The sequence below is a fragment of the Sturnira hondurensis genome, unplaced genomic scaffold (assembly GCF_014824575.4).
Source record: "Sturnira hondurensis isolate 20B ecotype Veracruz unplaced genomic scaffold, ASM1482457v3 Scaffold0003874, whole genome shotgun sequence".
Classification (NCBI taxonomy): Eukaryota; Metazoa; Chordata; class Mammalia; order Chiroptera; family Phyllostomidae; genus Sturnira; species Sturnira hondurensis.
This window is the reverse complement of record NW_028076505.1, coordinates 7,652,604-7,724,692: the sequence shown is the minus strand read 5'-3', so window position 1 is coordinate 7,724,692 and position 72,089 is coordinate 7,652,604. Positions and strand designations below refer to the sequence as shown.

The following is a 72,089-nucleotide window of genomic DNA, read 5'->3' as shown; positions in this document are numbered from 1 at the left end:
TATAAAGGACATGTGGACAATAATTAAGGTGGGGGGCGGAGATGGGAGGGAGGTGGGGAGCACTGGGGGGCAGGGCTGGGAATATAAAACAGAAAACTGTACTTGAATAAGAATTAAATAAAAATAAATAAATAAAGACAGGTGTCTGAACTCTGTCGCTGAGCAGCTCTCTCAACTTTGCACATACCATTGGCCTCTCTGAGCCTCAGATTTTTCATCTGAAAACTGAAAATAATAGTGTGCTAGCTTCACAAGATTTTAGTAAAAACACTAAAGTAAATAAAAAGAAACAAAAATGTATTGGTTCCCTAGGGCTGTTGTGACAAAGTACCATAAACCGGAAGGCTTGAATAAAACAGAAATTTTTGTCTCACAGTTCTGGAGACCAGAAATCCAAAATCAAGGTGTCAGCAGCCATGCTCTCTTAGGAGAATTCTTCCTTAGTTCTTCTTGCTTCTGATGTTTGCCATCAATTCTTGGCATTTCTTCACTTGCAGGCACATCACCCGATCTCTGCCTCCATTGTCACAGGGCTCTCTTTTCACTGTTTATGCCTGTCTCCTCTTAGAAGGACATCAATCACATTGGATTAGGGACCCACCCTGCTCCATTATGACCTCATGTTAATTGTACCTACAACAATCTTATTGCCAAATAAGGTTACCTTCTGAGGTCCTGGGGGTTAGATTTCCAACTTATCTGTTTGTGAGACAAATTTAACTCGTAACAATGTGAGATTAATTTTAATAATATATTTTATTTAACCCAATATATAAATATATAATCAGCATAAAACATTATTAATGAAATAAAATAAAAATACTTTTTTGTTGGCTTGGGTTAACATATACTTAAAAACCATAGAGATCTAATAGTTAGAAAGTAATTACATGCTTAAAACACACACACACACACACAACTAAGAAAAGGATTCATCGCGATATATTTGTGTACATTATGTGATGTTTTCTTTTGTACTTTATTTTTTTAAAATCCTTTTTATATAACCCATTAAACTCATTTAACAACAACAACAAAAAATAAATAAAAATACTTTATTTTTTCCATCTAAGTCTTGAAATTAATCTGTGCTCTATGCTGACAATGCATGTCAGTTGGACTGGCTGCATTTCCAATTCTTGGTCATCATGGTTGACTAGCGGCTACCCATCTGCCATACACAGTGTGAAGACAGCCCTGTGACAATGGAGGTGGAGATTGGATGATGTGTCTGCAAGTGAAAAAATTCCAGTCGGTGTGGATGGAATTAATATAGACATGAAATAAGCACAAGCTTATGTCCATTTAACAGCAGCCCAAAGAGCAAACTCAGAATAGAGGTTTCATACCTTAGACTCTCAGCACCCTTATATTGCTCTTAACAGCAGTTTTTCTACACACCACCTCCATCACAAGGCATTTCTTTTTGTGTCCAGAGCAGCATAAATATCTTGCCAATTAGATGTGATCTGAAGTTAGTGTTTAAGAAAAACATATTTGGAAGCCCAGTGAGGGAGGAACAGACATACGACTCACTGAGCAGGGGTGAGCACAGACCCTTGGGCATCCTTGGGCCTAGTTCAGCCCAAATCCAGTTGGCCCATTGGTGGGGACAGCATGCTGAGCTCACATTGGAGTGGATGCTGTCCAGATTCCCAGCTTCCCCTCCTGGCTCTCACCAATCCACAGGTAGTTCCCATATCTCATCTTCATCAACCTTATAAACCCACCTCATTTTCCTCTTGAAGTCAGGGAGCTGTCTTTGATTTGGAATCCCAGATGATCAAGTTCAAGACTACCAAGAGACCTTAGCCTCACCGCAAATCAAGGCTGTAGCCCTCAGTCAGTGAGAGACATGGATCCTCCTGTGGAAGCCCTCAGAACGGGCATTCAGAGTCCACTTTGTTCCTTAGATAGGTGTGCCAAGTAAAACAGAGTTTCAGGTGCTATCCAGCCTCCAGTGCATTGCCGTAGAACTCCTGGGCCTCATGCAGCAAATGAGCTTCTGCCACATTTCTTAAGCTTGAGCATTAAGCCCTCTTTGAATCCAGAACATGGGAGAGAACCCAGCCTCCCTCAAGGTATCCAGCACAGTTCTGTAGAAGGCTTCTCAGGTTCAACCTTAATTTCTGCTTTTACCACTCTTATTGCATCCCCATTGTCTCATATTTTCCTTTACTCCTGGAACCCTGGCTTCTTCTTTGTTTGGCAGTCACAGCCTTGCTGCTGCTGAGTCCTCCCTGACCCCCTATCCTCTCTGACACTCACTCCATGTATGTGGTCTGTGGATATTCAGGCAGGGGCTCAGGGCCCAGAGGCCCAAATTTAACTTTGTGTAGGGTTGAATGCCATATGTATAAGAGAAGTCCTGCTATTGGAGCCAGAAACAAGGATTCAAAGGTAAGTCGTTGGTTGTGATGTGACCCTAGAAGATGTTGGTAAGGGCTGGGGGACTGGAACAGGGAAGGGAAGGAGTGAGTGCAGGTGTGTTATGGGGCAGGTTACTGTCAGGATGGGGCGGGGTAGGGCAAAATGGCGGCTGAACTACAACCTGGAAAAGATGGCTGATGTCAAACCAGGAAGCCAAAATGGCAGGCTTTGCCAAAACTGATATCAGCACAGCAACCTGAGCCCGGGGAGAACCACCAATGATACATTGCTGCTTTGTTCAAAGGGGACCAATTCCCAGCTCCCACAAAGAGAGCCAACAAAAATAAAACCCCGCCACATTCCCTGCCTGGGCGTGGCTTCTTTGGCCCCACTTTGCGGACTGGAGAACCTCACCTGTGTGCACAAACCCCATTAAAGCTCTATACTGCCTAACTCTGTGGCTGATTGGCATTTCTTCCTCGGCAGAGCTTAAGAAAACCTTTCAGTTACTGCCGTGGGAGGCCCTGTAGTGCTCACTCCTCAGGACAACAGCCCTGGAGGGAGAAAGGGGGTGTTTGTGGACCAATTCTCATTGGCTAAGCTCAGCTGGGGTGGGGTTAACTCCCCTTGCCCTTCCAACCCAGCCTACTCACTGGCAGAGCAACCTTCTGATGCTTCAGAAAAAGTGTTTGTATAAAGAGAGGCAGACACTGGCAGGTGGAATTGGTAATGCCCAAAGAATATGGCATCTATCCCTGCTAAGACAGGTCTAAACATCCATTTACTCATCACATATTGTTGGCCATCTACTGTGCTAGACGAAGGGATAGGGGCTGGGAATAAATCCCAAACAAGTGAAGGGAGGGAGGAATGAGTCATGGGGGATCAGGGAAGGTGGGAGGGGTGTTGGGGACAAAGGGGTGAGTGTAGACTTCCCAGCTGCACAGTTGTTGGCTGGTCTGTGCAGGCATAGATGAGTGCGGAAGGGCTGAGACCAAGAGTGTGGGGATAGGCTGGATGGCCATGTAGGGCAGCTGTACCAGGGATCAGTCCCAGAGCCCAGCTTCACCTTAGCCCATCAGTTGATCAACAGAGAGGGGCCTCTTCTGTTTGGGTGACTTTAGCCTCTTTGAGGGACTCAAGAGCTTGAATTCTCAGTCATGTTGGGAGTCTTTGTCACTTCCTTCAACATATTTTTTTTTAAGTCAGGATTCTAAGATGGTTGACTTAGCTGTGTGTTTCCAGAAGAAAATCTAAGCACCAAGACAGAGAGAGGACAGACTGAGAGAGGGGGAGAGTGGAGAGGACAGTTAGAGAAGGGAAGGCAGAGAAGTGGGGCAGTGAGGTTTCACAGCATCCTTCCTCTCAAGACCCTCCCCACCTGTTCTTTCCCTTACTTCCTCCCTTCCTGTCTTGTTTGGCCACAGGGAGACAGGAAAGGATGGAGGCCAGGTGAGGGGGTGGGTAGTAGTCATATCTGGAAGGACCCGATGAACCATAATCAGGAGGACAAAGGCAAGGCTTTGAAGAAAGTCAGCTACAAGAGTGGCCTGCCCAGTTTTGTGGTTTTGAAAGACAACCCATTACCCCAGCATGCCATTTCCCTCTCCCCCACAGAATCCATTTCAGGTCCCTAAGTAGGTCATGGGTGGTCTCTCCAATGGCTGTTTAAATAGTCATTTATACATGGGATGTGTATAAGAGGGACAGTGTGGGGAACACAGTAGGGGCTGGAGGTGACAGTGGCATGAACTGAGATGGTGCTTAGGGTGGAGAGAAAAGGACCTCTTGCTCTCTGAAGACTTTTAGGGAATCCCTAATATGACAGGAAACACAGGCAGCTCTGGTCTACCTCTTCTTTCCCAGCCTTATTGCTATGTTTTTACTTTTCATTTTGTTGTTAATTTCTTTATTGGCATATAACTTATAGACTGTAAAGTGCAGAAATAATAAGCAGGAGCTTGCTGGATGTGCACACAGCAGTATGAGACATGAGGCATTTCCAGCTCTCAGTGTCATCCTTCACACTCCCTTTAAGTCAGTCTCCCCTCCCAATTAGCCATCATTTTGACCTCCATCAGAAGTTAGTTTTGCCTCTTGGTTAGTTTTGCCTATCACAGAAATGGAATCATACCGTATGTGCTTTCTCCACTCCACATTACATCTCTGGGGTTTATCTATGCTGCTGTGATTTGGTGGTAGTTTATTTTCTTACTGTGTTGTGTTTCATTGTGTGAAGACACATTACTTATGTGCCCTGTTGCTGATGGTATCTGGGTAGGCTCCAGTTTGGGACTATTGTGAACAGGGCTGCTGTGGATGTTCTTGCACATGCCTTGGGTGCTTACATGCAGCATAAGCGCTCCTTTCTGTTCGGCACACCACCAGGAGGAGAGTTTCCAAGCTCTATTTTCAGGAAGTCCTCTTCCACCTTTCCCCATCCTTCGGCAAAGGAAAGGTTTGAGTGGCAGTGAGAGGTGGGACTTGTTTAAACCGAATGTACTCCCACAGACGGGCGTCAACACTGATATCAGGGTACTTGTCTGTCCACTGAGCCTAGGTACGTCCCAGTTGAACAAAGTGAGGCAGAGGCTTTTTTACCTTGGTGAATACCCAAACACCTACTACACCCCTTTCCTCTCAGTGGGTCATTTTGCAGGATGAATAATCTGAAGACCCCATACTGACAAAGTCTGTGTAGAGAAATATTTAGGATTAAGAATTCTTGGAATGTTTTGGTTCTGGGCCTGTTTTCCTTCAAATCTGAGCCTGAGACAGAGGTTTAGCAGTGAGGATCTCTCTTAGGACTGCTGCTGGGGTGAGCATGGCAGTATTCATCCACTATTGCTTTTGGCTCCATCAAACTCTCAGCATTGGGTTGACTTGCCCAATTTTGTCTAAACCAGGGGAGAATGGAACCAGGCCTCTGGGGAGCTCCCAGGAGCTCCAGGGCACACAGACCCCTACACAAATGAGGGAGTGGCTTCTCCCCTCTGCAGTCCCTTGGGGCCTTTGCACCCATGGGTCCCTCTGGCTTTCCCCCCAGACATCTCAGAACTGACTTGCTTGACCTTCTCAGGGCTTGACCTTCTCAGTGAGAACTTCTCTAAACATCTTAAAATTGCCACCTCCTACCTCCTGTCCATTTCCTGATAACCCCCCTCTACTTACCACACTGTTCTTTTACTTACCTAATTTGCTTCTTCTCTTCCATTGTTTCTTCTCCTCCTCGCTAGCTAGAATGCAAGCCCCATGAGAGCAGGGATTTTTATCTGTCTTGTTCTGCTGTATCCCCTGAGCCCAGGACACATTGCAAATAGGTCCTGAATGAATGGAGGAGTGTCTGCTGTGCTCTTGTTAGAACTCTTTTTTCTGGTTTTGTTGTTTCTGCCTAGATGTGGCCAAGTTGGTAAGGCCTACCTAATTTAGAGACCTCGGGGCTACACATTAGGCCACACTGGCTTTATTCAAGGAGACCTATCAGTTCTTTCCTCTGAGCCAGGCACTGAAAGGGAGCTGACGTGAGATTCCAAAACCCATCGTGACTGCATACCATGGTTGGTGGATTCAGACTAGAAAACAACTCCTTTTGGTTTTTATTTATGTTGTATTAAAAATGTGTGTGTGTGAAATTCAAGGTGGATAAAAGACTTAAATATAAGCCGTTACACCTAGAGGAGAACATTGGCAGGAAAATGTCAGATATTTCACGCAGCAACATTTTTACTGCTATGTACCCTAGAGCAAGGAATATAAAGGAAAGAACAAACAAATGGGATCTCATCAAAATAAAAAGCTCCTGTGCAGCTAAAGAAAACAGCATTAAAATAAAAAGACAACCAACTGTATGGGAAAACATATTTGCCAATGATACCTCAGACAAAGGTTTAATCTCCAAAATATACAAAGAACTCACACGACTTCACTCTAAGAAGACAACTAACCCAATTAAAAAATGGGGAAAGGACTTGAACAGACACTTCTCCAAGGAGGACAGACAGAGGATCCAGAGATACGTGAAGAGATGCTCAATATCACTTGCTATCAGAGAGATGCAAATTAAAACCACAATGAGATACCACTTAACACCAGTCAGAATGGCTATCATAAACAAAGCAATAAACAACAAATGGAGAGGATGTGGGGAAAAGGGGACTCTGGTCCACTGTTGGTGGGAATGCAGACTGGTACAACCATTATGGAAAACAGTATGGAATTTTCTCAGAAAACTAAAATTGGACTTGCCTTTTGACCCAGCAATTCCACTGTTGGGATTGTATCCTAAGAACCCTGAAACACCAATCCCAAAAAACCTATGCACCCCACTGTTCATAGCAGCACAATTTACAATAGCCAAGAGTTGGAAGCAACCTAGGTGCCCATCAGGAAATGAGTGGATCAAAAAACTATGGTACATATACACAATGGAATTTTATGCTGCAGAAAGAAAGAAGGAGCTCCTACCTTTTGCAACATCATGGATGGAACTGGAAAGCATTATGCTGAGTGAAATAAGCCAGGTGTTGAAGGACAAATACCATATGATCTCACCTTTAACAGGAAGCTAAACAACAAAACAAACAAGCAAGCAAAATATAACCAAAGACACTGAAATAGAGAACAGGCTGACAGTGACCAGAGGGGAGAGGGGAGGGAATTTCAGGGAAAATAGGGGAGGGAAATAGGAGAGGAACATATATAAAGGATACATGGACAACAACTGAGAAGGGTGGAAATGGGAGGGAGGAGGGGAGCACGGGGGTGGGATGGGATGGGAGTAATAGACAGAAAACTGTACTTGAAAAATAATTAAATAAAAAATTGGGAAAAAATAAAAATAAAAATGTGTGTGTGTGCATGTGTGTGTATTATGCAAAGTGAGTTTTCTCACCTTGGTCCCCTATGTTCCACTTTCCCCACAGGCAACCCCTGATGACAGTTTTTTGTTTGTACTTCCAGAGATGTTTTGTGCATTTGTAGGCACACTATGCACACTCTTCAGCATGCTCTTTTCTCACTTAACAATAAGCTTGGGAGGTTCTTCCAGCTCAGAACATAAAGCTCTCCCTCTGGAAATGCCACTGACTATTCCATTAGGTGGAGATAGTGTAATAGAATTAACCCTCTCATACCCATAGGCAGCAAGGTCAGGTCCAGTTTTTGCCTTATTACTAGCAATGGCATCATGTGTGTACTTTGTGCTGAGAGAGAGAGAGAGAGTAATTAAGAGGTAGGAAGGGTAATCTACCCATGTGGCTTCAGAATTTATTTGAAAAATATCTATTGGTGCACATTTTAAGTGCCAGGCATGTTTAAGTCTGTGAAGCTCTTTCCCTTGGAGCCAGGCTAACAATGAATCTCAACAATCTGCTGCTCTTTGTTTTCTTCCCAATAGAAATTCCTAATGGCTTCTCAGGTAGAGTTTGGGATGGGAAAAATCAGGAAGAGGTTTCTCTTTGAACCTCACACTGTACACTGAAGCTGGGCTTTACATGGAGACACTTTACCACATGCTGAGAGACTCTCACAAATATACATCTGGGCAGCTCTAGGGTTGTGAGTTTGTTGGGATATTTTTTATTTTATTTTATTTTTTTATTTAATTACTGTTCAAGTACAGTTTTCTGTCTTTTACTCCCATCCCAGCCCACCCTCCAGTGCTCCCCAGCTCCCTCCCATTTCCACCCCCCTTAGTTCTTGTCCATGTGTCCTTTATACTAGATCCTGTATGTTGTGATATTTTTAGAATGAGCCCTTTAGTGGTGCTCCAGGCCAGAGAGTTAATAGCTGCTTGCAGGGGCATTTAAAGCCAGCATAGAAAGAGGCCATAATTGTAGAGCTCAGGAAATGCTGTACTTGGGAGCTTTTCTGAAATGACATGCTATTTGACCCAATATTTTGCCCAAATGCAGAGGCCTCTTTGATCTCTGTGGCTAGCCTCCCTTGCACAATGACCGGTTCACAGTGGGGCTCTGGAAGAACTTGCCCAGCTGGCAGAGAGGCTGATGACTGGGAAGACTGCACTGGGCTGAGTTGGTGGAACTTGTCCAGGGTTCAGTTCTCCCAGGAGCAGATAAGGGTAGAATGCTGCTAGATGATTTGGGAGGCAATTCCTAAAAGCACGTAGAAGGGAGTGGGGAAGAGAGATAGGGATGGGAAGGAAGCCCAGGCAGAGTGTAAACTGGCAGTTAATGGAGCTCTGGGGGCCTGTACAGGACATGCTGCAGAATCACCCACCTGAGGGCAAGGAAAGAGGAGTACTTATTTCACCAACATGGATCTGTTATAGATCACCACCAATGCTGTTCTGGAACAGCTGTGGGGTTCGATTGCCTGCCACCAAGAAATGTGTCTCCCAATGCAAGAGTTTGGTGAAAAGAGAAAGGGATTGTTTATTTAAAGGTTATACAGATTCAAAATAATGGAGAATTTCTGCCATTAAGTCATACTCCCTTTAAAACACCTCGAAACACATAATCCTACCCCTCTTTGCCAAACCAGACAGGTTTCAGAATACACCAGTCAGAAGTACCATCTTTCAGAAAAACTTAAGTCGGTGGCTCTGCATTCCTGGTCACAGTTCAGTTCAGCTCCAAGCATCTCCCACGAATCTGTGGTTGCACAGCTCCATCACCTATGCTGATATCTTCTCCAGGCAGGTTTCCCATCGGGTCTGCTCTTTCTTACACCAGCTTTTACTCCAGCCCATGTGGCATCTCCCTACACGCTAGACCTCATGGCAGATGAGGGCCCTTTCTCCACAGCCTCTCAAACTGCCTGACTGCTTCCTCCCTCTCTTTCAGCCTGCTCTTATTTTAAATGCTCAGCCAGGAACTTCCTATGTGACTTCATATCTGGCCCCTCCTATGATGTGCCACTTTTGTCAGTTACCCTGTATCTATTACCTTCTTTTGGCTGCCACCTTTAGTCAGGGCAAGCGTTCTCAGTGACACAGGAGCATTCAGCTCCTGCATCTTGTGCAGGCGCTGTATAAGTTCCTCTGGCTATGTCACTAGTCCTCGAAATCTCTTGAAGTCACATAAACCTTTGCCCTGGATGGCAGCACAGCTTTTAACTTGCTATTGTTGTGCAAAGTATTTTAAAAGCCATATTGTCTACTTCCCTCTTCCTCCAATCCAAGTTTGTGGGAGTTTTCTTCCTATTTTCAGGAACCCCTGCTCTGCACCCCATTGCACCAGATCCACCAGTGATTGAAGGCTCCTCAGGAGGGAGGGAGTTGGTGTTGAGTTCCCTGCCTGCCATGAATGACTGCATGAGGCCCACATTAAGAAGCTACTGGGTTGGCCTCAAGTAATTTTCACGCAAAACCTCCCAATTGAGAAGTGTTAGCAAATGATCCCCACATTTTCTAAATGTTATGAGGCAAACAACACAAGTTTAACTCCTGGGATGAAGTTTGTTTAACCTCCAGGTGCTACCACTGCTGCAGGGAGGACAAGATCCCCCTGCCCTATCCCCACTCCAAGGGGCTGCATCCTAGAGAGCCACAGAGCCCTGAGAAGCCATTGGCTTTCCCTGTGGTTCTTAAGATGACTTGCAGTTATCCATCTGCCTGTCTCTGCCCCCACTTATAAAATTCTAATGAGTTTATCTGAACTGGAACCAAGGTCTATATACTTATAATTTGTGGGACTTGGAACAAAATTAGAGCATTTTATGAAGAATTCAATATCCTTTGTGCAGGCCTCTGATTGAGAGTAATTAATAACAAGTTTGCTAGCAGCAGGGGCAGCAGGGGCAGCAGGGGCAGCAGGGGCAGCAGGGGCAGCAGGGGCAGCAGTCCTTTACAGGTTTTGATTTAGGTCCATCAACAACCCCCTCCCCTACCCAAACACCTCACCGCACCAAGTCCACTCCCGGGGAACAATGCCTGAAGCTGACATCACTATATCAGTTAAAAACTCCTCTAAGTCAGAGAAGACTGACCATTTAGATCTCCTCAATTACTCGTTCCTCAGTGTAAATGAGTTTTTTGGATGAAAATGGTGTTTCTTTTTACTGGAATCCTTATAGGAAAAATTATGTGATGTTTGGGATTTGTTTCAAAGTAACACAAGAAGTGAAGAATGGGTCGATGTAGATGCAACAACATTGGTCATGAATTGATAATAATCGAAGTTGGATCATGATGGTCATATACTATTTTTGTATTTGTACAATATTTTTTATAATCAAATTTTGGGAGAAAACTTTTAAAAGTTACTGTTTTTGTTAGCGAGTAAGTAGATTAAATGTGAACATTCATAGAATAAGAGCAAAAACCGAATGGTGTGCTGAAGATATACAAAGCCTCAGAAGAGGTTTTGCAGATGGAGTCAGCTAACAGCTTTCCCTGCACATTTCACTCTAAAGCCTAAAGTAACCTTAACTTTGGTTTTTTGAAGTGTTTCTAAATTTTAGAAGATAATTTAAGCAAGTGTTGTAAGTAAGTGTTGGTGAAACTTTGCCTCAAGAAAAATCTGATGTGGTTCTAGAATCCCATGGGAAGTACGAAGTACTCTCAGGCTGTGGGGTCCTGGAGCTAGCTCACATCAGCTTATAAGGGCATAGACCTGATCTTCATATGCTTCATGTCTGGCTTCTTTTGTTCAACATGATGTTGCTATGCATCTTTGTAGATTCTTTATTCCTATCACTGCAGAATGTTCCACTGTATGGCATTTAATCATTTATCCGTTTATTTACTTATTATAGTTATTATTGATTAATCTTTATTCAGTTTATTTACCCATTTTACTGTTGATGGACACTTTGGGTAATTTTCAGCTTGGAGTGACTGTGACTGATACTAAGTGTACAGATATCTGGGAGGGGGATGCAGAGCTATGGGGTACATTTGTGTGGCAGGTTAACTGCCATTAATTCATAGAACATGGTTTGTTTCTCGTGGAGGAGAGGCAGCATAAGACTTTCTAGGGACATTTACAGGCCGCCTGACTTGTTTGGGAAACATTCTCAATTTCATTTTAAAAGAAGCTGCTTGCATTCCTCCACATCATGACCACCAAAGAAACTTCCAGAGCCGAAATCTTCTGGGAGCACGTTTTTTTTTCCTCTCAACCCAACTCAGGGACAGAACCTGCCCCAAGGTTGGAGGGGTGGAGGTGTGATCATTTTGATGGGGAAGAAGAGGGAGGATGGGTTAGGAGAGGAGGATGGGGGGAGGAGAGAAAGAGACTGGAGACAGAGACACCATCAGCTGCAAAGCAAAAATGAATGAAACCTGGAGGCTGTGAAGTAAAACCAAATAGATTTGGGGAAAAAATCTATAGCTTCAAATAGGTGACAACTCTGTTTCAATATCAAATTGTTGTGAGATATAGCTTCAGGTCGAAAGGCTCATAAGACTCAACTCAAAATGCCTCCAAGAAAATAAGATAAGTGAGTCACTGGTCAACTTCAGATGCAGCAGAAGTCTTGCAGGAGAAAGAAGGCCTCCTGGAGACTAACTGGGGATCTGGCCCACAACCCAAATATGTGCCCTGACTGGGAATCAAACTGGCAACTTTTTGGTTTTCAACCTGGCACTCAACCCACTGAGACACACCAGCCAGGGAAAATTTTGCATTGCTTTTGATTTTTAAAATACCACATTAAAAGAGTATTTATCCTGAGTAATTATTGAGTTTCTCAATGCCTCCTTAAATATTGTACCCAAGTCAAGAACCTCATTGCTTTAACCTCATCCCAGCTATTGACTGGCCCACCTCTCATGGTCTTTACCTTTCTGAAGGTACTGGCATCTAGAAATATCCCCAGACCTGAGTGATACTGGCTCTCACACACTGGAGGTATTGTCTCTGGAAGTGACAAGAGACAAAGACTTTAGGTGTTGTGGACACCGAGATCAGACAGGAAACAGAGTGCAATGAGATACTCGTGTGTGGGTGGCTGACTGAACCACCAGGAGGAGGGGTGGCAAGATGGCTAACATTCCACCGAAATGTATGTTTTTCCTTATATAATATAAAGTTGTGGTTGGGAAGAAATTGTACAGCCAGGAACTATATTTCCCATCACTCCTTGAAACCTGGTAGAGTCATGTGACCATTTTCCACCAATAAGAATTCTAATAGAATCAATATGCTTAAGAAATGGGTGTGTCTTCCCATTCTATCTTTGTCCATCTTCTGGGCAGAATGCAGAGAAGGGAGACAGGGAAAGAAAGAGCCATAAATGCAATGAGAATTGAGATCCCTGAATTAACATGTGCAAGGTAAACTCAACTTTAAACAAATTGGACTTTTAAGTGAGCCAGAAATAAACTTGTATTGTGCAACTTACTGTACTGTAATGGCTAATTTATTACAGCAACTAGTACTACCTTAATTCATAGGGGAAGTGTTGTGGACTGCTCTGCCTGGTTCTAGGAATTGTAACTCTACCCCCAGTGGCTAAGGACCTTTGTAATGTGAGCCGCAGGAGACAAAGCTTGTCTCTGGTAGCAAATGCTGCCTCAGTTTCCTCCCTGCCCCCAAAGCATGGTCGTTGCCCACAAAGGGGGGCAACCTAAGCCAGATTTGGTCACATGGGAGGCCATCATGGAAGGACTCAGGGGGCTGCAACAAAGAGGGAACAATGGACTCTCACCCCACCCCCCACCTCCCAGCTTTGACAAAGCCCGAATCCCCATGTTCTCTGGGAGAAGTGCTTCCTGGCTCTAATCCCCTAAAGCCTGAATACCTGTTAGGGAGAGGTGCAGCTCCTTGCCTTGCTAGAGTGTGTCCTGGGGAAAAATCTGGCATCACAAAGACTTCCTGATAAACCTGTGAAATCTGCTCTGCTAAGAGTGCTTTCATTCATATGATAAGGGTCCGAGAGGAAATGAGAATGTCTCCCCAAAGTTCTGCAACCCCCTTTTCTGACAGACACTGACCCATACTAAGCCCTCAGATTTCTTTAAAATGTTATCTATTGTTTGATCCTTGCTGCCCTGTATTCCCGTGTATTACAACCCAATAAAAGCCCCTGGAGGAAGGGGCTCAATGCCTTTTTCCCCAACTGGCCACTGCTCAAGACCTTTTTCCTCTGGGAAACTGTCCACTTCTCCTCCCCAAGCAGATTACATCATGTCTCAGTCATGTTTACTCTCATCTGTGGCACACGGGGGGACATGCAAGCAAAGTCGCCCCCACAGGGAAGTCATCGAGTTAGTATGACTCTAGGAAGGAGGTCACAGAGGGCCAACCTGAATAATCTCTCATGCTTGGGTGGGATTTTGGCAAGAGTTGAGCAAAACTTCCAGGTTGGGAGAGTGAGAAGAAGAAAGGAAGCATGAGCTTTGGGTACCTTCCACCTGTCTCATTAGACCCTTCAAAGCTGGCAGAAAACTTGGAGGGGACACCTATGGTTGGGTCTGGAAGGCTGCCCACTTTGAGGAACTCTTTCTCCCCTACTGCCAATCATGGTGGTCCACTCCTGTTGACCACTGAGTTGATTGTTGCCCTTCCCCAGGATTTTAAAACCTACAACTAAAGATTAGGCCCTTTGTTTCTGGTTGCTGTGGATGTGAGGCTCCAGGGCTGGGGGTCAACCAGGTTCCTGGCATTGTGGAAATTTCAGTCTGTTGTTAGAGAGATTAAAGCTGCTAGACAGAGAGAGACAGAGATGAGAGGCAGAGAAAGAGAGAGTAGTGCAGAGTTGGATTATGGATCCAGCTGCATGAGACTCAGGCTCACTCCTACCTATACCACACTAATTTGCAATATCACACTAATGTGCAATATCTCAGAAACAACTCCAACCGACGCCTGCTCTGAGTTGGTCTAAATGGGTTTTTGTCATGTACACACGAAGTATTCCAATGAAACCCAATCCACTAAACCCAGATATTTATGGAGCACTACTATGTGCAATACAATGTGGTCAGCTTTTTGTGGCTTTGAGAGGGGCTATAGGAGAGGATGCCTGAAGAAGATACAGAAGGAATTGAATCCTGACACCTGCGTCAGGAGCCTTTGCTCAGATCCAAAAGGGAGTAGTGAGGTGAAAAGAGAGAGAAGGAATCCATCTACAGTTTTCTGTTGAAGGACACCATAAAGTTGGCCTGTTCACAACCCTCTTCCCAATGTCCTCACTGATCTGATTAAAACCCATGACCATCTTTTGAACCCCAGAATAACAATGGCCTGACTTTAGGATCCTCAGCTGGTAGAATATGGAGTGCCTGATAATGTGGAGCCTTGCAGGGAATATAGACTTTAGAAATGCAATTGTTGCTTTGCTTTCCAAAAGACAAAGCTCAGAAATGAACAGAAATTTAACCAAAGAGGATATACAGATGGCAAATAAGCACATGAAAAGATACTCGATATCTTTAGTCATTAGGGAAATGCAAATTAAAATGATGAGCTATCATTAAACACCTATCAGAGTGGCAAAAATAAAAAGTAGTGATAACACCAAATGTTGGTGAGGATTCAGAGAAACTGAATCACTCCCTCATGGCTAGTGAAATGTAAAGTGGTACAACCACTCCGAAAAAAGTGGCAGTTTCTTTAAAAAGGTAAACATTCAACTACCAGACAACCCAGCAATTGCACTCCTAAAAAATGCATTTATCCCAGAGAAATGAAGACTTATGTCCACACAAAAGGGTTGAGCAGGACAGGTCTCCCGACCTAGGTGCGCAGGCAGCCCGGAACCAGTCGGGGTGTGGGGAAGACTGACCGCGGTCGCACATTCACCCACAGTGAGATGGACCACGCAGGCCCCAGGGGGCGAGGGCTGACGGCGGTGGCACACTCGCGTGCAGTGGGACGAAACGTGTGGGCCCGGTGACGATGGCAGCTGCTGCACCTGTGGCTGCAGTGTGGGAGGCTGCAGACAGGACGCCATTGTTCCTCTTTGACCCCGCCCCCATATACAGCTTCACAACCCAGCGACTTAGTTGCCCTGTGCTAGTGAACACCTTAGGGCTCCGATCCTGCTATGGAACAGGCACGAACAGCCCAAAAGATGGCACAAGAAGAACTCAAAATCCCAGAGCCGATAACTCTCAGCAACCAAGATTGCCAGCCTCTCAGAAGCACAATTCAAGACACTGTTTATCAGGATGCTAACAGAACTGGTGGATTATAGTCACAAATTAGAGGAACATATGAAGGCTAAACTAATTGAAATGAAGGGAGATGTCCAGGAATCCAATAGCAATGGAAAGGAAACTGGGACTCAAATCAATGGAATGGACCAGAAGGAAGAACGAAACATCCAACCGGAAAGGAATGAAGAAATGAGAATTCAAAAAAATGAGGAGAGGCTTAGGAACCTCCAAGACATCTTTAAACGTTCCAACATCCAGATTATAGGGGTACCAGAAGGGGGAAAGAAACAGTTACGAGTGGAAAACTTATTTGAACAAATAATGAAGGAGAACTTCCCCAGTCTGGCAAAGGAAATAGACTTCCAGGAAATACAGGAAGCTCAGAGAGTCCCAAAGAAGTTGGACCCAAGAAGGAACACACCAAGGCACATCATAATTACATTAGCCAAGACTAAAATGAAGGAGAGAATCCTAGAAGCAGCAAGAGATAAGGGGACAGTCACCTACAAAGGAGTACCCATCAGACTGTCAGCGGATTTCTCAAAGGAGACCTTACAGGCAAGAAGGGGCTGGAAAGAAGTATTCCAAGTCATGAAATCCAAAGACCTACAGCCAAGAAGGCTTTATCCAGCAAAACTTTCATTTAGAATGGAAGGACAGATAAAGTGCTTCTCAGATAAGGGCAAGTTCAAGGAGTTCATCATCATTTTATTTCATATAAACAAACCCTTATTATATGAAATGCTAAAGGGACTTATCTAAGAAAAAGATGAAAAATATGAACACTGAAAGGACAGCAAACTCACAGTTATTAACCACACCTAAAACAAAAGCAAATCAAGAGGACAGCTAGATCAGGAGTGGAACCATAGAAATGAAGAACACATGGAGGGTTAGCAACAGGGCAGTGGGAGTAGGAGAAGGGGGGAGAAGGTACAGAAAATAGCACAGACAGTAGGTAGAAAATAGATAGAGGGGAGGGCAAGAATAGTAGGGGAAATATAGAATCTAAAGAACTTGAGACACGTGGTTATAAACTAAGGGGGGAGAAGGGTGGGGGAGGGAGTGTGCGGGTGGAGGGGAATGAAAGGGGGGGAATAGAACAACTGTAATGGTATAATCAATAAAATATATTTTAAAAAACAAATGAATATAATTCTATAATGATCTAAAAATAGTTTAATTAAAAAAAACTGCCTGAGTATACTTGAGAATGAAAAAAAGCAGGCAAAAACAGAAGGATGGCTCTGAATTTGGCCATAAAGAATTGACATTAGGGAGAGTATCCCATTTTTTGTTTTTATGGCTTTTAGCTTGAAGGCAGTTCCCCACCTGAACTATGTAAGGTAGCTAAAACTCCAATAGAAAATCTGCAATCTTTCTGGCTTGAAGAACCAGAGAACAGTCTGGGCAAACATAGCTCTTGGAAAGTGCAAGAATACCCCCAGAAAGGTGGGGACCAGAGAAGAAAAGTTCCACGCTCTCGGTACTAATTCTGTCCAAACCTCTTGTCTGACCACTGAATCATGCACGTGTCAGGTAACGTACAACAGCCCAGCTAAGGCTGAGAGAACTGAACTGAGATTTGAACTGCTGTCCAAAAGTCAGCTGGCAGTCTGAGTCTGGCAAGTATATTGCTTTATAAAACAAGTAAACAAACACACACGCAAACATTAATAATGTCTAAAGGAATAGAACAGAATCCAGAGTTTTGAAAAAATAACATTTGTAATGCCTACAATACAATACAAAATCATTTTACACAAGGAAACCTAGGAGTGATCCTTGATTCTTGCTTGTCCCTTGCTTTCTACAATCAATCCATTCCTGGGAACTGTCAGCCCTACTTGAAGAACACAGCCTCACTTCAACTGCTTCAGGACACCTACACTATGACCTCCTTGTCCCATTCACCACCATCTGCACAAGGTTCCTCACTAGCACCTCTGCTTTATGCCTCGTTCCTCTGCAATCCATTCACTGCGCAGAAACCAGAGCCACCTTTACAACATACAGACCACATCATTTGCCCTTGCTCATTGGATACAATCCAGCCTCCTTGCCTTGTCTCACAAGGCCCTGCAAGACCTCACCTGCCTCTTTGTCTTTGTCTCCTCCATTCATGCCCTTCCTCACCACTTTCCACCTCACTGGCTGCTGTCTGTTTCTTCAGCATCCTTAGCACCTTTGTGCTATTATCATTCAGGTTTCAGCCCAAACATCACCTCCTCAGATAGATCTTCCCTGACCCTACCACCTCCCAAGGTAACTGACAGTCACTATTACATTCCATGGCTTAATATTTCTAAATCATTGAATATTTATTTACATTATCTGTCATTTCCAGGAGGAGCATGAGCACCTACACAGCACTAGATTTTGCCTATCTTTCCTATTGATTATTGGTAGTGCCTGGAATAGCACATAATACATAGTAGGTTCTTGTCCCAGCTATGTACTCTGCATGGTTTTCCCAAACCTAGAGATATAAAACAACAGCCATTTTATTATACCCACATATTTGGAGAGGGCCCAACATGAATAGCTTGTTTCAGTTTCACAATGTGTGAGACTTCAGCAGGGAAAATTGGAGTGATTGGGGCAACTCAAAGTGCTGGTCTAGGGCTGAAGTATCCACTTCCAAAGGGGGGCTTGGCTCAGCTGGGAATATTAGCTAGAACCCAGCCTGGCAACCACAGCATTGTCAGATTCTTTATATCAGATTCTTTATGGTGGCTTAGCCTTTCAGTGAACTAGTCTAGGGATATACAGTGTAAGAAGTCACACAGCAGAGCTCTCATGATACTCTGTTGGTCAAAAAAAATCTACCCTCCAGTTCTTCATGGGAGGAATATAAAATAATTTGTGGTCAATAAAAAAACCTGCAAGTTTTCAATAAATATTTGTTGGATGAATGAATGAATGAATCTACATCAAGGTGTCCTTAGGTCATTCATTTCATTTGTCAGTTACTGAGGTCAAAGCCCATACTGAAGAATCTCTCCAAAGGAGGATATTTAGATAAACACATTTTTTTCTCCATAGCAGCTTGATTAGAAAGTTCTGTTGTCTGCTCTGCTTCTTGTTCTCCTGGCCTGCATTAATATATCAATGAATGAGAACATGAGTTGCTGCACTGAGTTTTCTAACACCTTGACTTCTTCTCAAGCCATTGATGGCAGATACTGGATCAGCTCTGAGCAATGCAGCATCTGGTGGCTCTCCCAGGCTGAATGTGGAGGTGTCCCATTGATCTTGATGTAACACAGCCTTTGACAGAGGACCAGATGGCTCCACTGACCCTAATAATTGGGTATTGATTATCAGTGACCACATGCTATTCTAGATTTCTTCACATGAAATAAAAAGATGGAAGGTAAGTCTCCTGCCCATAACCCTTCTCAGGAGAGTTAAAATTATCATAAGAACTTAAATGTGAAATCAAATCGAGAGAGATGGTGTGTATGAATGACTGCTCTGTAAGCAGTTACAAGCACTCTTCAAGAAGACAATAAAAGAATGGAAAGAAGGCTTTCTTCCAAAGCCTAGTCAAACAGAGATTATTGATGCACAAACATGTGATTGAAAACACCCATTAAATATGGGATTAAACGGAAAGATGAAAGGTCTCCTTCGTCAAAGCCTGCCAAGGGACCCTGGGTGAGGAGGGGTGCTGTGTGGAAACACTGGCTTTTGGTCACCACTCCTCTTGATCATTTCCACACTCACTGTCCTTGTGCCCTGGCCCCTTGTTAACTCCTAGCACACCCCACCCAGTCTGTCCTACTGAAGGACATTCACTAAACTTACTGGCTGCAACCTTGTTGCCAAATCTCAGGGGAACTTTTGATCATTTTCTTGTTCAGCCTCCGAAGAACTGACACTATCTTTTTGGAAACTCTCTCCTCTCTTGATGATCCACAGAACCTTTCTTCTGGTTCCTTCCAATTACTCAGAGTTCCCATTTTGGGGTCCATCGTGGGTCAATCTGCTCCCTCCTGCTCCTGAAGACTTTGTTCTCCAGATTCTGTTCCAGCTCCGTTCCTCTTCCCACTGTCCTTGATCATCCAACTCTCCCCTACCCATGGGAGACCCGCGGGTCTTCAACCCGTGTTCTAGTGACTCCCAAAGGGACTTCATCAGCCCCAGTGCTCTTCCTGACTTCCAGATCCAAGGGTCATCTGCTTACAAGGTATTGCCTTTCAGACGTTTCACAGAGACCTCCAATTCGACGTGTCTAAAACAGAATGTATTGGCTTCCCCTACAACTATCTCTGGCCTCCAACTTCCAATCAGTTCCCAAGTTTTAGGAAGTGGGGGTGGGGGCAGCTTACAGAATATTTTCTGAGTCTCTCATTTATCTCCTATCCAAACAGTCTCCACTGAGACCCCACCACTTCTCACTCAGATTCCTGCAACCACTCTCAAACCTGGCTTTCCTTCTCCTGCCTTACCCATGCTGTGGTCGTAGTGATATGAACTGCTCTGCTCAAACTCTCCAGTGTCTCCCACCATGATCAGGAAACAAATGTAAAGATCCAGAATAACACACAAGGTATTGATTGGTTCTGGCTCCACCCCACCTAGCTGTAACAAGGCTTAACCACTTACTAGCTAATGCCATTTTGGGAAAATAATTTAACCTCTCAGTGCCTCATTTACATACAAAGCAAACAATAATTCCAACTTCCTTTCTGAAGATGCAATGCAAATGCATGCAGGTGCTCGATACTGTGCCTGGCATACAGTGGATTGCCATCGATCACTCAGATCTTTACAGACAATCTGGGATCTCCCTCTCTATCCCCACTTATACCCTGCATCCAGATACATCAATCCTGAAAGTTCCATGCCCGTCTTTTAATTCTCCATGGATGGCTAAGCCTGGTACTTCTCCTGCCTGACATTCTCTTCCTCTTATTTCCCATCTTCTTCCCCTAACCATCTTCTTCTCAAAACCCCACTCAAAGATTGTACCTTTCAGAAAGCTTCCTCCCCTTCCTCCACCTTTCTGGCTGGGGTCCTAGGCTCCCTGGACACATTTTTTTTAATGTGCAGCAAATTCCTGGCTTTGAGGCAGATTACAGTTATTGGCATGCTATACTCTACACCATATTTTTTAAACTTTTGCATTTGTGACAACATAAAAAGTTGGGAGACATCATATGGAAATCTAGGTTTCTTGCAACTCCTGAAAAACTGAAAGAGATGACAAAATGGCCAGCACCAGACTGAGTGGAGTGTCAGTTGATCCTTATGGGGACATGGTCCTTTAAAAAAGACGGTCCTTTTAAAAAAGATTTTATTTATTTATTTTTAGAGGGGAAGGAGAGAGGGGGAGAAATATCAATGTATGGTTGCCTCTCATGTGTCCCCTATTGGGACCTGGCCTGCAACCCAGGCCTGTGCCCTGACTGGGAATCAAACCATGATCCTTTGGTTCACAGGCCCACGCTCAATCCACTGACCTACACCAGCTTGGGTATGATGGTCCTCTTTAAAGGTGCTAGGGACCTCATATGCTGGTGCTGGGGAGACAGACACTTCAGAAGTAAATGAAGACCTTTCTAGAAGGCAAGAAGCACTATGAAGAATATACACAAGGTGATAGGACAGGGGGAGGAGGTGACTTTAGATTGAATGGCCAGAAAAGGCCTTTTTGAAGAGGTGATATTTGAACTCAATGCAGGTATCAGTGGGGAAAGCATTGCAAGGTGGAGGAAAAGAATGTGCAAAGAGCCTGTGGCAAGAACTAACTGGTCTTAGAGAAATAATGGAAAGAAGTTTTGATGAAGATTCAGGGAAAGAAATACAAACAAGCACCAAAAGGGAAACAGGAGCAGGTCTCATGGGACCTGGCAGTCCCAGAGAGTTTGTGTTTTCTAAGTGCAATGGAGGGCACTGTAGCTTTAAGGATGTGCTGCCATATCTAACTTTGTTTTTTAAAGAGTGCTTCCAAGCAGAAGATGGGCCATGGGGGCAGGTGTGGAAGTGGGTAGATTGGTCTGAAACAGTTGCCATCTTCCAGACATGATGTATGGTGTGGCATGGAGTAAAGAATTGGGAAGGTTGTGGATGTATTTTGGAATTAGAGTTGACAGGACCAACAATGAACTAAACATGAGGATGAGGGAAGAAGAGACTGTACCTTTGGGGTCCAGAATATGTGATCAGTTCTGTGCTAGGCCTTTGACAATGTCCCCAAAAGGGGTTGTCACTTGTCATCATTCTTGGTCTATCTGGGATGTTAGGACAGTAGCTCACAACCCTTCTGAGGGAGGCAGCACCTGCCCCATCAGACTTGGTTTTTTTTTAATTAAAATTTTTTCAATTTTAATTGATATTCAATATTATATTAGTTTCAGGTGTCCACCATAGTGGTTAGACATTTATATACTTACAAGGTAATCCTCCAATGAGTCTAGTACCCACCTGACACCATACATAGTTATTATAATATTATTGACATATTCCCTCTGCTGTATTTTATATTCCCTCTATTGTATTTTATTTAGCAACTGCCAATTTGTCAGACGACCTTTCTTAACCAATTTGTCAGACGACCTTTCTTATTTTCCCAAAAAGACCAGGGGCTTTCCCTGATGGGCACTTGAATCTTGAGGGTGAGGGAGAGATGGGGTGTTTGAGGAATTATTTGTACAAATTCTAAAATGTTTCTGAGAGAGGCACTCCATGCTATTCCCCAACCCCCAGCCCCTTGAGAGTCACCTGGATCACTGCTTCCTACTTGTAATGTATTTGACAGTATCTGGAAAGCTAAATACAGCTACACCCTTATTAGCCAGCAATTCCCAAGATAAATAATAATACATCCATCAAAAGAAACATACAAGAATGGTCTCTGCACCAACATTTGTAAGTTAATAAACCAATTAATCAATTAGTGCAACGGAATAGTATGTAGCCATGAGAAGGGATGAATTGTTGCCTGCAGTATTACACATGAGTCTCAGAAACCTAATGTGGAAAGAGCCAGGCACAGAAGTGTACATGTTTGCAGGTTCCCATTATATCAAGTTCAAGAACAGGCTGACTTTGTTGCTAGATGTCAGGATAGCAGATACCCTTGGAGAGGTGAGCCTGTCTGAAGGCACCTAAGGGGCCTCCTGGCTGCTGGTAATATTCTATTCTTGCTCTGGGTGATGATTGCCTGGTAGTATTTCATTTCTGAAAACTCCCAAATTATTTATGATTTGTTCATGTTTCTGTGTGTACATTATACTTCAACACCAGAAAAAGTTTTTAAAAACCATGTTCCATCAAATTCATAAGACTCTGTGCTTCATTTTTCCCCAAATTCAAGTGGACTTTCAGAATAGAGAGACTTGTAAAATTGATAATATTTAGAAGAACATTTTTGGTGTTAGTGGCAATTCTGACAAGAAACTCCAGAAATGTTCTGAGCCAGGATTGGGTACTCGCCCCCCCCATCCGCAGCCCCTCCACAGTGCCTGGGGTTCCCAGGGGCCCAAGTGTGCAATGAACAGGGGCAAATCAGGAGGGAAACTCCTTGGACCCTGAAGATGGGACCATCTGTAGAGATGACTTAGGAGCAGCTCTGGTGTTGGTACCAGTCCTGAATTTTCTTCCTTTGCTGAGGACCTAACATTATAATAATTAATTATGGGCCATTATTTGTCCATTGACCCACAGAGTCTTTAAAAACATTGCTATCTGGGTGTGGGAATGTTGATCCTCTGCCTGCACTGGAAACCCCAGAAGCCTGGCCGGAAATGTCCCACAATGGGAGGTTCCTGCTGGGACTCCCTGCTGCTTTGCCAGCCTGGCCAGAGAAGGGAATTCCAAGCTTGCCATAGTTTCTTCCTCTCTTGCCCCCTGCCTGTGCTGCACATACACAACCTGTGCAGGAAACTGCCTGCTCTGTGGAGACCGGTGGGCTGCTGTCCATGTTTGGGTATGGGGGTCTGCTCCCTTGGCATGTCCTGATGAGTTCACAGGAACCTGATGGGCAGCTTAGGGGCTGGAGGTTGGGTGGGTCACTGGTGGGCTCTGCTCTGTGTGGGCCCTGGGAATATTTGCACTCCTATAAACCAAGTTTTGTCCACCCCAGTCACAAGTTGGCTGATCTGTCAGCAGCAACCTCTTCCAGGTTTCACTATAGTGAAGAACAAATAGTATTTAGGGAAGCTACGTGTCCATTTTGCTCTGGAGCCAAATCAAGAAAGAACAGCTGATTAGGACTTGTTGGAAGACCAGCGCCTGCCGCTAATGTCTAGGTTGAATGTTGGAGAGGACCCCTGATTTTATAAGGAGAGTGCTGAGTACTATCAGTCAACTAAACTTAACACATGTTTATTGAGCACCTTCTTTCCTAGGCCAGGCACTGGACCAGGGTCTAGTGGTTAATTTCAGTGGGTTGAAACAATAAACAAAATAAGCAAATTCTGTAGCATATGAGAAGATGGTAAGTGCTATGGAGAAAAACAAAAATAAAGCTGAGAAAGGAGATAAGGGGTGATATTTTTAAAAGGAAGGACCCACTGAGAAAGTGCAAAGGCCACTGATCTCCCTGCAAGTGAGTGGGTGTGGTGTGTGTAAGGATTAACTGGGGTGGAGAGTGTTGGTGTGTGAGAGAGAAGAAAAGTGATTAGAGATAGAACAGGCCTGGACTGAGCAGGGCTTCCATGGGCTATTGTATGACATTTGGTTTTACTGAGTGAGATGGAGTGAGATGTGATTGGACTAACTCAAAGCCACGCTCAGCTGGTTGGGTCAACCTTTCTAGGAAGCAGTTGCAGTAAGAATCAAAAGCCTTAGAAATATCAATTTTTCACTCCATTAAATCCATTTCTAGGCAGCTTCCTTAAAGGAAAAATGAGAAATAATTTGAAAGTTTATGCTTAGTAGGCTTCATTCATTTATTCCATAAAAAGTGTATACAATTGCTCATAGAAACCTTGTTTATAATGATGAAAAAAAAAAAACTAGCAATCACCTAAAAGTCCACAACTAGGGGCACAATTCAGCACATAGATTTGATGCATTATTACAGAACTGTTAAATCTATTTTTCAACCCTTTAATAATGAGTGAACATGGAGACTTCGGCCAAGATGGAGACATAACTGGAAACACTGTGCCTCCTAGAACAACCAAATTTAAAGACAACAAAGATTTAGTAACAAAAATGCAACCAAAACAGACAGAAAACTGAACTGTATGGAAGTCCAACAACAATGAACCACTCAGCCAGACAGGTAAGGGGCAGAGTCAGCGGCTGGCAGAAAGGGGTTGTGCAGGAAAAAGTGGCCAGACCGACCCAGGCATGCAGGTGGCGGTTGGTAGATCCCAGGTGTGGGGTGGCAATGGGAAGACCCAGTGAGGGCGCAAGGTGGCTGGCTTACTGTGATCACACATTCACACTCAGATAAACCAGGCAAAGGAGTGAGCAGTGAGACAGACCACGCAAACCATGGCCCCAGTGCCATGAATGAAAGCCTAAAAGCACCAATTGGAAAAACTTTTGGGGGTCAAGGTGCCAGGAGAGGCTCCCAGCCTTACAGAGAGTTTGTTGGAGAGACCCACAGGGTCCTGGAGGGTGCACAAGCCCACGCACCCAGAAACCAGGACCAGAAGGGCACAATTTGCTTGTGGGAAGCAGCATAGGGGACCGAAATCCAAGAGAGAGCAGAACAAACACCATTGCCCGGCTCTGACCCTGCCCTCACATACAGCAACACAATCCAGCCACTGGGTTGCCCTGCCTTGGTGAACACCTAAGGCTCCGCCCCTCATGCCTAACAGGTGCGAACAGACCAAAACATTATGGCTCAAGAAGAAGAACAGCTCAAAGCCCCAGAGCCAGTACTTTAAGCGACCAAGAGATAGCCAACCTATCAGATGCACAGTTCAAAATACTGCTGATCAGGATGCTCACAGAACTGATTGATTTTGGTCACAAATTAGATGAACAAATGAAGGCTAAACTAATTAAAATGTAGGGAAATGCACAGGAAATCAATAGTGATGGGAAGGAAACTGGGACTCAAATCAATGGAGTGGACCAGAAAGAAGAAAAAAATGACCAAACAGAAAAGAATGAAGAATCAAGAATTCAAAAAAATGAGAGAGGCTTAGGAACCTCCAGGACATCTTTAAATGTTCCAACATCGGAATTATAGGGTTACCAGAAGGGAAAGAGGAAAAGCAACAAGTGGAAAACTTATTTGAACAAATAACAAAGGAGAACTTCCCCACTCTAGCAAAGGAAATAGATTTCCACGAAATCCAGGAAGCTCAGAGAGTCCCAAAGAAGTTCCTCCTTGGACCCAAGGAGGAACACACCAAGGCACATCATAATTACATTACCCAAGATTAAAATGAAGGAGAGAATCCTAAAAGCAGCAAGAGATAAGAGGACAGTCACCTACAAAGGAGTTCCCACCAGACTGTCAGATGATTTCTCCAAAGAGACCTTACAGAGGCAAGAAGGGGCTAGAAAGAAGTATTCCAAGTCATGAAATCCAAAGACCTACATCCAAGGTTGCTCTATCCAGCAAAACTTTCATTTAGAATGGAAGGGCGAATAAAGTACTTCTCAGATAAGGTCAAATTCAAGAAGTTCATCATCACCAAGCCCTTATTATATGAAATGTTGAAGAGACTTATCTAGGAAAAAGAAGATTAAAAAATATGAACAGTGAAAGGACAGCAAACTCAGTTATTAACATCCACACTTAAAATAAAAGCAAACTAAGCAGAGAGCTAGATCAGGAGCAGAACCATAGAAATGGATATCACGTGGAGGATTAGCAACAGGGGAGTGGGAGGAAGAGAAGGGGGGAGAAGGTATAGAGAATAAGTAGCATAGATGGTTGGTAGAAAATACACAGGGGGAGGGCAAGAATAGTATGGGAAATGTAGAAGCTAAAGAACTTGTGACACATGGACATAAACTAAAGGGGGAGAATAGTAGGGAAGGGGGTGTGCAGGGTGGAGGGGAATGAAGGAGGGGAAATTGGACAACTGTAATGGCATAATCAATAAAATATATTTAAAAATAAAATAAAGAAAGAAAATGAGGGAACATGTTTAAAACAGATACCTAAATAAAACAAGATAACTACTTGTTAAGACCTCAATTTGCTTTTTAAAAATGTCCACATGTGCATGCTGTCATTTGAATGAGCCCTGAACACATTATGCTAAGTGAAAGGAGCCAGTCATAAAAGACCACATATTGTATGACTTCATATGTCCAGAACAGACAAATCCATAGAGACAGAAAGTAGATTATTGGTGGCCAGCAGGTGGGCTGAGTGTGAGGAGTTACTGCTAATGGAATTGTTAACAGGATTTGGGGGGGTGGTGGTGGTGATGAAAATATTCTGAAATTAAATAGTGGTGATGGTTTCACAGCTCTGTGTATAGACTATGAACCACTGAATTGTACACCTTATAAGGGTTAATTTTATAATGTGTGCAATTGAAGAAATTGCAGATAATTTTTCTCCACCTACAGGGAGAGTAACGATGTGAGACCTGCCATATGGGAGACCCAGGGGAGGACAAGGTGTTGGCCACACAGAACACTGCCTGAAAGGCCTCAGTGCAACTTTCTTTAGAGCTCTAATTCTTTGTATTCCAAAATGTAAATGTCTGTTTTCTAGATAGACTACTGTATAAAGTGGGAAGTGAAAGGGATCCCACCCTCCAAGGATAACCACTGTTGACCAGTTTGATATCTCTCTGTCTCTGTCCAGACTCTTTTTTTAAAAGATTTTATTTATTTATCTTTAGAGGGGAAGGGAAGGAGAGAAGGAGAGAAATATCAATGTATGGTTGCTTCTTGTGAGTCCCCTGCTGGAAACTGGCCTGCAACCCGTCCAGACTCTTTTCTATGCACATGCCTATTGAATCGCTAGGATCTCTTCTAGGATAGATATCTGTATGATATCTATCTATCTATCTATCTATCTATCATCCATATTGTTTATACGAATGAATCAATCTCTCTATAAAATTCATCTACTCTTAGGCTGTCATAGACAAATAACTTCAATTCCCATTCTCACTCATAGCCTGCCATCTTGTTTCCTATTGCACTGAGAAAACAGAGGCCATCAGAAGAGAAACTCCATACTCTCTCACCACCATGACAGGCCACTTTCCTGGATAGGGTCCTTTGTCCTTCTCTTTCCTTCAATGGTCCACTATGGGAGAGCTGCGTGTGCCTCTGGCCAGTCCTTCCCCTGTGTCCTAGATTTCACCTGTCCCCTATACAAGAACACAGTGCTGGCAATGCTTACCTCTCTCATATCACGAGAGTTCCCCTCTCTCTGGAATGGGCTGCACAGTATGCAAAAATACTGTCCAACATTCATTCCTAGTCCTCACCTCAGCTGCCCTATCAGCAGCATTTGACGTGGTTGCTCCTCTCCCTACTCTGGTGTGACCCCACCCAGTTCTGTAGCTCTGTTATCCCTCTGCCATCTAAACATGGAATGTCCAGGGCTCAACCTTTTCCACCTGTGCACACTCCCAGTGGCCCTACATTCAAAACAGATCCTGGCCTGACTCACTATCATCTCTCACCTGGATTATTGTGTACACTCTTAACTGGTCTCCTGGTCTCTCTTTTCTTACCCTCATCCTTTGAGACCCCCTCTTTAATATATTTTATTGATTATGCTATTACAATTTTTCCAATTTTCCTCCTTTATCTCCCCTCTACCCTGTACCCCGCAACCCTCCAGCATTCCCACTTAGTTCATGTCCATGGGTTGCACATATAAATTCTTTGACTTCTGTTTCCTATACCATTCTTAACCTTTCCCCATCTATTTTATGCCTACCAATTATGCTTCTTATTCCCTGTACCTTTCCCCACTATTCCTCCCCTCCCCTCCCCCGTGAAAACCCTCCATGTGATGTCCATTTCTCTAATTCTGTTCCTGTTCTAGTTGTTTGCTTACTACTTGTTTTCACTGTTATTGCTTTTTTAAGGTTCATTTGTTGATAGTTATAAGTTTGTTGTCATTTTACTCTTCATAGTTTTTGATCTTCAATTTTTTAGATAAGTCTCTTTAACATTTTATATAGTAAGGGCTTGGTGATGATGAACTCCTTTAACTTGACCTTATCTGGGAAGCACTTTATCTCCCCTTCCATTCTAAATGAAAGCTTTGCTGGGTAGAGCAATCTTGGATGTAGGTCCTTGCCTTTCATGACTTTGAATACATCTTTCTAGCCCCTTCTTGCCAGTAAGGTTTCTTTTGAGAAATCAGCTGATAGTCTTATGGGAATTCATTTGTAGGTCACCATCTCCTTTCCTCTTGCTGCTTTTAAGATTCTCTTTATCTTTAATCTTGGCTAATGCAATTATGATGTGCCTGGGTGTGTGCTTCCTTGGCTCCAACTTCTTTGGGACTCTCTGAGCTTCCTGGACTTCCTAGAAGTCTATTTTCTTTTCCAGATTGGGGAAGTTTTCTTTCACTATTTGTTTAAATAGGTTTTCAATTTCTTGCTGTTATTCTTCTCCTTCTGGCACCCCTATAATTTAGATATTGGAATGTTTCAAATTGTGCCAAGGGTTCCTAAGCCTCTCCTCATTTTTTTTTTTGAATTCTTGTTTCTTCATTCTGTTCTGGTTGGATGTTTATTTCTTACTTTTGTTTCAAATCATTGATTTGAGTCCTGGTTTTCTTCCTGTCACTGTTGGTTCCCTGAACATTTTGCTTTATTTCACTTTGGGTAGCCTTTATTTGGTCTCTCATTTCTCGACCAAGCTGAATCAGTTCTGTGAACATATTGATTACCAGTGTTTTGAGTTCCACGTCAGATAGGTTGGCTATCTCCTCATTGCTTAGCTCTTTTTCTGTAGTTTTGCTCTTTTCTTTCATTTGGGCCATATTTCTTTGTCTCAGCACACCTGTTAAGCTGTAGGGAGGTGGGGCTTAGGTATTCTCCTGGGCAGGGCAACCCTCTTTGCTGTGTCTGTGGGGGTGGGATCAGAGAGGGAATAATGTAGCTCACCTGCTTGGCTGTAGCCTCCCTTTCCAACAAATTCTCATGTGAGACTCCCACCAGGGCAACCCCCACCATTGTTCACAGTCAGCTCTGAGTCTCAGTTTCCCATTCAGCCAAACCTGCCCACATGATCTGCCACCCCACCCTAGGTCCTTTCAGCCAGCACCACCTGCATGGTCCACTGGCTTCCTCTGGGTTCTCTCGGCCAGTGCCGTCCTCACCTCGTGGTCTTTGTTGTCTCACCACTGGTCCTTTCAGCTACCCCCACCTATGAGGTCTGCCGCCTTGCCACAGGTTCTCTCCATCAACTTGTCTTCCCGTCTCACTCCTACTGGTCTGGTTGGTCTGGTTGACTGTTTCCTTTCCTTTTTTACAAAACTATATTTTATTGATTATGGTATTACAGTTGTCCCATTTCCACCCCCTTCACTCCATTCTGCCCTGCACACACCTCCCACCCATATTCCTGCCCTTTAGTTCAAGTCCATGTGTCATACTTATAAGTTCTTTGGATTCTACATTTCCCATACTATTCTTGCCTTCCGTCTGTCTACTTTATACCTACCATCTATGCTACTTATTCTCTGTACCTTTCCCCCTTCTCTCTTTGTCCCGCTCCCCTGTTGATAACCCTCCATGTGATCTACATTTCTGTGGTTTTGTCCCTGTTGTAGTGTTTGCTTAGTTTGTTTTGTTTTTGTTTTAGGTGTGGTTGTTAATAATTGTGAGTTTGCTGACATTTTACTGTACATACTTTTAATCTTCTTTTTCTTTTTTATATATATATTTTATTGATTATACCATTACAGTTGTTCTATTCCCCCCCTTCATTCCCCTCCACCTCCACACTCCCTCCCCCACCATTCTCCCCCCCTTAGTTTATAACTACGTGTCTCAAGTTCTTTAGATTCTATATTTCCCCTACTATTCTTGCCTTTCCCCTTTCTATTTTCTACCTACTGTCTATGCTATTTTCTGTACCTTCTCCCCCCTTCTCCTCCTCCCACTCCCCTGTTGCTAACCCTCCATGTGTTCTTCATTTCTATGGTTCCACTCCTGATCTAGCTGTCCTCTTGGTTTGCTTTTGTTTTAGGTGTGGTTGTTAATAACTGTGAGTTTGCTGTCCTTTCACTGTTCATATTTTTCATCTTCTTTTTCTTATATAAGTCCCTTTAGCATTTCATATAATAAGGGCTTGGTGATGATGAACTCCTTGAACTTGACCTTATCTGAGAAGCACTTTATCTGTCCTTCCATTCTAAATGAAAGTTTTGCTGGATAAAGCAATCTTGGCTGTAGGTCTTTGGATTTCATGACTTGGAATACTTCTTTCCAGCCCCTTCTTGCCTGTAAGGTCTCTTTTGAGAAATCCGCTGACAGTCTGATGGGTACTCCTTTGTAGGTGACTGTCCCCTTATCTCTTGCTGCTTCTAGGATTCTCTCCTTCATTTTAGTCTTGGCTAATGTAATTATGATGTGCCTTGGTGTGTTCCTTCTTGGGTCCAACTTCTTTGGGACTCTCTGAGCTTCCTGGACTTCCAGGAAGTCTATTTCCTTTGCCATATTGGGGAAGTTCTCCTTTGAAATTTGTTCAAATACGTTTTTCACTTGTGACTGTTTCTTTTCCCCTTCTGGTACCCCTATAATTCAGATGTTGGAATGTTTAGAGATGTCCTGGAGGTTCCTAAGCCTCTCTCATTTTTTTGAATTCTTGATTCTTCATTCTTTTCTGTTTGGTCATTTCTTCCTTCCTTCTGATCCACTTCCTTGATTTGAATCCCAGTTTCCTTTCCATCAATATTGGTTTCCTGTGCATTTCCCTTCATTTCAATTAGTTTAGCCTTTATCTGTTCCTCTAATTTGTGACTAAAATCAACCAGTTCTGTGAGCATCCTGATCACCAGTATTTTGAACTGTGCATCTGAGAGGCTTGCTATTTCTTTTTCGCTTAGAGTTATCAGTTCTGGGGCTTTGAGTTCTTCTTGAGCCATGTTGGAACTGTTCGTGCCTGTTATGTATGAGGAACGGAGCCCTAGGTGTTCACCAGGGCGGGGCAACTCAGTTGCTGTGTTGTGATGCTGTATGTGGGCGCGGGGTCAAAGGAAAGCAAAGGAGGTCCCCTCTGCTGTCTCCCAGTGCCGGGGCCTACGTGGTTCGTCCCACTGTGTGTGAATGTGCGACCGTGGTCACCCTGCTGTCTTGTGTCCTCACTGGGTTCACCCACTGGGGCCTGCATGGTCCATCTCACTGCTCACTCCTCTGCTGGTTTATCTGCACGTGAATGTGTGACCAAGGTCCTTCTGCTGCCCCGTGCCCTCACTGGGTCTGTCCGATGCTACCCTGGCTGCCTGGGCACCTGGGGTCTGGGGATCTTTCCTGCTTGTCCCAGCTCCGCTGCTGGCTCCGCCCCTCTTACCGGTCGGATTGAACGGTCCATTGTTGTGGGACCTCCATATAGTTCAATTTTCTGTTCTTTGGCTGTGTCTTTGTTTACTAAACCTTTGTTGTATTGAAACTTGGTTGTGGGAGAAGGCACAATGTTTCCACCTATGCCTCCATCTTGGCGGAAGTCCCCTGAAGTCTGGGCCATTTTTTTGTCTTGACACACCTGCTACATAGTGAGGGGCAGAGCCTTAGGTGTTCACCAGGGCGGGGAAACACACTGATGCTGTATGTGGGGGAGGGTCTGGGAGTGAACAATGGCACTTGCTCTACTCTCTTCTGCTAGCTTTCAGCCACTTTTGCTGCTTCCCACAAGCAAATTGGGCCCTTCTGGTGCTGATTCCCTGGTGAGTAGGTTTGTATGTGTTCTAGGACCCCGTGGGTCTCTCCAACAAACTCTCTTGTGAGGCTGGAAGTGCCTCCCGGCACCGCAACCCTTGTAGGTGTTTTCAATCATTGTTTTGAGGCTTTTCCCCACACTGGGGCCCTGGGTTGCACAGTCTTTCTTGCTCCCCAGTTTTGCCTGGTTTATCTCCATGTGAATGTGGGACCACCTGGTCTGCCAGCTGCCTTGCACATGGCGCTGCACCCTACTTCACAATCCACTGCCTTGCTGGGTCCCCCAGTCACCACTTTGCCTCGAGCCCTCTCTGCCCTGGGTGCCCAACTACACCCTTCCTACTGGTCTGGATGAATGTTTCTTCTTTAACCCCTTGGTTGTCGTACTTTAATACAGTTCAATTTTCTGGCAGTTCTGGTTGTTTTTGTTTTTAAATTGTTTTCCTTCTTTTGGTTGTGTAAGGAAGCACAGTGTGTCTGCCTACACCTCCATCTTGGCCAAAAGTTCTCTGATTGACTGTTTATTTAATTCCTTGGTTCTCAGAGTTTCATGCATTTTAATTTTCTGGCACTTCTGGCTGTTTGTTAATTTTAGATTGGTTGTTATCCTCCTTCTGATTGTGCAAGGAAGCAAAGGGTTTCTACCTATGCCTCCATCTTGGCCAGAATCCCCTTGAGACTCTTCTAGATACAGTAGTGATCATTCTCAAATGTAGGTCGGGTCACGTGATTCTCCAATGTTTTGTTTTGTTTTTTTAATTCTACCTGTAAAAGCCAAAGACCTGCTGATGACCTACAGGGCTTACACCCTTTTCTCTCAGTCCTCATTTCCTGCTGTGCTCCACTGAGCTCATTTTACTCCTGAGCTCATCAGCACCCTACCTCAGGGCCTTGGCAATGGCTGTTGCCTCTGCCTGAAATTGTCTTCTCCCAATCTTCCCATGGCTCTCAGCTTTATCTCTTTCAGGACTTCACTTCTGTTAATGAGGCACCCTCTAGCTATACTCTTTAAAATTTTCCATCTCCCCACTTCTCTTGACCCCCTTTTTGTCTTGCTTTATTTTCTTCGTAGCACTTATCCTGAAATTAATATATAAAGTTGAAACATATTAAATTGTCTATATTCAATAAATCTTGACTGCCACCAAAAAGGCAATTTTGTATCATCCAAATTAATATATGTTTTACTTATTAACCTTTGTTTTCTGCCTTTCTCCATTAAAATGCCAGCTATGGAGGGAAGATAGTTTTATCTTCCCTGTTTCTTTGCTACACCTAGAACTGTACCTGGCACATACGAGGGGCTCAGTAAATATTTGTTGGATAATTTTTTAAATAACCTACTTTCTTTCTTAATGCATTGCAGTCATCTCTCTATGTTCATTTGAATGGGTCTCCCTTATTCCTTCTAAAGCCTGTTTGTCCCTGATAGGCATAACCTTTGCATCCCTGAGAGCACTCACCAGATATACCATCCACTGCCACCACCAAGGTGGCTCTGCAGGCAGTGGGTACAGATTTAACATCAGGTAGTTTGGAGTGAAATGACTTACTGAATCTCTGCCACTGTGTTACTTAACCTCTTTGGTCTTCAGATCTCCAATCTGTAAGACAGAGAAAATACCCCTGGCCTCAACCCTAGAAGGATTTGGGGAATGCTATAGTACCTGGTGTAATATGTGCTGAATCAACAGCTCATATTTCTGTTAGTAGAGATTTAGAGCAGCAAACATTTAAAAATTGTATATATATTAAAATACATTTCCAGAAACACTTGCTAAGAAATTTATCTGCATCAGTCAGCTTTCTCTCAGAAGTTTCCAGGAACAAATCATCCAGGCCACCCACAACTGGTCATACAACTGATAGCTCATCTCAGCTTCCGAGACTGTCATAGTTTTATTTTATCTTCCTCCACTCAGAGTCACAATAAAAAAATACTTTGTTTGAATCTTAGCTTCCACTGTTCTCCCCACTCATTCTCCCATCACAGTTGCTTGGTTTTCATGTATGAGTCGTGGTGATCCCTTTCATTATTACCATGTACAAAAATACTACTTAGGGTGCTTTCTGAAAAATAAGTAGGAGGTTTTCATTTCACAGCTGGAGGTAGTCCACACTCTGAGGCCTCACATGGGAAGTTTATCAGTTAGCTATAGCTGCATGACAAACTGCCCCCAAAATATAGTAGTTTAGAATATAGTTTTAGACCCAGCTGATCTCAGCTGGACTCCTGGATCTGAGATCAGATCCTGGGTTGGTTGACCCAGGAAGGCCTCAATAACATGTGTGGAAGTTGGCTGGCTATTGACTGAGGCAATGGGACAACTAAGCCATGTCCTTCTTATCCTCTTGGAAGCTAGCTCAGGTTTGTTTGCATGGTGGTCACAGGTACAAGAGAGCAGCTAAAGCATAGGCTCACAAATGTCACAATGTCACAACTGCCATACTATTTAGGCAACAGCAAGTCACAAGATTAGTACAAATTTGACTTCCAGCCAAGATGGAGGCATAGGTAGACACACTGTGCCTCCTCGCACAACCAAAATAAGCACATGAACAATTTAGAAACAAAAAAACAACAGTACTGACAAAAAATTGAACTGTATGGAAGTCTGACAACCGAGAAGTTGAAGAAGAAATATTGATCCAGACTGGTAAGAGTGGCTGAATCAGGAGGCCAGGTGTAGAGGACTTGCACCAAAGTGGTGGCTGGCAGACCCAGCAAGGCACACAAGGTGGCTGGGGGACCTGGCAGTCCCATATTCACGTGCAGATGAACCAGGCAAAACTGGGGAGTGAGACAGACCTCGAAACCCAGGGTCCCAGTATGGGGAAATAAAGCCTCAAAACAACAATTGAAAACACCTGTGGGGGTTTAGGTGCTGGGAGAAACTTCCAGCCTCACAGGAGAGTTTGTTGGGGAGACCCACAGGGTCCCAGGACGTACACAAACCCACCCATCAGGGAATCAGCACCACTTTGCTTGGGGGAAATGGTGGAAGTGACTGAAATCAGGCAGAGAGTAGAGCAAGTGCCCTTGTTCCCTCTCTGACCCCTCCCCCACATACAGCATCACAACCCAATGACATGGTTGCCCTGCCCTGGTGAACACCTAAGGCTCTGCTTCCCCCTACTATGTAGCAGATGTGTCAAGACAAAAAAAATGGCCCACATGAAAGAACAGATCAAAGCACCCGAAATAATACAACTAAGTGAAAAAGAGATAACCAATCTATCAGATGCACAGTTCAAAATACTGGTGATCAGGATGCTCACAGAATTGGTTGCATTTGGTCACAAATTAGATGAAAAAATGAAGGCAATGCTAAGTGAAATAAAGGAAGATATATGGGAACCAACAGTGATGGGAAGGAAACTGGGACACAAATCAACAGTGTGGACCAGAAGGAAGAAAAAAAAATCAACCAAAAAAGAACGAAGAAACAAGAATTCAAAAAACTGAGGAGAGGCTTAGGAACCTCCAGGACATCTCTAAACATTCCAACATCTGAATTATAGGGGTACCAGAAGGGAAAAAGGAAAAGCAATAAGTGGAAAACTTATTTGAACAAATAACAAAGGAGAACTTCCCCAATCTGGCAAAGGAAATAGACTTCCTGGAAGTCCAGGAAGCTCAGAGAGTCCCAAAGAAGTTGGACCCAAGGAGGAACACACCAAGACACATCATAATTACATTAGCCAAGATGAAAATGAAGGAGAGAATCCTAGAAGCAACAAGAGATAAGGGGACAGTAACCCCCAAAGGAGTTCCCATCAGACTGTCAGCTGATTTCTCAAAAGAGACCTTACAGGCAAGAAGGGGCTGGAAAGAAGTATTCCAAGTCATGAAATCCAAAGACCTACATCCAAGATTACTCTATCCAGCAAAGCTTTCATTTAGAATGGAAGGACAGATAAAGTGCTTTTCAAATAAGGTCAAGTTCAAGGAGTTCATCATGACCAAGCCCTTATTATATGCAATGTTAAAGGGACTTATCTAAGAAAAAGAAGATAAAAAACATGTACAGTAAAATGACAGCAAACTCACAATTATTAACAACCACACCTAAAGCAAAAGCAAAACAAAGCAAACACTACAATAGGGACAAAAACACAGAAATTGAGATCACATGGAGGGTTATCAACAGGGGAGTGGAGGGGGAGAGGGGGGAAAAGGTACAGAGAATAAGTAGCATGGATGGTAGGTAGAAAATAGACAGGGGGAAGGCAAGAATAGTAGGGGAAATATAGAATCTAAAGAACTTCTGACACATGGACATAAACTAAAGGGCAGGAATGTAAGTGTGAGAAGGTGTGCAAGGTGAAGGGGAATGAAGGGGGAAAATGGGACAACTGTAATAGAATAATTAATAAAAAGTTTTTTAAAAAATAACCCAAGAATATAAAAAGAACACAAGAAAGAATGACCCAAAGTTTATCACCCAGAAGTGACTATTATTCCTTTTACGTGAACATCATGCCAAATATCCCAGTATATATTTATATACGAGAATGGACAAGTTCACCTAAAGTGGGAGGTACATTTTGTCGGTGATTTAGTTATCTATTGCTGCATAACAAATGTAACAGCTTAAATGAGTATATCTCACTTAGTTTCTGAAGGTCAGGAATTAGCTGACAGGTTGACCTCTTTCTTACACTACATGTTCAATACTTGTCATCAGTTGAGCACCATCTATTGTATTCACTCTGAAACTTAAGCTCATGGAGATTCCCTCTCAATACACACTTGAATGAGTACAACAGTGGTGAATTACACACTGTCTCTCAAAGCCTCCATCCACAGTGATACCCTCAGCTTATATTCTCATTTCGTTGACCATGAGAAAATCATATGGTCATACCTAACTTCAAAGGAGGAAGGATTCTTCTGAACTCAGAAAAAAAGTGGAACTATATAGTGACAGCAACATTCAATTAAGTTCATTATTTCTTCCCTGAATGTCTCACAGTTGTTATATTTCCTAAGTTTATAATATGACTGGGGTGTCTCTATTGGAGTTTGCTTAACTCTTTCTAGCTTTGCTTCTTTAGTTCTCTACAAAAAGTGACCAAAGAAAAGAATTTGAGGTAAGTCCACTGGTTGGCCCCAAAATTGTAATAGCTCCATCTCTTGAGAGCTCAGGTTCTGACCATCCAGAACCTTTTCCCTGCTTTCTCCTGCTCGGATTAATTCAGTGGATTAATTCTCCGCTGAAATAGTCTTGATATTAGAAGTCATTCATTTTCTAAGACAGGATCTGGTTGGCTATAGAATAAGGAGAGAGGAAAATAGAATGAGGGATGTACCCTGCTCCCCAAAGTCTTCCTCACATGTTTCACAGAATTCATTCCCTTGTTGATTTTTGTCTTCCTCATAGATACAGTTATTGGCTGCAATTCTTCCCTTCTCCCTGTATGTCCCACATTAGTGAAGGGATCTTGCAGTTCTTCCCTCTAGAAACAGAAGAACTTCCAGCAACTCAATGTAGGCTTGGCCAGTGTTATGAGTCCAGAATGACAGTGTGCCAGTTATGAGTCTCATTACACATTTCCATTTGCTCTCCTGTGCCTCTGTCAACACTGAGAGAAGAGCTATAGCCAATGCCATCTTATCTTGGGTGAGATACTTAACTTCACTGAGCCTCGGTTTCCTTATCTGCAAAGTAGGGGAATGAAGTAATTACCCTGCCTCACAGGATGAGTGAACTGAAATAGTATCCATTAGGTATGAAGTGGTTAACAGAACCACTATCCCTGTTCTAGAAATCTCCTTGAGCCCAGCCTCCTGAGAGCTTATACACTGTGTAACACTCAGGAGAGAATTCACAGCCTGAGCTGGAAGGGAGGCCAGTTATTAGCTTATCCAGTCCAGTCCAATTCTGTCCTACATATAAGTACTGGACACTGTACAAATGGTAGGAACTACATACTCTCTAATGCATGAGTATGAAAGAACAACTAATGAAAATCAGATTACTTCAGATTTTTCTTAGAATCTTGTTAGGGTCACATTAGCCCATGGAGCCCCAAAAGCATTTTCAAAGACCCCCAGGAGCAGGCTTGCATGTGTGTCCTCAGCCTGGTTGAAGGCCCATCTTCTACTCAGCAGGGCAGTTGTTTGAATGGTTTGGGAAAGGATAGGTGCCTGGGAATATTTACAAATTGTCATAGATTTGATCAGCATCTTAAACAGGAGCTGAACTGTCTGCAAGGAAAAGGGGCCAGATGTTGACTTTTGGCTCAATATCTGTAGCCTGGAAATATCCATGAATCAAAAAGTGGTTTGGATTAGTATTTATGGAGTATCTAAGGTTCTGAATATGGTTAGGTGCTATGGAAAAAGCAACAGAAGTATGAGTTTCTCTAGCTTCAAGGAGCTTGCAACTTAATACAAGGCAATTGGGAAAAGGGAGGGCAAAATAGCAAAGGTGTTAGGAAGTGTATCTTAGTTTGAGCCACCCACTCAGAAACAGATCCGGAGACATGGTCTGGGGAAACATGGTATATTCAACAGTGCTGTCAGGAAATGCCAGTAGGGGAGGAAGGAGTGTGACAGAGAGGGCAAAGCTACTAATAAAGGTGTGTCATCACTATTTATCATTGGGGGCAACTGGACCCCAGTTCTATCAGGGAACTCCAGGAGCCAATGTAGACAGGAATTTAGTTACCCAACCCTGGGGTATCTAAACACCACTTTTATCAGTTGTTTGTTGAGTGCTGCTCCCACAGGAAGTTCATCCTTCAGCTCTTGAGCCTGCCACGTGGGTAAAATAAACCTCACTGAGAAAATAGTCAGGCAAAGAAATGCAGGCGCTGGGAGCGGAAGGCAGGCCAGCCACATGCATTGAAGTAGTAAGCATGAAGGTGCATGGGTGGGCAGGGCACTCACAGTATCTCCTCACACAACCATAGGGTAGGTTTTGGAGTAGGACAAGCTTGGCTTTGAAAACAGAATTCACCCCTTACCACCAGTTCCAAGACCTTTGGAAAGTCACCTGCTCAGTACAGCTGCCCATTTGTAAATGATGATGATAATAATATGTACTCAAGTGTTACAAAGATTACAATTCTTGGCATCTGCTGTGAGCTTCATGCATGGGTAGCTCTCAAAACTTAGGTATTAAATGTGCAGTGCTGATTGTGTATTAGTATTTAAAGAGAGGAGAAGTGGGAATGAATGAGAGTGGTCAAGGAAGGCTCCTAGGAAGAAGTGACATTTCAACTTGATGTTAAAGGAGGAAGTTAGGGTTGAATGAGTCAAGGAGGGGAAGAAGGACAGGGAAGGGAGAGAGAACGGGCTATGAAGGGAAAGACAAACATAATTGGCTTAGAAAAGGTGAGTTGTGGGACCCTGTAGGAATAAGTAAGGGGTAGGGCTGGAGTCTGTGGGGTAAGAGGCTTTCTCCTATTTCCCCAGAGAGAAACTGAGTGTAAGTAAGCTGGTAGCTGACTCTGTTTGAGAAGCCAGTCACTGCAGGGTCTCCATCCTGAGGAAGGTTGGAATCTGCACCAGTCACTAGGAACTGGGACTCCATTTATCCTGATAATCTAGAATAGGTCAGCTCTGTTCCCTGGCCCCTGAAAGACCCTGTAGTAATTGATTCTAAAAATACTCACAACTCCTTACTCCTCCTTCTATTCACACCCTTTGAGTTTACAGCTCCTCCTGCCAAAAGATGGAGTTGATTTCCCTTCCTATTGAATCTGGACTAATCTTTTTTTTAATATAGTTTATTGATTATGCTATTACAGTTGTCCCATTCCCCCCCTTCACTCCCCTTCACCCTGCACACCCTCTCCCACCCACCTTCCCCTGCTTTAGTTCAAGTTCATGTGTCATACTTATAAGTTCTTTAGCTTCTACATTTCCCATACTATTCTTGCCTTCCCCCTGTCTATTTTCTACCTACCATCTATGCTATTTATTCTCTGTACCTTTTCCCCCTCTCTCCCCCTCCCACTCCCCTGTTGTTAACCCTCCATGTGATCTCCATTTCTGTGGTTCTGTTCCTGTTCTAATTTGCTTAGTTTGTTTTTTGTTTCAGGTGTGGTTGTTAATAATTGTGAGTTTGCTGTTACTTTACTGTACATGTTTTTTATCTTCTTTTTCTTAGATAAGTCCCTTTAACATTGCATATAATAAGGGCTTATCGATGATGAACTCCTTTACTTGACCTTATCTGAGAGGCACTTTGTCTGTCCTTCCATTCTAAATGGTAGCTTTGCTGGATAGAGAAATCTTGGATGTAGGTCTTTGGATTTCATGACTTGGAATACTTCTTTCCAGCCCCTTCTTGCCTGTAAGGTCTCTTTTGAGAAATCAGCTGACAGTCTGATGGGAACTCCTTTGTAGGTGACTGTCCCCTTATCTCTTGCTGCTTCTAGGATTCTTTTCTTCATTTTCATCTTGGCTAATGTAATTATGATGTGTCTTTGTGTGTTCCTCCTTGGGTCCAACTTCTTTGGGACTCTCTGAGCTTCCTGTATTTCCTGGAAGTCTATTTCCTTTGCCAGATTGGGGAAGTTCTCTTTTAATTATTTGTTCAAATAAGTTTTCCACTTGTTGCTCTTCCTCTTCCCCTTCTGGTACCCCTATAATTCAGATGTTAGAATGTTTAGAGATGTCCTGGAGGTTCCTAAGCCTCTCCTCAGTTTTTTTTAAAGATTTTTATTTATCTTTAGAGGGAAAGGGAAGGAGAGAGGGAGAGAAATATCAATGTATGGTTGCCTCTTGTGTGTCCCCTTCTGGGAACTGGCCTGCAACCCAGGCATGTACCCTGACTGGGAATCGAACCACGATCCTCTAATTTGCAGGCCCACACTCAATCCACTGAGCTACGTCAGCCAGGGCTCTCCTCAGTTTTTTGAATTCTTGTTTCTTCATTCTCTTCTGGTTGGTTATTTCTCCTTTCCTTGCAGTCCACACTGTTGATTTGAGTCCCAGTTTCCTTCCCATCACTGTTGGTTCCCATATATCTTCCTTTATTTCACTTAGGAATGCTGTCATTATTTCATGTAATTTGTGACCAAATTCAACCAATTCTGTGAGCATCCTGATCACCAGTATTTTGAACTGTGCATCTGATAGGTTGTCTATCTCTTCATCACTTAGTTGTATTATTTCTGGAGCTTTGATCTGTTCTTCCATTTGGGCCATTTATTTTTTGTTTTGACACACCTGCTACATAGTGAGGAGCGGAGTCTTATGTGTCTCACCAGGGCGCGGTAACCCACATCACTGGGTTGTGATGCTGTATGTGAGGGAGGGGTCTGAGAGGGAACAATGGCACTTGCTCTACTCTCTGCCTGATTTCAGTCACTTCCACCATGTCCCCCAAGCAAAGTGGTGCTGATTCCATGGTGGGTGAGTTTGTGTACGTCCTTGGACCCTGTGGGTCTCCCCAACAAACTCTCCTGTGAGGCTGGAAGTTTCTCTCAGTGCCTCAACCCCACAGGTGTTTTCAATCATTGTTTTGAGGCTTTATTTCCCCACACTGGGATCCTGGGTTTTGAGGTCTGTCTCACTCCCCAGTTTTGCCTGGTTTATCTGTGCACAAATGTGGGACCTCCCAGTCAGCCAGCCGCCTTGTGTGTCGTGCCCAACTTCACAATCACCACCTCACTGTGTCTGCCCATTGCCACCCCATACCTAGGGTATGCCAGCCGCCACCTGTGCACCCAGGGTCCACCTGCTGCCAACTTGCATGCCTGGTGCCACCAGTTTTGTTTTTTGTTTTTGCTGCGACCCCTCTTCACTAGGCTGCCCAATTCTGCCTCTCCTACGGGTCTGGATGAATGTGTTATTTTAACTCCTTGGTTGTTGTACTTCTATACAGTTCAATTTTTGTCAGTTCTGGTGGTTATTTTCTTTCTAAATTGTTGTTGTCCTTATTTTGGTTGTGGGAGGAGGTACAGTGTGTCTACCTACACCTACCCCCACCTTGGCCAGAAGTCCCTGGATTACTTTTCACAACAAGCACGTATTATTCAAGTTAAAAACAAAAATAACAACTCTGAGCCTGGGGCTAGGTACAGAATGCATCATTTCCCAGGTGGCAGAGCAAGGAGGTGTGTTTACAGGAAGCAGGAGCACCACTCCCTCAGGCAGTTAGAACTCTCCTGGGCCTCACACTCTGTGGCGCCGCAACAACAAATGAGCCACCTCTGAAACTCAGCTTCATTCTTGTGCATCAGAAGGAACTGTCCCAGCAGGGTGTAGGCCTATGGGGAGGGGATGGAGCAGAGAGGAAAATGGGAAAGGTTATAATAAACTTGCTCAGATATGCTGTTACTTCCCTAACATGAGGACCCATGTGAAAATTGCAGAAATGGCAGGTAAGATTTGAGGGAGACTGGCAGTCCTGAAAATCCTGAGTGGGAGATGGGGATTTGGGAACAGGCCCTTGGTGAGATGTTAGGCTGAGTTAAATGCCCATTGCTTGAGGCAGGTTTGGAGGCTGTCCAGTTTGGGATGAAGCAAAGTCTGACCTTCTCCACATTAATGAGCAGCACATGAATCACCTGGAATCTTGTTAAAAGGCAGGCTTTGACTCAGTAAGTCTGGGGTGGGAACTGAGAGCCTGCATTTCTAACACACTCCTGGATAAGGGTTCCCCAAGGACAACCTTTTGAGTAGCAACAGCCTAGCATACCTCTGATGCTATCTTAAGGCCTCTGATCTTGTATTTCTCTCTTACACACACACACACACACACACACACACACACACACACACACAGAGTTAGACATGTCCACTCTGCTACCTTCTCAATTATTCTAGCAAAGAGTTTCTAGCCCTTGGCACTGTTGACATTTTGGATAATTGTGTGTTGGGGTAGGGGGTGGTCATCCTGTGCATTATAGGAAGTTTATCAGCATCCCTGGCCTCTAGACTCACTAGATGTCAGCAGCACACCCCCACTCCCCAAACTGTGACACTCATAACCATCTCCAGACATGGCCATGGGACTAGCAGATAAAGGCCATCTTAGCGTCAATTTGCTTCAGTGTGAGAACCCACAGAACCTTGACCTCAGTTTCTGCATCTTTCAAAGGCTAAACACAGTATGCTTTGCCCCATTCCACAAATTGAATTGAGTTCAATGTGAGAACATTAGAATAGTGTAAATTCCTTTATCATCCTGGATACACAGGCCTGTGGATGAAGCAGAAGGCATAAAATACACCCATCTTTCCCTTCTGAAGAGCCTCTGAGTGTGAAAACACTTGTAGAATAAAGATTCTAGGGTTCCTAGTCTATGGCATTCTTAGTTTTCTAACTACTTGCCCCACAATATTTCATTTCCTAGGAAATTTAATCACATTCTTTTTAAAAAAATATTTTATTTATCTTTAGAGGGGAAGGGAAGGACAGGAGAGAAATATCAGTGTACGGTTGCCTCTCATGTGTCCCCTGCTGGGAACTGGCCTGCAGCCTAGGCATGTGCCCTGCCTGGGAATCAAACCATGATCGTCTGGTTCGCAGGCCTGCGCTCAATCCACTGAGCTATACCAGCCAGGGCAATTTAATCACATTCTAATGAGGAGCAATGACCACATGGAGAGAGGGACATTTAAGATCATATGGCCACAGATGGGCCCTGCCACCAAACTGTGAAGTCTGGAGACTTGAAGTCATGTTAAATGTCCACCTCTCAGAGTGGTTTGGGGGCACTCCAGCCTAGAGTGAACAAGAACCAGTGTCCATAGAAGTTCTGAGCCATCTCTAGGAAAACCCACAGACATCTATGTTCAGGTCTACAAAACAAAGAAAACTTCATTTCCACCAAAAGGAAAATATTTTTTAAAAGATAAATTAAATAGAAACTGAATCCCAATCATAAAATATACCTGGATATTGAAGTTTGGGGTTTCTTATTTTGAGTCATTGGCCAGTTGATGAAAAAACAAACAAACCAGGATTTCATGGACATTTTAAAACTGCGATTTTAATCATCTGAAAAAGCAGTATAGTTGATTAGAATGATTTTCTCTTTCTTTATAAGTATAGTTGAATTTTCAGTGATGAATTTTATCTACTGAGATTTTTTAACCGGATGGTTAAAAATTATAATTTATTGAATGTTAATTGAGCAAATTGCTACAGTAGGTGTGGGAAGTACTGATGTGAGTGTAAAAGGATCAAGAGACACTGAACTGTCCAGCCAAGATGAAGGTGTGGGTAGACACACTGTGCCTCCTCACACAACCAAAAGAAGGACAACAAATTTAAAAACAAAAAACAACCAGAACTGACAGATAACTGAACTGTATGGAAGTCCGACAACCAAGGAGTTAAAGAAGAAACATTCATCCAGACTGGGAGGAGGGGTGGAGATGGGCACCCGGATGGAGAGGATTTGTGGCAAGGCAGCTGCTGGAGGGCCGGGGCAGTTGAGGTGGTGGCTTGCAGACTGGGCAGCCCCACATTTGGATGCAGATAAACCAGGATTTTGTATTTCCGGGAGGAACAACAGGGGAACGAGACAGACAGCACAACCCTGGGCTCCAGCCTGGGAAAATAAAGCCTCAAAATCTCTGACTAAAAACATATATGGGGGTTGAGATGGCAGAAGAAACTCCCAGACTCATAAGAGAGTTTGTTGGAGAGACCCATGGGGTCCCAGAAAGTACACAAACTCACCCACCTGGGAATCAGCACCAGAAGGGCTCAATTTGATTGTGGGTAGCAGGAGAAGTGACTGAAATCAGGGAGAGAGCAGAGCAAGCCGCACTGTTCCCTCTCTGACCCCTCTCCTACATACACCCTCACAATGCAGCAATGTGGGCTGCCCTGCCCTGGTGAACACCTAAGGCTCTGCCCCTTACTACATAACAGGTGTGATGAGACAACAATAACAACAACAAAAAACCAACAACAAATGGCCCAAGTGAAAGAACATATCAAAGCTCTAGGAAATATTCAACTAAGTGATGAGGAGATAGTCAAACCAACAGATGGACAGTTCAAAACACTGGTTATGAGGATGCTCCAGGAACTCACTGCATACTTCAACAGCATAAAAGAGACCCAGGCAGCAATGAGGGTTGCATTATTTGAAATAAAAAAAATCTATAGGGAACCAACAGTGATGGGAAGGAAATCAGGACTCAAATCAATGGGTTGGAGCAGAAGGAAGAAACATTCAACCAGAGCAGAATAAAGAAATGAGAATTCAAAAAAATAAAGAGAGGCTTACCAATCTCCTGGACATCTTTAAATGTTCCAACATTTGAATCATAGGGGTTCCAGAAGGAGAAGAACAACAGCAAGAAATTGAAAACTTATTTGAAAAAATAATGAAGAGCTTCCCCAACTGACAAAGGAAATAGACTTCCAGGAAGTCCAGGAAGTTCCAAAAATCCCAAAGAAATTGGATCCAAGGAGGAACACACCAAGGCACATCATAATTACATTAGCCAAAATTAAAGATAAGAAGAGAATCTTAAAAGCAGCAAGAGAAAAGGAGACAGTTACCTACAAAGGAGCTCCCATAAGACTATCAGTTGATTTCTCAAAAGAAGTCTTACTGGAAAGAAAGGGCTGGAAAGAAGTATTGGAGTCATGAAAGGCAAGGACCTACATCCAAGATTACTCTATCCAGCAAAGCTTTCATTTAGAATGGAAGGGCAGATAGAGCTCTTCTCAAATAAGGTCAAGTTCAAGGAGTTCATCATCACCAAGCCCTTAATATATGAAATGTTAAAGGGACGTATCTAAGAAAAATAAGATCAAAACTATGAACAGTAAAATGACAACAAACTCACAGCTAATAACAATTGAACCTAAAAGCAAAAACAAAAATAAACTAAGCAAACAACTAGAATAGGAACGGAATCAGAGAAATGGAGATCACATGGAGGGTTATCATTGGAGGAGTGGGTGGGGGAGTTGGGGGGAAAGAGCGGGGGAAGGTACAGAGAATAAGTAGCATAAATGGTAGGTAGAAAATAGGGGGAGGTTAAGAATAATATAGGAAACCTAGAAGCCAAAGAACTTGCATGTACAACCCATGGACATGAACTAAAGCAAGGAATGCGGGTAGGTGGGTGTGTGCATGATGGAGGGGAATAAAGGGGGAAAAATGGGGCAACTATAATAGCGTAATCAATAAAATATTTTAAGGAATATTATGGGTAAACTGAGGAACTATGAATAAATCATGGAGTTTGGTTCATGAAACTATAACAATATTAGTTCATTAATTGAAACAAATGTACTAATGTAAGGTGCTAGATAGGGGAGACTGGTATGGAAAAATAGAGTAAAAAAGATGGTCTGATAATTTATTAACAATCCCAAATTTTATAGGAGAATACCTTTTGTTTTGTTCTGTCTTAAAAAAAAAGAAGCACAGAGTTTTGTCTAAGGAGAGAGAACACTGATGGTGATGGTGATGGTTAAGTGGCAGTTCTGAATACCTTTGGTGGGCTCCAGGCCCCTGGGACATTTTAATCCTTCTGATTCTCACATGTGTCTGTCCCATCATGTTAAGATTTCTGTTTTCCTCAGTCCCATTTTTTGCACATTTCAACTGTCCACAGTCTGGCCAGGCATCTATGGAGACCTCTGACATTTTGGAGGCCTTGCTGCTGGCATCTGCTGGTCTGATGTTAGAGCCTCCATGTCCCCACTGGTATCAGCAGCCAGGAAGCCAGGGAATGCATGGTACGCAGGGCCAGAGGCAAACTTTCCAGCAATGCTGCAGGAAGAAGGGCCTCATCTTGCAGCTTCCAGAGCCAAATTGCAACCTGATGCCCTCTTCTTCATTTTCTCTCTAGTCTCACACTGTTCCCTGCCATCCATGGGGACGGAAAGTTAGCTTGTTTCACTCTGCTCACAAGGGGAGCAGACACCGCCAGAACCCCACTCGGTTTTTCTGCTAGCTTCAGAAAGCCAGCCCCTAAGCCTGAAGAAGAGAAACTGCCTCTCTCCGTCCTTGGGCCAAAGCTCAGAGAAATCTGTGGGAATGGTGACTTAGAGAAACAGAGACCCTGAGCAGATGTTCCCATGCTCCCACCATCCTGGACAGTAGCAACCTCAAAGCCAGGGACGTTCATTCTTTCTTGTGGCCGCCATGCCCACATGGCTCAACTGTGTCATACTTCCCCTCAAGTCCAAGTCCAGTGAGCAGGTCTGAACAACTCTCAAGTTTGCTGTGCCAGTTTCTCGCTAAACAGTAGCAATATTTGTGTCGGCACCAGTTTCTTTGAGTTTCTTTGTCTGTGACCCAAACAGTCATACTGGGCCCTGCACTCAGAAGGCTAAACTTAGTTTAATGCTCTGCTGCTGCCATTTTGAAATTCTCAATACATTTAAACAAGGGGCTTCACATCTTCATTTTGCACTGGGCTCCACAAATTGGGTAGCTGGTCCTTATCCATGCTAGTTAAAATGTGCATTCTTCACTACCAGACCTGCCTTTTCAAACAGCGATATGGAGGCTGAGCCCTCTCATTCTCAAACTTCTGTATTCCCTCTACCAAACCCCACAGCTCCTCAGCACCTATGGTGAGTGCACTTCATTTCATCACAAGACTTCACTGTGTCATGAACAACCTTTACTCTAACTCAGTGATTTTCAACCTTTTTCATCTCATGGCTAATCACTAAAATTCTGCAGCACACCAAAGAATATATTTTTATACCAATCTGACAAAATAGGCATAATTTTGATTCATTGACACCACTATTGTTGTGTTGGCTGTTATCATTTCTTTATTTGACAGTCTAAGGGAAAAGAGGTCAGTGCCCCTGACTAAATAGTCAGGTATTGCACGCTTTAAAAATTCTTGCAACATGTTGGTTAAAAATCATTGTTCTATGCTGGCTCATAAGCCTTCATAGCCACTGATAGCCAATGACAAACTGGCAAACTGGCAATTTAGACTGGTAAATACAGTTTAAAATTCCCTATTTTTTAGTGTAAATGCTCAATCCAGTGAAGGACTTGCCCCATCTTCTTTCTCTTCCTTGTCTTCCTGTGGCAAATTTATACTAAAAAATTATTTATCTGAAATTTAACTGGGCATCCTTATTTTATCTGGCAATCCTATGCAGGGTAACCCCAGACTTAGGTGATTGCCTTTCTCAGAGCCCGTCTGCCCAGATTCAAATTCTGTCTCTCTTACTTTGAGTGACCTTGAGTGAATCATGTAGCTGCTCTGTGCCTCAGTTTTCCCATCTGTAAAGTGGAGATTAATGTGTCTTATAGGATTTTTAAAATTCTATTATTGTTCAAGCATAGTTGTCTGCATTTCCCCCCCAACATAGCCGTCCCGACCTCCCTCCCCTGATCCCACTTTCTCTTGGCTTTGTCCATGTGTCCTTTATACATGTTCCTAAAAACCCTTCTCCCCCTTTCCCCCCATTATCCCAGTAGTTTTTTGCTGAAGTTTATAGGATTTTCTGTGTACACTATCATGTCATGGGCAAACAAAGACAATTTTGCTTTCCAATTCCAATTTGGATGCCTTTTATTTCTTCTTTTTTTGGTCTGATTGCTGTGTCTAGGACTTCCAGTACTATGTTGAATGAAAGTGGTGAAAACAGACATCCTTGTCTTGTTCCTGATCTTATTAGGAAAGCTTTTAGATTTTGCCCATTGTGTATGATGTTGGCTGTAGGTCTCTTGTATGTGGCCTTTATTATGTTGAGGAATGCTCCCTCTATTCCCACTGTACTAAATGTTTTTATCATAAATGGGTGCTATACCTTATCAAATGCTTTTTCTGTATCTATTGATAAGATCATGTGATTTTTGTTTTTGCTTTTGTTTATGTGATGTATTACATTTATTGACTTATGAATATTGTACCATCCTTGCATCCTTGGGATGAATCCCACTTGATCATGGTGTATTATTTTTTTAACGCATTGCTGGATGCAGTTTGCCAATATTTTGTTGAGATTTTAGTGTCCAGGTTCATCAGCAATATTGGCCTGAAGTTTTCTTTCTTTGTTGTCTCTTTATCTGATTTTGGGATTCGGATGATATTGGCTTCATAGAGTTTGGCTGTCTCCCATCTTCTTGGATATTTTGGAATAGTCTGTGAAGGATAGGGGTCAGCTCAACCTTAAATGTTTTGTAAACTTCTCCTGTGAAATCATTCAGTCCAGGGCTTTTGTGTGGTGGGAATTTTTTTTTTATTACTGCTTCAATTTCCTCAGGTGTTACTGGTCTGTTCAGGCTTTCTGCTTCTTCTTCATTGAGTTTTGGAAGATTATATTTTTCTAGAAATTTGTCCATTTCACCTAGGTTTTCAAATTTCTTGGCATATAGTTGTTTGTAGTACTTTGTTACAATCATTTATATTTCTTTTTAAAGATTTTATTTATTTATCTTTTTAGAGAGGAAAGGAAGGAGAGAAGGAGAGAAATATCAATATATGGTTGCCTTTTGTGAGTCTCCTGCTGGGGACTGGCCTGCAACCCAGACATGTGCCCTGACTGGGAATCGAACTGTGATCGTGTGGTTCGCAGGCCCACACTCAATCCACTGAGCTACACCAACCAGGGCACAATTCTTTACATTTCTGTGTTATCAGCTGTAATCTCTCCTCTTTCATTTCTGATTGTGTTTATTTGGGTCCTCTCTTTTTTTCTTGATGAGTCTGCTTAAAGGCTTTTTGATTTTGTTTATCTTTTCAAGAACAAGCTTCTGGATTTAATGATCCTTAGAATTGTGCTTTTAGTCTTTATGTCATTTAATTCTACTCTGATCTTGGTTATTTCCTTCCTTCTACTTGCTCTGGGCTGTCTTTTTTGTTGTTCCTTGAGTTCTTGTAGGCTGGGGTTAGGTTGTTTATTTGAAGAGTTTCTATCTTTTTTAGGTAGGCCTATATCACTATGAACTTCCCTCTCAGGACTGCCTTTGCTGCGTCTGTAAGTTTTGGATTGTTGTGTGTTCATTTTCATTTGTTTCCAGAAACCTTTTGATTTCTTCCTTGCTGTCATTCTTGACCCATTCATTGTTTAATAGCATGCATGCTATTCAATCTCTATGAGTTTGAGTGTTTGGGTTTCTTTTCCTTGAGGTTGGTTTCTAGTTTCAGTCCCTTGTGGTCAGAGAAGATGCTTTATGTGATTTCAATTTTGTTGAATTTGTTGAGGCTTGTTTAGTGTCCTATCATGTGGTCTATCTTTGAAAATGTTCCATGTGCAACCTAATCAACAAAACAAACAAACAAGAAAAATATAACCAAAGACATTCATATTGAGAACAGGCTGACAGTGACCAGAGGGGAGAGGGAAGGGAATTTCAGGGGTAAAGGGGAAGGGTTTGCAGGAACAAGTATAAAGAACACATGGACAATAACAAGGAGGGTGGAAACAGGAGGGAGGTAGGGAGGGCTGGGTGGGGGTGGGCTGGGATGGGGATGAAAGGCGGAAAACTGTACTTAAACAACAATTAAAGTAAAAAAATTAATTAAAAATATTCCATGTGCATTTGAAAAGAATGTGTGTTTTGCTTCTTTGAAATGTTCTATATACATAAGTTAACTGCATTTGATCTAGGACATTGTTCACTGCTGCAATATCTTTGCTGATATTTTGTTTGGAAGATCTATCCATTTTTGACAGTGGGGTGTTAAAATCCCCTACAATAATTGTGTTGCTGTCAGTATCTTTCTCAAAGTCTTCCAAGATTTTCCTTTTGTATTTGGGTGCTCCTATGTTTGGTGTATATATATTTACAATGTTTATGTCTTCTTGATGGATTTTTTTCCTTGAGTATATGAAGTAACCTACTGGGTCTTTTTTATGGACCTTGTTTTGAAGTCTATTTTGTCTGATATGAGGATTGTTACTCTGAATTTTTTTTCTGTCCGTTTACTCAGAATATTTTTTTCCGACACTTCATTTTCAGTCTGTGTAGGTCTTTTGCTCTGAGGTGGGTCTTTTGTAGGCAGCATATGTGTGGGTCATGATTTCTTATCCATTCAGGTATTCTATGTCTTTTGATTGGAGCATTTAATTATAGAATTTTTATGATGGTTAAATGAAATAAATATGTGTGATGCACTTAGAACAGTGCCTGACATGTAGCAAACTTCCTGTTCTAGTTTTGTTATTAGAAGAGATTTGGGGAGCAGGTGGAACCCAGAGCATTTATTCTGCTCTGACCTTCCAAGCATCTTTCAGGAAAAAAAAAATTAGGCTCAAGAATATGACTTTTTAGTGTCCTCAAAGAGCCAAACCAGAGTCTCTGGAATGTTGGAAGAACTCCAGATTATTCTCAGAGTAATGCATCTTCCCTCATGGGGCACTGCCCACTAACTATGAATTTAGCAAGTGCCTAGAAAGTCACTCACTCCTGGGAGGGATTTTCACAGGGAGTGGGAGAGGACAAAGAACATAGAACCAAACTCTGCCTCAGAGGAGGTGTGAAAGTACACCAAAGGCAAGCTGTGCCTCTAACTTATTGAGTATGTTCCTCAGTTCACACATAGAAAAAATAGTCAACAGTATGGATGTCATAGCAAGGGGTCCCACTGACTACTCAAAGTTTTCAGAAACAGATGCCTGTTGGGCTGGGATAGGTGAGTAAATGAAGACTTACTTCCCAGAGAAGGCATGTTGTGAGGACAGCCTTGAAGTAGTTGGGAATCCATTTTGAAAGAGCCTCAAATCATGAGGGAGGTCATATATATGTTTGTGCATCATGGACAGTCTGGCTAGAGTATCGGGATAAGTGGATGGAAGGACGGAAGAATATGAGATGGAGCTAGAGATAGGCTGTGGAAAGTCTTAAGCATTTTGTGCATAATGTATTTTCCTTTCTTAGTAATTCCTTTCTGCCTTGCAGCCCTTCTGACATTAAATTTAAACCAGTGCTGTCCAGGAGAAACCTAATGTGAGCTACCCACATATATAATTTTTGATGTTGCAGTAGCCACATAAAAGGGGAATAGAAACAGATGACATTAGTTTTAATAATGTCTTATTTTCTCTCATATTTCTAAAATATTATCATTTCAACATGTAGTCAATAGTATTATAATAAAAAATATTGATGAGATAGTTTGAATTTTTTGTTTTGTCTTTAAAATTGTTGTCTGAATTTTATATTTTGAGCACATCTCAATTCAGACAGATGCGCACCAGTACAAGCATCCAATGGCCACAGTGTAGGGTTCTCAGGCCAAAGCTGACTGCCCCAGGGAAGGGCAGGCATGACATCACCCAGAGAGAATACAGCCACATGTTTGACTTTTGGGCTTCTGAGGAGACTGGTGTGAATCCACTGCAGGAGGTCTGCACTCCAGTGTCCTGGTGTCTTGGGAGACAAGACAAGATGGCCAGACAAGCAGTGCTGAGGGTAACCTCTTGTTCTGCATCTCACCAGGTCCTCAGGGTATGGAAAGAGCCAGTGCCCATGAGACAAGGCCAAGAAAGCTGTTGTGACTACAGCCCTAACTCTGGTAGCAAGTGTATGGATGCCCGAAACTTTCTCAGTCATGCATTCTTTTGTCTTAAATGGGCTTATCACTCAACCTACAATCGTCATTAAAAACACTGTTAAGCTGGAAAAGGCAAAACTACAGGGACAGAAAACGAATCAGTGGTGACCAGGGATTGAGAAAGGGAAATAGGAAGATCATGGTGGTGCATTTTGGAGTGATGGAATTGTTTTCTGTCTTGATTGTAGTAGTGGCTACATGAGTGCATGTACCTGTCAAAACTTGAAGATGTGTGTACTAAAAAGTTGAAATTTACTGTATGTAAGTAAAATTATTTTTAAAATGATGAATATGGTTGACCAATAACAAATTCTCACAATTGTGGAAACACTCAATCAATGCCAGTAGAAACCAGAATACTGGTTACCTCTGGGAGTGGGGGGTGGCATTGATCTGGAAGAGGCACAAGAGAACTAGCTAGAATTCTGGAGGTGTCTGGCCATTGGATCCAGATAGTGGGTCCATGGATATAAAAATATCTGTCAAAATTCACTGAGCCAAACCCTTCATTACACCACAATGAAAAGTAAAAGAGACAATCATTTCTTTAAAAGAATTTTTAATTTAAAGTGTCTCCCTTGGCCAGACTTACCTACTTTATTACATGCCTGGGAGTGGTCCTATTTCCTTTATCTGAGAGGAAAGAATCAAATATATCTCAATCATGCAACTCCAACTTCCTAGCAACACCACCTATTGGATACTAAATTGGCTGCTAGATTGGGGTGATATTCAGAATATTTAACATCTGGTGCCAGGCTGTGTGTCAATCAGAAAACCACAGACCCAGTAGTTTAGATGCCTCCTGGAACCAGCTGCACACTATGCCAGTGCAGACCAAACTGATTATCAGCCATGCACGCAGCAGAGTGCATGGTTCCCAGCAAAGTTCCCAGCTTTGTTGGGTGTTTCTGCACTATCTTCCTGCCTGGGAGTGTACACTGATGTTGAAAACTGAAGGGAGTAAGCAACAGTAGTTCTGTTGTTGGTTCCTTCTTGACAGAGTGTGCAAGGCTCTGTATAAATTTCCATCCACCTCTGTATGTGCTCACTTTCTTTGGGTGCTTATTGGGATCATCTCCCATTTAGGAGAGAATCTCCCATCTTCTCCTAAAGTTCTAAGCAGCCTTATAATAGCACCATAGAAACAATTACATGGAAAAGAATGTTCAGATTCCACTAGATAACCTTGAGGCCATACTTGGGCTGTGAGTGACATCTATAAACTCACATCCTGTTACTGTGGTGTAGAACCCAGGCTGCTATTACACCACCTGCTACCACCAGGTTGGTGTCTTGAAGAGGCAAGTGAGACCCCACAGGTGTTTTCATGGGGATGGGGAGTGTACCCAAATCATCGATCCTAACAGTTCAGCCCCAGACTCGGGTGCTGGCTCACCTCTGTTGACCCATGGGTGATTGAACACCAAGTAAGTCATGCTTGACTCAGCTGCTCTGAGCCAAAGAGATTCAATTTTCCCATCACCCACTGGCCCTTGAGGCTGCCCAAGCATGTGGGATCATGATCACAGAAGCACTTGCCACCCTGCCAAGTGGCAGCTTTGCTCTCTTATAGGCACTTACAGGGACATGTGGCAGTGGCTGCCATCTCACAGGACCAGGGGAAGGGAGTTAGGGAAGAGAAGTTGGAGAAATAAGATAAATGAAATTACCTTGTTGAAACCTTTGGTGACCAAATTGATTGCAAGTTCATGGCTGACCCCATCTACCCAGACAACATCCTTTTCTCCGATGGGTTCAGAGAGGAAAGCTCTCAACCTGGGAGACATGTGATCCATTTTCTGCAATAGCAGTGGAGGAAAATGGTTAAGAAGTATCTGGCTGCTCACAGTGTGAATGGACATTGGGGAACTCCCTCAGCCTACTGGGGGACTGGGTGGAACAAATGACAGGTTTCATTTCATCTCCCAAATTTACTGGGGACTTTCAGTTGCCAGGTGCCGTGCCCAGCCCTGAAGGCCTTTACACATCTATTTCCATATCTATTTCTTAGTCTGAATGGAGCAAGAGATATCTAGTGATGGCCACAAATGAGTCCAATAAAATCCCACAGAAAGGGTGTGTTTAATACTAAGAACTGCAATAATCCTTTCAACTCCTTCCATCTTAAATGCTCAAAGAAATATCACTTCTCTTAGCTAATTACCCTACTTTCTCTATCATCCACACTCTATAATAGTTGTTTGATTATAAGTAATAGAAAACTATTAAACTGGATCAAATATTAAAGAAGACAATATAACAAAACCCAAGGGTAAAGGTAGCTAAGGTACAATCAGGTCACAGCTTCATTTCTCTGATTCTTTGCATTTTTCCTTGTGCTTGCTTNCAACTCCTTCCATCTTAAATGCTCAAAGAAATATCACTTCTCTTAGCTAATTACCCTACTTTCTCTATCATCCACACTCTATAATAATTGTTTGATTATAAGTAATAGAAAACTATTAAACTGGATCAAATATTAAAGAAGACAATATAACAAAAGCCCAAGGGTAAAGGTAGCTAAGGTACAATCAGGTCACAGCTTCATTTCTCTGATTCTTTGCATTTTTCCTTGTGCTTGCTTCAGTCTTGGTTATTTCCCCTCATGGAGGTGAAATGGCTACTCCAGCACTTATATTCCCCAGCAATGGCACCCCCCAAAAAGAGAGAGAACATGTCTCTGAAGAGTTCCAAGCAGAGCCTCATTCAGTCTCAAAGGTCTTCATGGAGTCCCTATGTAAGCTTAATGTTATCTGTACACCCCAGTCCTAGATGTGGGACTGCAGTTGGCTTTCTCTAAGCCACATGTGAGCTGTGAGTTCAAGCATAGTTACCTAAACAAAATCAGGATTATTATTCAGAATTGGGCAGATGTAACCATAACATCCCACTAAGATCTATCCTTTTGTTGAACTAATATTCATACACTCTCCTTCCATTGCATAGTTATCAGAAATACCCACACTTGGCTAAAAAGATTCATCCCCTTCCCCAAAGGGTGAAGTTTTAATATTCAGCCAGTTACTGGTTGATTCAATTCAAGTTCATATTTTCTGAAAGATGCATCATACTCTCAGTCATGTCTGAAAGTAGCTACTCGTGGAATGGTAACCTATGAACTAAATTCTGAAGTTCACCACCATCAGCATAGTCAGCAATACCTAGAAAAACCTAAGATACCTACAATACGCATTTCCAGAATGGGAATTCTTCATTGGAGAAGGGAAGAATGGGAAACACATTCAGTTTTTGTTGGTTGATAGTACATGCAATATTGAGGAAATAATGAGGATTCCTTGTCCTGGTGGTAAAGCAAGTTCCTCAGTCAAACAAGACAGCAGTGCCCAGATCTAGGTTTCAGTGTCTCTCCTCTGTCTACAGCCTTGTTAAAATCTGAGTGGGCATGGGCTTGATGCTTTCCAAGCAGAGTCACTCTGTTTTGACACAGAGTCACTCTGTTTTGACACAGAGTCACTGTGTCTCTCACTTCTTTCTGGTACAAGATTAGAGATTGTCCTGAGCCATGGGCAATCTCAGAACATATTTGGCGACTTTCTTTGACAATTCAGCTCCCTTAAGAATTGAATGGGTTTAGCCCTGACTGGTGTAGCTCAGTGGATTGAGCATGGGCTGTGAACCAAAGGGTCACTGGTTCGGTTCCTGGTCAGGGCACATGCCTAGGTTGCAGGCCAGGTTCCCAGTGCGGGCCACGTGAGGGCAACCAAACACTGATGTTTCTCTCCCTTTTTTTCTCCTTCCTTTCTCCTCTTTCTAAAAAGAAAGAAATAACATTAAAAACAAGAATTGAATGGGTTTCTTCTATTCAAGTTCATGGGCTTGTAGTTTGAGCTGAGAGACTGACCTCAGTATCTTTAATCTAGCAACTGGCCTCTGTGCCTTGCCCACTACCCTGGTCCTTAGATTAGTGGCATCTTTCTTCATCTCTGAAGTGGGGAAGTAAACCAAATGTGCTCCTTGCCCCGCAGCTGTATCCCAGCTGCATCTTCACAAATAAGTCAATTATCCCTTTTATCAAGTTTGACATCTTTAAGACAAGATACTCAGAGGAGACATGGGAATTGGAACATGGTTTTCTGGGGCTCCAGTCATTTTCTTTTGCTAAGTCACCCAACTTGTGTCCTATGTTCTAACTTTAGCCAGAAAAAACAGCTTTCCAACCCAGCAGGACTTGCTCATCAATGTCCAGTCACTTAGATTGCAGGCCACAGGCAGAAAGGCCCTCTCTTAGCAAAGCTGTATTTTCATCCCTGTCCACTCTCAAATGGGCCACCTTCCTCCTAAATGTGAGTTTTAGATTCTAGAACCTTAATGAAGACTACCAGAAGTAGTCAACATCCTGAATATTTCCCATTAGCTCTCCAGATGTTACATCTCCATTTTGGATGGTCTGTATCCCAGGATACAACAGTCCCACCACACCAGCCATTTTGCTAGACCAGGGTCTCTGTCTTCCTAGTTTGATTAAAGACACCTTGCTGTACTCTGCATGAACATTTTTTCTCTGCTAACCCACATTTAAGGTTTACTTATTGTCACATCCTCTAAGTTTATGATACAAGAAACTGAAAATCCATTTCAAAGTAGCTTACACAGTAGGGGGCTTTAATAGGATAAGCTTCTCAAAAGTCCAAGGGTGAATCACATGAGGTTTCATCAAGACCCCAGCTTGATTTCCCTGCAACACTGTTGACTCAGCCTTTCTTTACATATTAGCTCAATCCTCAGCTTGACTCTTCATGGAAATAACAGAGCTGCAGCAGGGCCAGTCATGGCTTTTGCAAGCTACAACACCCCTAAAGAAAAACACTTTTTTCTTAGAAGCCACCAACAAATGCCTTATTCAGTCCAAATCACCATATGCCAGGCTCTAAAACATTATCTATGACCTAATATGAGTGTCCTACCTCTGGTTCAGAAAATAAGCATGTCACTTGCAAAGCACATAAGCTGTGGGGTGGGAATGGAGCTCAAAACTGGAGTAGTTGCCCTGTTACTGGGAGTACTTACCCTATACCACAATATAGGATAGAGTTAGGAGAGCAACCCAATGCCCACCACATAATCCCCAGTAGATCCTGAGGCCCCAAGGGCCACAGCTGCCTCTAATAGCCTTTGGTACCCACCAGAGCCCCTGCCCCAGTTCCTGGTACTAAGCCTCACACATGGTAAGCACTCAATGACATAAATGACCTATGCGTCCATGCTTTTAAACGCCTCCCTTTCACAGCACTAGTCCCTTTGCCTGTCTCCACACTCCCAATTCTCTAGACCTTTCTGTAAAGTCCAGCTCCCTCTATAAGCTTTCCTGCCCCCAGATATTTTGAGACACTTCAGATGAAACTAAACTGTCAGGAAGTACTGGATCTGAAGGCAATGATTTTAGGAGCCAGGGGCACCTAAGGAAAGTGGTCTCAATGTGTTGGCTGATTCTAGGAAAGAAAACATAAGGCAAGAGAAGTTGTCCAGAGTCCCCATTGTGTGTCTCAAATACACAAATGTGTGAACTGCAAATACATTATTATACAGAGGGCACTGACCCATCTCTCTAGCAGCTAAATGTAAAGATCCCTCTTAATCTGTGAAAATATGTTAACAGGTGAAATCTGCAGCACCCATCACCATGGACAATGAATCAGGATTCGTGGCCCAGCTCAGGATGGGCAGGTAAGGAATCAAGATATCTGAGTAGCAGGAAGAGCCGGAGAATGCTGGCAGGGCTCCCCAACTCTGCTGAGGGAAAATTCCACTCACTATCCATGTTGGCCATCTGTTAAGTTAAACATCTTTGCCTATTACAAGAATAAATGGAAACTACAACATCGTTATCAGTGTACCAGCAGCATTAAAGACAGGTGATTAGCAACACCTTGTGTATATTTGCTTTTCTCACACACCTGATCTCACTTTGTGCCTTGAAACATTCTGGAGCATGGGCAGTGAATTTACCCTCTAAGGACCCGCTGAATAAAGGGTCTTTGCATTCATTAGGATGTCTTTGTCTGATATAGTGGTTCTCAAGTAGGGGTGAATTGCCCACCCCCCCATACCATTTGGCAATGTGTCTCAGGACACTTTTCGTTGTCACAACTGGGGGAGAGGAAAGTGCAAATGGCACCTAATGCTCAAAGATCAGGGTTGTTACTGAACATTTTATAATGCACCCAACAGTCTCCCTACCCCCTTAAGTCTGATAAACCCTTGGCCACGAGTAACAGAAACCCTGTTGAAGCAGTTAATAAATATATTTCTAATCTCACTTAAGCAGAAATCTGCCAGTGGATTTTGGCCACCTGGCAGAGGTGGACCCAGGATTTTGTCAGTCAGTGGCTCTGTGTTATCAAGGACCAGCCTAGCTGCCCCCATGACCCCAAGATGGCTACATGGAGACTTTCAAAGGAAGGAGAGGCCATTTTTTCTCAAAGTCCCCGGAACATCTTCAGCAGAACTTTCTTTAGTTTTATTGGCTAGAACCCGGCAAACACTCACCCATAAACCAGTTACTGGCCAAGGGAGTGGGACTGCATAGGGTGTGGATGAAGTCAGTTTCCTGTCACTCAGAGAATGCAAGATTCTCTAAAAATCAGGAGAGGAGGTTGTTGCTGGGTAGACAAATGACCTAATGACCAAATGACCAAATGACCACTGTCTTCTAACCCTGCTCTATTATTTTCAAAGTTTAACATGTGCACAGACCACCTAGGGGTTCTGTTAAAAAATGCAGGTTTTGATACAGCAGGTCTGGGGTGGGGCCTGAGATGCTGCATTTCCCAGAAGCTCCCAAGAAGATGCCAATACTGCCAGCCTACAGATCACACACTGAGTAGCAAGGTGTTATATGATGACACCTTTTAAAAAAATTCTCACCGGAGGATATTTTTAATGGTTTTAGAGAGAGAGGAAGGGGGAGAAAGAGAGAGAGAAACATTGATATGAGAGAGAAACATTGAGCAGTTGCCTCCTGTACATACCCTGACTGGGGAAGGAACCCACAACCTAGGTATGTGCCCCAGTGCTCCAACCAAACAAGCACCCACCCAAGGCTTATGCTACTTATTCTTTTTATGTGATTTCATATTTAAAATAAGTAGTCTCCCCTTATTTGTGGGGAATACATTCCAAGACCCCAGTGGATGCCCAAAACTGAGGATAGTACTGAATCTACAACATATTGTAGTGATTTTCAACTGGTGTGTTGCAAAAAAATTTAAAACATGCAATACCTGACTACTTAGTCAGGGGCACTGACCTCTTTTCCCTTAGGTTTTCAAATTAAAAAATGACAACATACACATCGTATGTCATGGAAATGTACATTTGAAACCTATATGATCTTGTTGACCAATGTCACCCTAATAAATTTAATAAAAAATTTACAACAGCCCATACCATAATAGCTGTCAGGTGTGAATGAATCAAAATTATGCCTATTTTGGTCCAATCAGCAAAAATATAGTTTTTTGTGTGCCACAGAATTTTAGTAATTAGTTTATGTGTTCCATGAGATTAAAAAGGTTGAAAATCACTGGTACATGTTTTTCCTACACACACCTACCTTTTTACTTGAAGGAAGCACTCTACTACTTCTTTTTGGCATATCTGAGTTGCTAGCATCACTTGCATTTTGGGGCCATTATTAAGTAAAATAAGGGTTATTTGAACACAAGTACTACAATACCTACCAACAGTTAATCTGATAACCAAGAGGATTACGAAATGATTAACAGGCAGGAGCATAATATGAGGTCTTTCCAGAAACTATCCAGCCATGCAATGTGAAAAATAGAGGCATTTATTGAAAAAGATACAAAATACAAAAGCCATTGTACATAGGACAATAACATCTCAGTCCCCTTCAAAGCAGGCACCTTGGGACCTCACACAATTCTCCCAACTGCCATCAGCTGCCCTGTCATGTTTTCCTGAATCTCGTGAACAATCTGAGATCTCTTCCCTTTCAAAGGTAATTTTAGTTTTGGGAAAAGCCAGAGTTGCAGGTCACCAAATCTGGGCTGTAGGAGAACTGAGTTACCTGGGTGATTTCTTGTTTCACCAAAAACTCTGCATGAGACATGATGTGTGAGTTGTAATGAAGTTGCTGATCACCAGCTGCTCAAAGCTGTGGCCTTCTGAATCATCCAAATAGTTTCCATGGGGGAATGTTCAAGTTTAATGTAATATTTGATGCAAATTCATACTTGTTCAGTCATTTTAAATGTGATGGCACACAGTACATGTGCTCACTCAATGCTGTCTACCACCCCTACTGACTAGTACAGTGAAGTTGTCATTGTTCACACATGCATATTCCAGTCCACTTTCCTTGGCTGCCAGGTTACACTGATGTCATTCAGACCCTTCTGGTTATATTAACAATGGCTGGACTTTCCTCAGACAGACTTTGTACAGTGTGGAGACAATGGACAAAGGGATCATTCTTATTCCATGTGGGATGGAGCAGGATATCATGAGATTTCATCATGCTACTCAGAAGTTATCATTTGTTTCCTTCTGGAATTTTCCATTTAATATTTTTGGACCATGATTGTCTACAGGCAGCAAATAGGAAAGTAAAACTACAGATAAGAGCAGACTACTGTTCACATAGTGTAAAATTTGCCATCTAACCATTTTTAAGCATACAATTCAGAAGTGTTAAGCATATTCACATTGTTGTGCAACCAATCTCCAGAACTCTTTTCATCTTGTAAAACCTAACCTCTGCCCCCATTAAACAACAACTTTCCATCCTCATCTCCCCCCAGCTCATGGCAATCACCACTCTACCTTCTGTCTCTATAAACTTGATGAGGTACCTCATATTTGTCCTTTTGTGACTGATTTATTTCATTCAGCATAATGTCCTCAAGGGTCAAGCATGGTGTATCATGTCTTAGAATTTCCTTTCTTTCTGAGGAAGCTCACCTTGTATGTATATGCTGTATCTTATTTATCCAAGTGGACACTTCATCAATCAGTGGACACTTGGGTTGTTTCCACCTTTTGGCTACTGTGAATAAGGCTATGAGCACAGGTATACAAATATCTGTTCAAGGTCTTGCTTTCAATTCTTTGGGGTATATACTCAGAAGGGGGATTGTTAGATCATAAGGTAATTAATTATATGTTTAATCTTTTGAGGAACCTCCACACTGTTTTCCATAGTGGCTGTACCAATGTTACCTATTCTTAAATGTGACAGCACATTAGACTCACATTAGGGGATTTAGAGGGACCCAATCACTGATGCTTTGGTCCCTCCTCCATGGTTTAATTAGCATATCAGGTGGTTCTGATTTAGTTTGAGAATCACTTCTTCCTTGTCATTTGCTTCTTTCTCGTAAACCTATGAGCAGGTTTTCTAGGATGATGGAACTCTAGCTAGGAAGTGGAATTTTATGGTTGGGCATATGCTTACCAACTCACAGACAGTGTCTACCCCTAACCCTCAACCACCAGAGATATCTTATTCTCATTAACCATTGTTAGGAAGGTTTAACTGTGACCCCTGATGGCTTTGAAGTCAGAGAACTTCAGAGCCAGCCCTTTTCTTTTTAATTTAAAGAAAATGGGTTTTTACTTGAAAGGAAATTTTACCTGGAGCTCCTTTATACAAAATAGATCAGAGCAGAATTACTCTGTTGACTTGGGAATGAGGTGAGGGCACTAGGGGACCCCCTCGCCCCCCAAAACATGGAACCATCCTCACAGTTCCCCTTGTGCTCTGCCAAAACCCTATTTGATCTAGCCTAAAGCCCTCATTTTACCCATAAGAAAATAGACACCCAAGAATTTAGGTGACCTAGGAAAGCCCACTCAGAATTTCCTGGGTGAACTTCTGGGTGAGCTGTGATATGAGCAAGTGAAGCACTTGGTCACCATGTGACAAAACTGCTGCAAATACCTTAAATAGTACCATAACAGATTCTTGTGTTACAGGGTGTTCTCTCAATTACTTTATTTTGAACCACAAAGTACTGTTGGAGGAAGACACACTGGCAAGAAATGACCTCAGTCAAGTCTGGTTTTAGATGCTTAGAAAGTCATTTGTTTAAATAAGGAGTAAAAGAGTCAATGGAATTTAACCATGGTTCCCAAAGGAATGACCTGTTAGTTGCAAATGTTTGATTTTGTTGAAAGATCATTTAAAAGATCTATATAATAGGTCTTTATGTGGAGGCACCACAAATATACCCTATTTGATAAATGGAGTGGAATTGAAGGGACTGCTATAATGCCACATAAATGGGTATTTGGGACTTGGGATATAAATTCTAGTGGGTTTAGTATACACAAATTCAAAAAATGACATTTCTCCACAGGAACCATTAGCTGAAATTGAAGTCATCACACTCTGAAAACCTTACAAGATGACTCAAAAATTGACTACAATGATGAAGACATTGTTGTGGGTGATACATTAATATAATGAGAATATTATTGTTTTCTTAAAATATAAATGGGAAAATATAATATTTCTAAAATACATTGTTTCATATATGCGGTTTTAAATATGTGTAATTAAATTATGAAATCAAATGGTATAAATCGACTATTTAAAACCCTAAAAGTTTACATATTCAAAGGACTTCCAGCCAAGATGGAGGCGTAGGTAGACACACTCCAAAAGAAGTGTGTCTCACACAACCAAAAGAAGGACAACAATTTAAAAACAAAAAACAACTACAACTCACAGAAAATTGAACTGTATGGAAGTCTGACAACCAAGCAGTTAAAAAAAAACACACTCAACCAAACATATAGGAAGGGTGGAGATGGGCACACAGAGGTGACTCAAAACAAGGCAGTGGCTGGAGGACCCAGCACTGGATTGAGGAGCCTGGCGCACAAGGCTGTAGCTGGCCAGCAAGGCTGGGTCAGCACAGCTGGTGGAGGAGGTGGACCCACATTTGCGCACAGATGAACTCGGAGGAATAATTGGGGAGTGAGACAGGCAGTGCAACCCAGAGCTCCAGCACAGGGAAATAAAGCCTCAAACCACTGATTGAAAATACCTGTGGGGATTGAGGCAGCAGCGGGAGAGACTCTCAGCCTCACAGGAGAGTTTGTTGGAGAGACCCACAGGGTCCTAGAATATACACAAGCCCACCCACACCAGAATCAGTACCAGAAGGGCCCAATTTGCTTGTGGGAAGCAGCAAAAGTGACTGGAAGCAAGCAGAGTGGAGCAAGTGCCATTGTCACTCTCCAACCCCTTCCCCACATACAGTGTCAGAACCCAGCGAGGTGGGTTACCCTTCCTGGGGGGAATCTCAGGCCCCTCACTACACATGCATTAAGACAAAAAAAAATGGTCCAAATGAAAGAACAGATCAAAGCTTCAGAGAAAATATAACTAAGGGACAAAAAGGTAGCCAACCTATCAGATGCACAGTTTAAAACACTGGTGATTAGGATGCTCACAGAACTGGTTGAATTTGGTCACAAATTACATGAAAAAATGAAGGCTAAACTAAGTGAAATAAAGGAAGATATATGGTAACCAACAGTGACAGGAAGGAAACTGGGACTCAAATCAACAGTATGGACCAGAAGGAAGAAAAAAAAAACCATCAACCATAAAAGAATGAAGAAATGAGAATTCAAAAAAACTGAGGAAAGGCTTAGGAACCTCCAGAACATCTCTAAACATTCCAACATCCGAATTATAGGGGTACCAGAAGAGGAAGAGGAAGAGCAACAAGTGGAAAACTTATTTGAACAAATAATAAAGGAGAACTTCCCCAGTCTGGCAAAGGAAATAGACTTCCAGGAAGTCCAGGAAGCTCAGAGAGTCCCAAAGAAGTTGGACCCAAGAAGGAACACACCAAGGTACATCATAATTACATTAGCCAAGATTAAAATGAAGGAGAGAATCCTACAAGCAGCAAGAGATAAGGAGACAGTCACCTACAAAGGAGTTCCCATCACATTGTCAGCAGATTTCTCAAAAGAGACCTTACAGGCAAGAAGGGGCTGGAAAGAAGTATTCCAAGTCATGAAATCCAAAGACCTACATCCAAGATTTCTCTATCCAGCAAAGCTACCATTTAGAATGGAAGGACAGACAAAGTGCCTCTCAGATAAGGTCAAGTTCAAGAAGTTCATCATCACCAAGCCCTTGTTACATAAAATGTTAAGGGGACTTGTCTAAGAAAAAGAAGATAAAAAGTACAAAAAGTAAAATGACCACAAACTCAAAATTATTAACAACCACACCTAATACAAAAGCAAAAGCAAACTAAGCAAACAACTAGGACAGGAACAGAACCACAGAAATGAAGATCACGTGGAGGGCTATCAATAGTGGAGTGGAAGGGGGAGAGAGGGGAAAAGGTACAGAGAATAAGTAGCTTAGATGGTAGGTAGAAAATAGACAGGGGGAGGTTAAGAATAGTATAGAAAATGTAGAAGCCAAAGAGCTTATATATACGACCTGTGGACATGAACTAAAACAGGAGAAGGTGGGTAGGAGAGGGTGTGCAGGGTGGAGGGGGAGTGAAGGGGGAAAAAGGGACGACTGTAATAGCATAATCAATAAAATATATATATTTAAAAACCCTAAAGGTTCACATATTCAAATGGCTGAACATTTGTAGGAGGGTCTTCTTGTTGAGAAAATGGAGGGTTATCATATTTTTATGTTTGTTTCACATTTTGATTTATGTGGGATTGCTTCAGGGAACTGAGGTGTTAATAGTCAAACTTTGTGTTTTGCCCTTAACCTTTACTGAGGGTAGATAACAAAGAGTAGGTGGGGGAGAGGGGGACCTGCATATGTGTTAACGTTATTGAGAATACTGCTGCCCATATTTTGCCCTATAAATGCCCCACATAATAAATCCTTTTGAATTTAATGAAAAACATATACCTTTAAAAATTGGTTATTTCTACCTTTATAATAAAAATAATTTATAAATGTATTTCTTTTTTTAAATTCAGCCTGCTAGGAAGATTTGAGCTAAATATGATGACCTTGTAGAGAAATTAGCTTGGATTAAAACCTACCTCCCTTCCACCCTGGCTGGTGTAGCTCAGAGGATTGAGCGCAGGCCTGCAAACCAGACGATCGCGGTTCAATTCCCAGCCAGGGCACATGCCTGGGTTGCAGACCAGTTCCAGCAGTGGACACATGAGAGGCAACCATACATTGATATTTCTCTCCCTCTAGCCTTCCCTTCCCCTCTAAAGATAATAAATAAAATCTTTTAAAAAAGGTTCTTAAAAAAAACCTACCTTCCTTCTTAGTTCTCATATTTGCTTCTTCTGTTCAATGCCTCCATTTTCTCTTTCTATTTTTACTTTAAAACTTAAATTCATGTGCTCAAAGTACTCAACCCTTTATTAAACACTGCTTTATTATATGCTCAAAGCTTCAAACATATGGAGAATATTAAAAGTTCCTATACTAAGCAGATTTATGAGAAAAATTCAGGATCTAATTCTATATCCTCAAAAAACTGCATCTTTATAGCACCAAATAAAGGCAAGAGAATGAGGGTGAGAATTACCTCAGTATTGTCCCTACAGAAGCCAGAAGCCCTAGGCCTCCAGTGAGAGGATTGTGGGATGATGGACTTGGACCAGGAGAGAGTGAAGAAACTACACACTTCTCACCCATCAGGATCTAGTGGAATGCTGTCTGTCAAACACCGATCCTGACTCTCAGTACCTCTTTGCCACTCCTCAAAGCTGCATCTTCTCCCTTCAAATGACCAGGTCTGGTCCCTCTCGTCATTCAGAGAGAAAGGATAAAAAGAAGAGTGATAATATTCCTATGATATTGAGGTCTGACTCTGAAGAACTCCTTTTTCCATTGAGCTATGTAAGTGACTGAGGAGATCCTGTAAGGTTGGAAGCTCATGGCCTCAAGACATAGAACTCTAGTATGTATGGTCAACTAGAGAATTATTTTCAGGGTACACCATGCTCACCATAGTGTCCTGGGACTGGCATGTCGCCATTCCTTACCTTCTCAGGCCACATCCTAGCATACCTATGAATGACTTTCTCATAAGGATTGATCACCTGCTGGGATCTAAACCTGTTGGCAGCTGTCTTTCCCACCACCAATGGATAGCCTGACTGAGGAGGAAGCAACATAGAGAAGAACAGGTCTGAGAGAAGGAAGCCTCCAGCAATGCAGATGGGCAGGAGAAATGCCCAAGCAATGGAATCAGCAATAGGTGGGTGGAAATATCTGTCCCTTCAATTACTGACCGTGAGACCTTGAGGGGATTCCTGAGCCAAAGACTCAATTTCCCCACCTGTTAGGTGAGGATCATGTCACCCACTGACAGGATGACTGTGTAGATCAAATGAGTTAACTGAATGGCAAGTGTGTAGCATACTGTCTAGAATAGAGTCAGCTCCCAGCAGGTGAGCTGATTCATTGGGGTTATATTCAATCATCATTTCTCAAGTCTATTACTGAACAATTATCAATGGGTATATGCTCAAGTTGATTTCTGCTTCTTCTAAGCACTGTTATCTTCTAAAACATGACCTTAATGTGCCCTTCAAATACCATGGACAGACACTTTGGCATCCACCCCCACAAGAGACGTCTATTGTCTACCATGCTCTCTACTTCTGAGACCATCACCTCTACATCCCTGTAGGCACCACTTTCCCCCAAACCTCATTTTCTGTCTTCCTAACACCCTGGATCCAGGGGACAACCATGTTCAGGCTTGGCCAATGAAAATAGAGTATCACTTTGGCCATAGCAATTGGTTCAGACATGAGCACACTACCTAGCCAAGGCTAAATCTCAGAGTTCTGTTAGAATTACCAGTAAAAAGCCCATCTTACTCTGGAAGGCTTGCTGAGCTGGTAGGATGTGAGTGCAGAACTGCCAGTGACCATATTTGCTATTACCTATGCCTGAAAAACTACCTGAAAAGGAAGCAACATGTAGGAAAGCAAATGTGACAGAAGGAAAGAAAGAGATTCCCCAATAATTATTTGCACACCTGGATTTATCCCCAGACTTTTCAATTATGTTAGGTAATATTTTCACTGTTGTTTAATCCCATTTAAGTTGGGATTGTGCTATTTGAAGAAAAGAGTCCTGACTAAAACATTCCCAATATTCATTCACTTACTCATTCAACATTGTTGTGCACCTACTGTGTTCCAAGTACTATGCTAGGCACAAAAGCATCTTGATTGTGCCCAGAGACCCAGGGCAGGATTCATCCCATGGCTTAGGCATCAGGGATGGAAAAAGAATTTTTCAATGGCCACTAATCTTCATAATTCCAAAATAAGAGTAATATTTGCCTTCCTTGCCCTTAGCTCCAAGTCTACGATGGCAAATAATCTTTGATGGCTGTCTTACATGATCGTTTAAGGCCAAATGATATTCCACTGTATGCATGTACCACATTCATCCATCAGTAAATGGAAAAGTCTACAAGTGATAAATACTCAAAGTTAATGATTCCTCAGACCTTTACTGAGAATCACCTGTATACAAAGCCTTGCATTAAATCCATGAACCTGGAGGACAAGGTCTTCTGTAGGTACATCTTCCAGAGAAAACTTAGTTGGGTCATTGTGAAGTATAATAAGCAGAAGTCATAGATAAGGAGGGCATTCCTAGAGGCAAGAGGTTACCTGTTGAGGAAACTAGAAAGGAGAGGGAGGGTTGACTCCATGGATTCTAAACTCCATTCAAAGGGAAATCTTGGTCTAATAGCCACTGCTAGACTGCTGCTGGGTGTGCTGGGTTGGGGGTAGGAGAACTGAGCCTGATCTTAGTTCTTCCCATGGCCAGCAGTGTGACCTTGAGCAAGTTATTTTTGTTTCTTATTTATAAAATAAGAATGCTGGATGTGCTGGTCCCATTGTTCTAGTCCCTTCCAACATTTTGTGTCTTTGTTAATTTATAGTCTTTAGATGGTACAAAATTCAGACAGGTTCACAATTCTTATTCTGCCATTTTTTTTAATCCAATAGCATCTGGAAACCAGAATTTTAAAGAAAAAACTATTTGGCAGCAAAACCTGGCCTGAACTAACATGAAGCTATTTATAATCTTTATTATCCCACTTAGAGTGAATATTTATACATTTGCCACAGGAATATTAATGGGTTTGTTTACAAGGTGCTGAGCCAGCCTCCAGAGAATATGTATGTATTCTGTAATATAATATACCTTTCTAAAATTCAAAGGAAAAATTTAATTCCCCAAAACATCTGCCTTCAGTGATTTTGATTAAGGTTTTATAGACCTGTGCTTAGATCACTGTGCCTGTAGTCAAGACAACTGCAACAATCCCCTGAAGCTGCCACTTGTCTTCCCATCTGGTCTATACCCCACCTTTCTCACCCATGAGTCCAAGTCTCCCAGTCTTCTTCCCTTGCACGTAATTGTCCCCCTTCTCTGAAATCCTACCTATGCTTGAATATCCTTTGTCTAGATAGTGGTTCTAGCTAGGACTGTTCCACGTTGCCCCTTTCCTTCATGAAAATATTTCCTCTCCTTTGGGGTCCTATTCTCTGCAAAGAATCAGAGGCTGATTAAAAAAAAAAGATTCTCCAATCTAAGATATGGATGTGTGTATTAGTTTACCCTCCATGGGCAAGGCATTTGCATTTGTAAAATATATTTTCACTTTTTATTGTGGTAAAATATACATAACATAAAATTTGCCATCTTAGCCAGTTTAAAAAATTTATTTATCTTTAGACAGAGGGGAAAGGAGGGAGAAAGAAAGGGAGAGAAACACCAATATGTGGTTGCCTCTCGCATACCCCAGGTTCATGTCTTGACTGAGGATCTGGCCCATAACCCAGGCATGTGCCTTGACTAGGAATCAAACTGGTGACCCCTTGGTTCCCAGCTGGTGCTCAATCTGCTAAGCCACACCATCCAGGGCTTAACCAGTTTTAAGTGTGCAGTGCAGTAGTGTTAAAGATATTCACATTGTTATGCAACCAATCTCCAGAACTTTTTCATATCCATTGAGCAATGGCTTCCCTAGCCCCTGACAACCACCATTCTACTTTCTGTCTCTATGAGTTTGACTACTTTAAATACTTCACATAAGTGGAATCATAGAGTATTTTTCATGTTATGCATGACTTATTTCACTCAGCGTAACATCCTCAAGTTTCACCCATGTTATACCCTGTCAGAATTTTCTTTTTAAGGCTGAATAATATTCCATTGTATGTATATACCACATTTTATCATCATTTATCCATTGATGGACATTTGAGTTGCTTCCACCTTTCTGCTGTGAACTTGGGTGTACTATAACATACATTTTTAAACCTCTTGATTTACACCTCCTTATTGGTAGAGCTTTTCGATTCCTCCTCTTTCTGCCATCATAGCTCCAGAGAGGAGGTAAAAGCAATGTCATCTTGGGAAGCAGAAGGAGTTACTCCAAAAGGAAAAAAGAGGAAGGGAGTATCTGCCTCTTCTGCCCACAGATTCTAGAAAGAAGGAAAAATCTTGCCCCATTATCCACAAGGGAGATGATGATTTTGGGAAGTAGGTAACAGGGGCAAGGGGCTTGATTTTCCTTCTCTGGGACAAAATATCCCAAAGTGGGTAGGACACACTAGATGCCAGAAGACAAGTTCTGGAACATTGGCTGTGCTGTGGGAATGCTTCCCTGCACTTACCAAATGACATGAACAGACCACTTTCGATGTACAATGGCTGGATAGATGAACCTGTGCACTGGGCAGAAGATGCTTTGAGGACTGGGTAGAAGCCTGGAGTCAGAATAAAGAAGTTCCATGAATGAGGGACCAAGCCATAGACTCTAGCAGTAGGTGCCAAAATATCCTTACAAGACCAGAAGAACTGCAGACCAGAGCAGACACACAGCCATAAGGATCAGGTCATCATCCTGTAGACACCACAAGTTTTCAAAGCCCCATCCCCCCCTCTGCCATAAAGATGCATAGGCACTGCCCCCCCCCCCCCACACACACACAGACGCATAATACCTTAGGTAGGGGGGAGGGACAGAGTGGTCACTGAAGAGACAGAGCTCCCAACAGAGACTCTTTAAAGTGGCCTGGATAGCTGACCACTCACACTGAAGGGACATGGTGTGAAACTGAATAAAAAGCATAGGAGGTGTTATTGGTGCCATGCCCAGATTCTCTGGACTAGCTGGTGCACCCACTTTAGCTGCTAAAAGTGCTCACCTGGATGGCTCTCCTGGTAGTACTGGCTTCCACTAGCAATGGAAGCAGCTACATCTGGGTACACCTGGGAGTTAGGAGGCCCAGGCCCTGTGTGAGGACAGCTGGTGACACCTGACACTGAAGTACAAAAACCTGGTTCCCTGTCTCTAGGTAGGACTACCTCTCTGGCACTATCCTACTTCAGAGCTCCTGTAGGATCAGGCAGAAGCTGGTTTCAGTGGGCACCAGCCTTGCTCAGCTTCTTGCCCTGTCCTCCTGGAGAGAGACTCCCTCTCTCCTTTACTGGGCCACATGCACCTGAATCTTGGTCTCAGGGGAGTCAGCTGGAGGCAATAACACTTTGCTGACTTATCAGTGTTTCTCTGTACCCCATGGATGGTGATGCCTAAGAATAAACAAGTGCATTCCTTTGCACATCTAAGTGTAATGCAAGTGAATTTGTGACTGTCTCCACTGTAGAGTTAGCAATGTCTTAAGGAAAAAAAAAATGACCCTAGTGAGGGAGTAAGGCCCCCAGGGATGAAATCTAGGAGCAGGTAGCCCTTCATTGAACCTCTTTGCCTACAGGGCTGAGTGAGTATTTGCTGATCTGGTCTCTAGCCCAAACTTCCCATGAGGGTTTGTTCACCCAGACTAGCATGGGCAGATTTAGGAAATAAAAATGCAAGATGCCCAGTTACATTGAATTTCAGATAAATGTAAAACTTTTTAGTATATCCAAGTGTTTCACAAGACATTCTTACACTAAAAAGTTTTGCATTTATCTGAAATTTGATGTAACTGGGCATCTTGAATGTTTTCTGGCAGGCCTCTTATACACCATCCGACTCGGTAGAACCCCAATCTTCCCACACTCCCAACCCTTGGCTACTGGGTTGGTATTTTTCTCCTGGCTTGGAAAGCTACTTAGGCCTCCCACTTTGATTCTGATGAAAGCCACACACTCATGAAATTCAAAGCTAAAGAGGAAACAACATTATAATACACAGCTGAGGAAATCATTGTGGTAGGACATGTCACTCAGAATTCACCTTGGTGACAAACACTAGTTTGAATGTCAGCATGTCTCTACTCATATAGAAAGAATGTCTAGTGTCAGCTGAGGCTTACCCTGAGACTAGGAAGAGAATGAGGATTGCAGGCCAGTGAGAGAAATGGAACCAAAGGGGGTTCACATTTGTTGAGTGCCTACGCTGTGCCTT

The 72,089-nt window shown here is 42.8% G+C and overlaps 1 protein-coding gene across 1 annotated transcript; it reads right to left on the bottom strand.

The window, feature by feature from the left end:
- Positions 1-42,303: 42,303 nt before the first annotated feature.
- Positions 42,304-54,491, bottom strand: BANF2 (BANF family member 2). Its single transcript, XM_037043117.1, has 2 exons — positions 54,366-54,491; positions 42,304-42,450 (listed from the first exon to the last, which is right to left on the bottom strand). Exons 1-2 carry the CDS (start codon positions 54,489-54,491, stop codon positions 42,304-42,306), a joined length of 273 nt encoding a protein of 90 aa, XP_036899012.1.
- Between the last annotated feature and the right edge of the window lie 17,598 nt (positions 54,492-72,089).

Bases quoted from the DNA above. Each gene is read 5' to 3' on its own strand.
- BANF2 (XM_037043117.1), bottom strand. From the start codon at position 54,491: ATGGATCACATGTCTCCCAGGTTGAGAGCTTTCCTCTCTGAACCCATC. The intron at 42,451-54,365 runs GTAATTTCATTT...CCCTCCCCATAG, and splicing joins TCACCAAAGGTTTCAACAAG to GCCTACACCCTGCTGGGACA.